At 47.9% G+C, this 70,176-nt stretch overlaps 6 protein-coding genes and 1 long non-coding RNA gene across 9 annotated transcripts in view; 3 read left to right on the top strand and 4 right to left on the bottom strand.

Annotated features, from left to right (window-relative positions):
* Nucleotides 1-1,908, bottom strand: part of LOC136478240 (E3 ubiquitin-protein ligase At4g11680-like) — a 3,919-nt gene extending 2,011 nt beyond the window's left edge. The window contains exon 1 of the mRNA XM_066476593.1: nt 1,548-1,908. The gene's annotated coding sequence lies outside the window, so the exon portion shown is untranslated. The remainder of the gene's footprint in view (nt 1-1,547) is intronic.
* Nucleotides 1,909-7,367: 5,459 nt separating this feature from the next.
* LOC136475048 (uncharacterized) lies at nt 7,368-11,466 on the top strand. Of its 2 annotated transcripts, XR_010763081.1 has the most exons (4): nt 7,368-7,546; nt 7,718-8,613; nt 9,276-9,452; nt 11,044-11,466. It is a non-coding gene; the product is annotated as an uncharacterized lncRNA (long non-coding RNA). The 2 variants fall into 2 exon arrangements; XR_010763080.1 differs by lacking the exon at nt 9,276-9,452.
* A 13,810-nt stretch (nt 11,467-25,276) lies between these two features.
* LOC136470684 (uncharacterized) lies at nt 25,277-27,489 on the bottom strand. The gene is made up of 5 exons (XM_066468439.1): nt 26,992-27,489; nt 26,678-26,903; nt 26,522-26,591; nt 25,645-25,822; nt 25,277-25,534 (listed from the first exon to the last, which is right to left on the bottom strand). Exons 1-5 carry the CDS (start codon nt 27,487-27,489, stop codon nt 25,277-25,279), a joined length of 1,230 nt encoding a protein of 409 aa, XP_066324536.1.
* A 7,908-nt stretch (nt 27,490-35,397) lies between these two features.
* On the top strand, nt 35,398-37,011 carry LOC136475049 (mitogen-activated protein kinase kinase 5-like). Its single transcript, XM_066472604.1, has one exon. The coding sequence runs from the start codon at nt 35,538-35,540 to the stop codon at nt 36,642-36,644; it is 1,107 nt and encodes a 368-aa protein (XP_066328701.1). The 5' UTR covers nt 35,398-35,537; the 3' UTR covers nt 36,645-37,011.
* Nucleotides 37,012-47,668: 10,657 nt separating this feature from the next.
* LOC136478241 (U-box domain-containing protein 35-like) lies at nt 47,669-51,134 on the bottom strand. The gene is made up of 6 exons (XM_066476595.1): nt 50,604-51,134; nt 50,409-50,503; nt 50,182-50,303; nt 49,814-50,050; nt 48,097-49,705; nt 47,669-48,013 (listed from the first exon to the last, which is right to left on the bottom strand). The coding sequence occupies exons 1-6, from the start codon at nt 50,785-50,787 to the stop codon at nt 47,927-47,929; spliced, it is 2,334 nt and encodes a 777-aa protein (XP_066332692.1). The 5' UTR covers nt 50,788-51,134; the 3' UTR covers nt 47,669-47,926.
* A 99-nt stretch (nt 51,135-51,233) lies between these two features.
* On the bottom strand, nt 51,234-61,003 carry LOC136478242 (putative lipase C4A8.10). 2 transcript variants are annotated; one of them, XM_066476596.1, is made up of 10 exons: nt 60,551-61,002; nt 60,409-60,476; nt 59,744-59,814; nt 59,307-59,558; nt 52,686-52,849; nt 52,546-52,601; nt 52,394-52,446; nt 52,182-52,299; nt 51,808-51,905; nt 51,234-51,439 (listed from the first exon to the last, which is right to left on the bottom strand). In XM_066476596.1, the coding sequence occupies exons 1-10, from the start codon at nt 60,958-60,960 to the stop codon at nt 51,368-51,370; spliced, it is 1,362 nt and encodes a 453-aa protein (XP_066332693.1). In that variant the 5' UTR covers nt 60,961-61,002; the 3' UTR covers nt 51,234-51,367. The 2 variants fall into 2 exon arrangements, with proteins under 2 accessions (XP_066332693.1, XP_066332694.1); XM_066476597.1 differs by lacking the exon at nt 51,234-51,439 and adding an exon at nt 51,446-51,656 and having other exon boundaries at nt 60,551-61,003.
* Nucleotides 61,004-64,400: 3,397 nt separating this feature from the next.
* LOC136475050 (pathogenesis-related protein PRB1-3-like) lies at nt 64,401-65,055 on the top strand. The gene has a single exon (XM_066472605.1). It carries the CDS (start codon nt 64,464-64,466, stop codon nt 64,983-64,985), a length of 522 nt encoding a protein of 173 aa, XP_066328702.1. The 5' UTR covers nt 64,401-64,463; the 3' UTR covers nt 64,986-65,055.
* Nucleotides 65,056-70,176: the final 5,121 nt, after the last annotated feature.

Below are 70,176 nucleotides of genomic sequence, written 5' to 3' on the forward strand. Positions count from 1 at the left end.
ATCATTCAAAATTCTACGCATTATGGATATTTTCACAAGAAAATACCCAATCAGTTAGGTTGAAGACAAAATGGTTACCAAACATAATATTGCCAAGGCCCAAGAGATTAAAAAAATATGGGCTAAATATATTGCCATAATAAGTACACTACCTTTGTTTTGAGTTAGGCTAAAATGGTTAAATGTTCGATTTAGCATGAGACTAGTAATGAGTAAATATAAAAGGCAGCAATAGAAAACTACAAATTGCGCATGATAGCATAATGACACTTCGGTCTATGGAATGGTATCGAATTTTTCATTACAGCAACAACCAGTTGCTTAGCCAGGCTAACACAAGTTCACAACCACAAAGATATACAACTTTTCATTTGGGCTGAGAAGAGTTTAATACTTGAATTCTCAAGAAAAAATCAATGCACAAAACACTAGAAAGAAAAGATTAAAAAATAAGCTGGGGAAATACTGGAAAGCATATGGAGGCGTGCTATTTTATTTTATTGGTGCCCACACCAGTGAAGGGCACATAAAAGAGTCTCAGAAATAACGAAACAGGCAAATTCGTGTGGGTAGGACAGATTGGTTCGATTCACCATAATACAGCATGACTTTAAAGGGTGCCATGTCTGAAATATAGCCAATTAGCCATTGAGCACATCCCATGAGGTTTTCTTTTCTTTTTTTTCTTTTTTTTTCGAACCAGGGCATTCCCCATTTACATTAACAAGCAACGGGAATACAGCATCAGAAGAGATGTTTAAGAAGCGAAAGATCCGGACAGTCCACCCTACTTGTCCATTTTTGTTTTATCTTCCTGCTCAGCCAAACTGATTCAGCCAACCTAGCAGAACGAAGGGGTCAGACAGACGCCAACTCTAACAAAGGACAACTGACAGTTCAACAAACAAGTCTTACAAAACGAACAAACCCATCGCATGAGTTGGGTTTGGAATTTTCGAAAACTAAACGCTTGCCCAGTTACAGGCCCAGGCCCTCTTACCCCCCCATCACTTCATGAACATTGTCTTGTAATTTCTTGTGGCTAATCAACATAAGACAACCCTTCTCATTCCATCCAAAGTCGAAACAAAACCTTCTTCCTTCCTCTGCTGCCCATAGCATCGATGGTCTAATTTATACCAGATCACTCGCAACACCCACATCCTCAAAATTTGGAGGTCTAATCTTATTCCCAATCTACATGACTGGTATCCCCAATCTACATGACTGGTAGATTGACAGTCGAGAAGTGAACGACATTAGCTGCAGCCTCTATCCGACTATGAATAGTCCAGTTTTCTCTGTCCTGATGCATCCACTACAACGACAATATAATTCTGAACATTAAAAAAAGTAAAAAAAAAAATGGGCCCACAACAATCATATGGATTGGGACTACGCAGGAAAACCAAGACATAAACCACATCCAAGCAATTCAGTAACCTCGCGGGATCAAAGGAACACACGAACGAATTCGATGGTGCTATAAGTGGCCAGATCTGGGGAAGGGGAGGACCGAAGAGGCCGGAGTGTGATGGGAGCCGAACCTGTAGAAGAATTCGCCGGTGGACGCGACGGCAGCGGCGGCGCTCCCGTAGCAGGAGGGAGCAAGCGGGAGACGGCGCGCAGTCAGAGCCGGAGCGAGAGACGACGACCGCGTGCACGGAGCCTGCGCGTGTCAGACGAGACGGAAAAGGTAGACGAGGGTAAAGCCAACCCTAGCCCGGCGAGCTAGCACCAGATGCGCCCCCAAGACGGAAGACGGCCGTGCCAGTGGCGCGCCGCAGAGGCGAGACGATCGGGGTCGGGACTGGCGGCCGCGAGGAAGGAGTCGCGTCCCTCGCCTGTGGTGGGTTGGGGGAGAGCGGAGGAAGAGGTGTTGGAGTTGGTGTGGCCTAGTTGTGCCGTCTCTCGTCTCTGGGACGGCGGGGAGTCGGGGAATCGGGTCTCGGGAGGATGCCTTCGGGTCTCCGCAAAGCGAGAGAATCCGTCAGAGAGATGGGCCAGGCCGCGATGCGAGCTGAAGCAAGTAAAGCTTCTGTGTTTTTTTTTTTTTACTCCGCGTGGCCTGCCGGCCCATATATATAGCAGAAATCAACAAATCCTACGCTGACCTCGTTTTAACTCCGAACTCCTCCAAAATACTCATCCCATCCTAAAATACAAGAGATCCAAAGTTCAAAATTTGTACCAAATACAAAGTATTTTGGATCATCAACCCCTTCTCTCCTCTGTTTTTTATGACAAAAAATATTGAAATCTCTTTTAGGCTTGACATCATCCAAAACAACCAACCAGTAGGTAAGTAACAATTGAACTACTTCCTCCATCCTAATGGGTAAGGGACAAGATGTTATTATGTTAGGCTCTTTATTTTATCTGGAAAAAACACTTGAATATCTTATATTTTAGGACAGAGTGAGTATACTTTTAGCCGGTTATTACAATAGCTACACCAATAGTAATATATAAAAAATACTAGTCCTTTCATAACAGGAGTTCTAAATAAAAGGAACAAGCATGCACTTCTAGCAAATCCGGTTGCTAAAGCTCTAAGAGCATCTCAAAGAGTTTTTCTAAAATTTACTTTTCGGGTCACCATTCGAAATGTTATTTGAGTAAAAATTCATTTCCATACCATTGTACCCTCCGACGGTTTTTTTTATATCATGTGTGCACTCTAGAGAGCCATCCTCGCTCTCTAGCTTTAGCTAGCGAGAAATCTAGAATAGAGGATGTCTATATTTTAATATCTAATTAAAGAGTATGTCGGACAATATTTTTCACCAAAATTTTTATTCCATAAATTAGAAAAGGGGAAAGCTAAACATTATCTGGTTGTTTTAGAAGCTGAGAACATTGTCCGACACGCATCCAAGGGGAAAGCTAAACGTTCCCGTACCCGCTATATCCGTTATGGATGGATTCTTACCCATTTAGATGCATGCGGGTAAAGATATGATTCCATTCTTGTCCCTTAATGGATCAAATACCCATCGGGTATTGGGTATCGGGGCCCTGTTGCCATCTTAAAAAGCCTGTTCGGTTGGCTGGTTCATATCGTTGCTGGTTCGTAAAGAAGTACTGTTGGCTGATTTGTGTGAGAAAAAAATATTATTCCGATTGAAAATTTACAATCGTTTATGATAAGCCTCAGCCAAACAAACATGCTTTGTTAGTCGTGCGACTTGTCTTTGTGGGATGTATCAGGCAGGCTGTCTGATCCAGCCACGTTCGAGGGCATTCGTCCTACACGTGGTCGCCTGTGACTCTGTGAGAGCGTCTTTGAGCCTACACGCGCTGGTTTCCGCAGGGGCCGTGTCCGTGTCACACGCATCAACACGCGTGCTGGTTGCAGGGCCTTTATCACTTTCGTTATTTTTTCATCAGTCACACCAGCACTTAAGTGACGTAAGGATTATTGCATACTGGCACTTTTATTTATTTCTTATTTCTTTTTGAAAGCGTTGGCAAGTTGTATAGAATAGCTTATATACATAAATTTATCGAATAACTTATGTATGCAAGTTATGTTTGATATCTTTTGTACATAAGTTGTGTTTCATAACTTTTATATTTCTATTTTCTTTATTTTTCTTTATTCTTTTATTTCTATTTCTATTTTGTTTTGTTTTATATGTTTTTAGTATATTATTTTCATTTTTTTATTTTTTATCCTTCTTTTATATATCTTTTTTAAAAAAAAATTGGCTTCGTTGGCAAGTTGTATAGAATAACTTATGTATACGGTTGTGTTTAATAAATTTTATACAGAAGTTGTATTTCATAACTTTTGTGTTTCTAAGTTTTGGTATAAGTTATAAGTTAATTTGTTCCTGTATGTTTATTAACTTTTTGTGTTTTCATGTTTTGACATAAGTTATAAGTTAATTCGTTCCTTTATGTTTAATAAATTTTGTACACAAGTTGTGTTTGATAATTTTTTTACATAAGTTGTGTTTGATAACTTTTATACATAAGTTGTGTTTCATAACTTTTGTGTTTTAAAATTTTGGCATAAGTTATAAGTTAATTCGTTCATTTATATTTAATAACCTTTTGTGTTTCCATGTTTTGTCATAAGTTATAAGTTAACTCGTTCCTTTATGTTTAATAACTTTCGTACATAAGTTGCGTTTCATAACTTTTGTGTTTCTAAGTTTTGGCATAAATTATAAGTTAATACACATAGATTGTTATAAAAATAAAAGTCTCCAAAACAAATGCAAGCGAGATCAAATTTTGTATGCCTCGTCACGTAAAATACACCGCTGCAGACGGGATTGAAAATTGATACACCATTCATAAGTTATAGCAATTTTAAATAATATTTTTTGTTTTTTTTTCTAGCTTGCGTCAGGCTGACGTCACAACCCGTTAAAAATGGAAAGGGAGCATGCAAGGGTAGTGCTCGCAGTGTTGCGCGCTCACCTGTGTGTTTAAAATTCGATGATTCAAAATTTGTGTGTTGGAAGCTATCCACACACTCGATTCTTGTTATGCCTGACATCGGTTGTTTCCTGGCTATCAACACACGGTCGTTGGAAGCCTATGAAACATCCTAATGATAGGTAGACAGCCCCATTAGAAAGGATACAAACAGGTCTTCATTCCTGCAAAAATAAAAATAACAACAAAAATAGAACAATAATAATAACAATAAAGGGAAGCATTTTTTTCTTCAAATTTTGGTGCGCAACTCTCTCCTAGTCTGTTTTGTCCCTTTATTCCCCTGAGTAAGAATCCTAGTTACATTTACCAAAAATATTAGTACGTGATGAATTAGAGATAAGATTGTAATTAGTTTAATATCTCATCCTATCCGTGACCTAAACTCATGAACCATACTCATACATGTCAGGATATCACGCGTCCGACTATGAATGTTTGCGAGTTGTATGTTCCGCTGCAATGCAACGGTTTTATCGCTAGTCCATATCTATATCTATACCTGTTGACGGTAGTTATCATCCATCATAAACCGTCAATATAACTTAAAATCATGCATGAAAATGATCACCAACATAGACTTAGGGGTTTAAACTAACAATTTTCACGAGTTTTGGTGAATCTGTGTTTTTAGCAGAGTTTATTCAGAAAACTGTCAAGGTGGATCAAAACGTCAAATAAAATCACGCTTATCCGCAGCGAAAACTACTCCAGAAAGTTTCAGAGGACACCGAGCCATGTCACCGAAGCAGACCCTGAGGGGCTGCAGGCCGGGCGGCCCCCTGGTCCCACATGGCAGTCCCTTCTTTATACGTTGGTTCTCCACCGCCTTAAGGATTGCATCTACGCCGTTTATTTGATCCAAGGGCTCAGGATTGACGCTCCTGCCTATATATACTAGCCCCTGCCCCCCTCCCTCAGCAATGGTAATATGCCATAAGTCAAGAGTAGAGCAGAAATTAGGGTTTTCAGATAGAAGAGAATAAAGCTCTAATTCTTTAAAATTTTAGTATAGACTAGCTAGTAAGGTTTAAGTAGAGTTTGGGCTATTGCCCAGGATTCCGGATTCACCGTCTAGAGGCCAGTATATCAATTTTATCTCTCTTTATTTATGACTTTGTGCTACTTCAATATTATGTTGCTATTTATTATGTTTCTAGTTTGCTCTAGTAATATGCTTGATATAGTTATGATTGATGATGAATTTATGCATATGTTCACAAAGCGCTTAGCTCAATACTCGAGTGAGTTAAGTGGTCGACATTATGTAAGCGTGGTGCTTAAATATTATTTGACTGCGGTCGTATGGTAAATCACAGATGTGACACTCCCATTAAGGCCTTTGTAGTTCACTCCCCGTTTGTAGAGCAAGTAGAACTCGGTTGCGAAGGGAGACGAGTTCTGTTCTTGATCTTCCTTAGTAATGTTCCTTATGCATAGATCCAAAATTAATTATGTACATATGAGAGTGTATATACTTGAGTGTACAACAGACTTAGTAAATATGGAAGGACTTAGGAATCTATTGCTATTAATTAATCTCCTGCCTAGCCATACTACTTTTATAAGTATCTATTTCTATCTCTGCAATACCATCAATATTTTACACTTATCATTCATTTATCACTTGACTTACCCCTGCAATAGCATGAGAGTGATTATCTTATCATAAGTATACATATTTGTCAATCTCTCTGTGCCAACCCCATAGCTCCTCCCTGTGGATAAAATATAAATAACGATACCTGGTATACTCCCGGATGAAATGCTACAATGGTATATTATTTGTGCGCTTGTAGATTACTTAATATATATATTTACATGTGTTCTTAATAATTACCAACAACGCATTTCTAGCATCATGCTAGGGATGACAACTTAGTAAAGAGTGATGCTAAGAAATATATCAACAATAACTATATAGTATTAAAGTATGAAATATCTTTCTCCATCTCCCAGTCCGTCATACCCCACTCCCACCCCTCTTGTTCTTCTTCTGCCACTCATTGGCCCTGTTCGCTTCGCTGAAAAACAAGTTAAAATGTTGTTTCGACTAAAAAAAAGAAGCTGAAAAATACGGATTATAAGAGAAGCGAACATGACCATTTTTATCCTTCTCGCTTTCACGACCGTCCCTCGCTTCCACCCCTCTTGTCCAGTCACATGGTTTGTTATCTCTCACTTAGTTTAGAGTTACAAAAAATCTTCATAGGCATCTCACCACTCATGCCAATGACCTACAAGCCGAGGCCAAGCCCATGCACGTTGCGACTTGGGACGACACGTGCGGCTAGCTTTTCATATTTTTAAACCTCACAACAGATACATGCAATAATCTTTTATTGTGGGTAGAATATATTGTGGCCTCAGGATTTAGTTGAAATAAGCTTGATCAAACCTAATTAAATGCAACAGAGCTAGCTCTATGTGACCATACAATAAATTCCGTTTGAAGGCACGAGCATATTTGTCGGTAGTAATTTATACCTAATAATAAAAAGGTAAAATTTCAGCCTCTTTTTTCGTCTGGGCCGTTTTTCGTCTGGCCCATTGAATAGCCCAACTGTCTCACTCGCTCACATTCGGCCTTCGGCAACCCAATCGCTCGCGTGTGAAAGGCCCGCTCGCTGGCGTTCCTGACGACGCACTCGCGTGCATGCCCGACGCTCCTCTCCCTTAAGCACCCCCTCCCCGTTGCGGTGGCGCACGGCGTCCATGTCCCCGCGCCCCCGGTGTGGCCGGTGTCTACGCACGCCGTCCATGTCCCTGCGTCCCCGGCGGCCGGTGGCCGGCGGGCGGCCGTCAACAACCCCGCGCCCTCCCCCACCGCGCCAATCCATCTCTGCCTACCGACGGGCGGCCCATCTGCGTCTGACTCCCGTTGGCCGGCTGCTGGCGCACGTCGTCCATGTCCTCACGCTCTCCCTCGCCGCGCCCATAGGTATCGGCCTCCCGACGGTCGTCTGTCGGAGGCCGCCGTACACGTCGCTCCCTCCTCTGCAGCGGTGGCGTCGCACGACACATCCGTCTTGATCGGCCTCCCGGTGTCCAGACCCAGACGGAATCGACTTGGTTCTCCATGTTCTATTCGATGCAGGTTTCTCTCTTTTCCCCCTTTTTTCCAGGATAATAATTCTCTCTTCGAGAATGGAATCGAATTGGTTCTCCATAACCTGTTCGATTCAGGTTTCTCCCTTTTTTCCTATTATAAATTAGCCTATGAATCATCTTTCTTGATATAAAAACAAATTTTAATTTTTGTTGACAGCGAAATCTCTGCATCCGAACCAGTTCGCCAGTTTTGAAGCTTGGTGTCGACGGATTGGAATTGAAAACAGGGACGTGCTGACAAGAGTAGCACTAGGGGTTACTTGAACATTGGTATAATTGATGGCTAGGATACTGAGAAGAGTAGTGCCGAGGAATTTTAAACCTAACTGCAAATATTGAAGCATTTATCCTTCCTATATTGGTGTAAAAAGAAAGGGCATCAAGACTTGTGAGCAAATAATCTTGTTGATAAAAGTTTGCAGATTTTGTTTCTTCACATCACAATAAATTGGGAGTATTTTATATCACCCAGTAGGCTTGGTTTTAGAACATTGGCGTGTTGATTCAGCTTTTGTAGTAGCCGCATTGTTCATTGCATTTTTTGGAGGTTGTGATTGTAGTCAGAACATTATCAACACTTTACAAGGAAGTTTGAAATTAGATGCTCTGTACAAATATTTTCGCCAACAAGTGACGTGGTGAGGTGGACATGTAAACAAGATGTACTTATTGATCATGTGCTCCCTGTTTAGATCTGAATATAGATAACATGTACTGCAACTATTAGCTGAATAATGCTCAGGGTTGAACCTTTTGGTTGTGTTTTTTATTCAGGTTTCTAGAAACATATCTCCGAGGTGCTGAACTTACTCTTCCACTCAGGTACAAGGAATTTTCAGACCCAACACCGCCCCTGCGCGCGCCTTGGGACCAAGGGTCCGGCCCTTCATGCAGCGTCACCGGAAGCTCGCTTCCCCAGCAGCGGAGCAGGTGAACAGGACAAGGTGGAGGCCAGGAGAATTTCGCGAGGCGAAGAAATCCATGAGCCACAGGTGCAAGGGGTGGGCGGAGGAGGTTCCCCTTTGTCCCGCAGAACTGAATAGGAATGTCCCTGTAAGTTGTTGTGAGTGTTGGGTTAACAGTTCATTCGCCTGACCTTGAGAAGTGTGATATTGGTCCGCAAAGTACAGTTAAGCATGTCATCTGAGAATTGCATTTTGCATTGACATTCATTTTCCTATTCCAGTTTCATTAGAGATGCTGATAGTCTTGATACTGCTTTTATGAAGTGTGATATTGGTTTTGGTTTAACAGTTCATTCAGGTCTTTTTAACTGTCATATCTCATGCATAAACCATGTTATTAGGGTGTCTGGTACATCTTTAGATGCTCTGTGATATATGTGAAGAACATTTACTCTAGAATTAAGCATAACTTTCACTTATCAAAAGCTGCTATATGAGTGCTTTTAAGAGAGACTCAATAGAGTTGTTTCAATACAGTTATGTTTTAATCATAGCTCATATGCAATTCTGTGTATCAACTAATGTTTTTCCTGCCTATGGAATTAAATCTAATTTGTGTCAGGGATAATCAATGTCTAAACTGAGTGCATAATCTATTCGAGTCGCGGTCTCCTCGCATTGCACAGGCGAGGGTAAGGCTTGCCACTGACACCCTTCCCCAGACCCCGCACAGAGTGGGAGCTCTCTGCACTGGGTACGCCCTTTATTAGCTTTCTATTGTTCCTACAAATTATTAGTACTCTTTTTCAGTTATGCAGGATGATAATCTGCCGCTTTTTTTCGGTGATATGGATTGCGATTCAAACATAAAGTCCCAACGAAGTACGTTGGGCTCATTAAAGACATGTACAACAATGTTGTGACTAGTGTTCGAACAAGTGATGGAGGCACGGATGACTTCTCGATTAGGATAAGACTACATCAAGGGTCAGTTTTGAGTCCTTATCTGTTTGCCTTAGTGATGAGTGATGGATGATGTCACAAGGGACATACAAGGGGACATCCCTTGGTGTATGTTTTTCATGGACAATGTAGTGCTAGTTGATGAAAGCCGGACAGAAGTGAATCAGAAACTGGAGTTATGGCGGAAGACTTTGGAGCCCAAAGGTTTAGACTCGGTAGAACTAAAACTGAGTATATGAGATGTGACTTCGGCACTACTACTCGGGAGGAGAAAGATATTAGTTTGGAAGGTTAAGTAGTGCCTAGAAAGGATACCTTTCGATATTTATGATCAATGCTACAGAGAGACGGGGAATCAAAACAGGGTGGATGAAGTGGCGCCAAGCATCTGGTGTCCTATGTGACAAAAGGGTACCACAGAAGCTAAAAGGCAAGTTTTATAGGACGACAATTAGACCTGCTATGTTGTATGGTGCAGAATGTTGGCTTATGAAAAGACGACATGTTCAACAGATAAGTGTCGCGGAAATACGTATGTTGCGTTGGATTTGCGGTCATATGAGAAGGGATCGAGTTCGGAACGATAATATACGTGATAGATTAGGGGTAGCACCAATTGAAGAAAAGCTTGTCCAACACTGGTTGAGATGGTTTGGACATGTCCAACGGAGACCTCCAGAGGCACCGGTGCGTAGTGGAGTCCTAAACCAGGATAGTAACGTGAAGAGAGGCAGAGGAAGACCGAAGTTGACTTGGGTAGAGGCAATAAAAGGAGACTTCAAAGGATGGAATATACCCAAAGACTTAGCCTTAGATAGGAGTGCTCGGAAAATAGCTATTCACGTGCCTGAACCTTGATTGCTTCTGCTGGGTTTTAACTCTAGCCTACCCAATTTGTTTGGGACTTAAAGACTTTTTCGTCGTTCTTGTCGTCGTCATCTTTTTCAGTTATGTTGATGATATCCTTCAGCCCCACATCCTCAGGACCCCTTCGCGCCCAACGCACCCACATCCACTGTCCCGATCCTGACGCGCAGGAGACGGTGAAGCCTGGCGTGCTCCTTGCCCTCGACACAATCAGGAGGTTTGTGCTCGACTCCTTCGCGTGCTCAAGCGATCTGCGCTTGCACTCAATCTGGCTGGAGTGCTGCCGCCGCAGCGTTGGCCGGTAGGCGCTGGCCACCTCAGGCTCCTCCTCGCCTCCATCGCACGGGTACATTGCAATATGCTCACAATTTCCACTAGGATGTGAGTCAGCCCTCTTCATTCCTCCATCACCCCTGGTCTACTTTATTTGCTTCTAGATCTGGTGGTTTCGTATGTGACCATATGTGTTCATTACGGCTGCCTGCTAAGTCTCAATTAGATGTCAGATTGTTAGTTGTTTAGTGTAATGCTAGATAAATTAATCTCGGGATTTTCAGTGTACTGCTACTGATTGTCAGATTGATAATTGTGCATCATTTCTATGGGGGGATAGATTATTAAAGTGAGTACCAATGCCTTAGCCTAACATGAATTTCTAGAAATTTGATAACATTATTTTCTGTAATCATGTCCACTTTAATCTATTAATATTTAATAATCATGCCATTATTTATTTTCAAAATTTCAGTTACCTTGACTGCAAGGAGGAGCATTGGTACCCTGGGTTGATGGTGGTCCTGTGATGTGGATGACACGAACAAGCCGAGGGTCTCCATCTGGTGCCACCACACAATCAGCTTCCATGACATGGGGATGAGGTCTCAAGGAACACGTCTACCATCCAGTTTCAAGGATGTCGCTAATATGGATGTTTAATTATTGAGGTTTTACTCATACCATCAGTCTTATGAAATTAGTCCTTCATTAAGTTGAGCTGGAGGCAATAGGTTTTGCTATCGCTGCAGCAGTGCAGCCATCACTTGTGCTGTCCCTGTAGTTATTGCGTTGTTGGTCCATAATTTGGTGCTTATATGATGACAAGTGAACTTCTGCTGTAGATTAATTTTTATTATCTAGCTTATTTAAAGGATTGAACTTCTGAACCTCCCATCTATTTGGAAACTGTACCAAATTTGATGCATTTTGGAGTTGTTTTTAGTCTTTTCAGCTTATTGGCTATTTATTAAGAATCAACACATCGTTATGCATATGGGTGCCCCTATAAGAATCGACAATAGGCCTCGTTCGCTGGTCTGAAACTGGCTGAAAAATATTATTCCGGCTGAATTGTTGTGAGAGAAAAACACTATTCCGGCTGAAAAAAGAAGTCGAACAAGCCGAATATAGGGTAAGCCGAACAGGGCCTCTGAGTAGTAGTAGTAGTAGAAGAGAACGGGAATTAAATGGACTAGTCGATCACGCGCGTTCTTGCACGCGTCGTTTATCCAACCAAAGATGCAGCGCAGGATTGAAAGCCTTTTTTTTCTGGAAACCAGGTTAGAAACACTGAAAGTAACAAGACAATGCATTACCTTAAATCGATAAGCTAATTTTTTTTTGTCTCAATGCAAGCTAAGAAATAGTGTTTCTGTTGAAACATTGTTGAGAGTCATAGTAATCTTAGGCTGTGTATGTGCTAATCAGATAGAAAGAAGGAACAGAATTGGTGCCCTGATCTTACTGCCTCTACTAAATCTGGAGTTAGTCATTGGGAGCTGCAAAATGCAAAATTGAAAATGAACCAACATTTTTTAATTCCAATGAACTAAGTAGAGGGTATTATATAGGTCAATGCTACACGCATCGATCAATCAGCTAATTAAATTCATAACTTAGTGAACTTAAACATTAGTTTTTACCGTTCTAACTAATGCATCTTGCATCTCAGGTTTCACTCTATTAATAAATGAGAATAAAGGCAAGCAATTTAGAATTGTTCACTCTATTTCAAGTACACACCTTCATAGTAGCTTCTGAAATGAAGAGCTCATCAAATAGAAAGTGTTAGGCCTAAACAGTCACCTTGCCCAAATAGCACTGTAGCTCAATGACCATCAGCATCATAACATGGACCTAATTGTTTCTTACATTTGCTAGAGGATATGTATGTACAATTTTAAGATGGCTAGTAATAAATACGAATGGGGACATTTTCTGTAATGCTTTCGTCTTCGAGACTTCATGTAACTAAATCAAATGAATTTAATTCTCATAGACACGTAAAAATAATCGAAAATTGTACTAGATTTTACTAAGCACTAGCTGTTCGTGGGCATATTCAAATTGCTAAGCCTCATTAGCCCCTACTGTTTTACTTCAACTAGAGTACTGCCGTAACCCCATTGCTTCTAAAAGAAGCAAGCTTCGCTGTAGCATCATTATATAAAAGGACTATTCTGAGAAAGCATCATACCTTTTATGGAGCAGGACTGCACGAAACATTAGTGTTTACACACCGGACTGTAAGAAATAAAGTAGAACCAAATGATATTAGATTCATTAGGGCAAACACCGAACATGCAAAAATTAAGAACTAAATACAATTCATCTTGCATCAGGAGATAAGAGAATCTACAACGAAATAATAAAGGATAAAAGAAATCATCCATTTGGTCTTCAACCTGATGGTATAGAGAAGTCTGTACTGTGCAAGCAAGCAGAGAAGTCACAGAAAAATAGATCAAAATGTAAACTATAAAGTTAGCTCAATCTCTCTCCTTTTTTCAGTGGCCCAAGAACTAAACCTTACAATGACATAAGAAAGGCCAGTGCATACACCATGAGTAACAATGCAGGTTTATTTAGCAAAGGTTAACTGAGGAACAGATCTATTTGTTTCTCTGGGTTATATTACAGAAGCACAACACCAATCGCGGCACAATAGACCATACCATTTGTGTCTAAACAATCAAAGACGTATCTCAGTAATAAACTCAGGTTTATAAAGATATGGTTCATGAGACTGTGCAGAACTGCAAAAAAACGCTCATTCACATAATTAGGTGCCACATTATCTAATGAAAATAGCTAAGCGCAGTTGGTGTACACATATATTACACATAAGCTGGTACGCCGGTTACTGAATTGTACAGGAAGAGCGGTCACTTGTCGCACAACTATACATGATATCTGTTATTTGAAAAGTTGTAGGCACAGTGTAGATGCAGGGTGAATGTACATAGGAGTGGAAATTTTGCACCGTGCGCTGTCTGATTGGCTCCAAGCGTGCATGGTAGAAAGCTTTTTTTTTTTTTGCTCCTATTGGCATCTGAGGTGCGCTTAGATTAGTATAATTGATAGTCAACATGTTTGCATGAGTGAAGGCTAACTTTGTTAAGAACCAAGTGGGTTTACCTGACTTGATGAAGTTGTGGGAGGCATTGGTTTCAGATATATGTGTTCGATGACTCTGCTGAACTTGTTGGCGGCGTGGTTTGATCTTGGAGGCTTCCAGGTTTTTCTGGCCAACTCCAACGCCTTGGTTTTGCGTTTGGGTGCAAAGATACTGAACCTGCATATGGAATGACGTAGAGTTCTAATTTTGAATGGAAAGCGCCGGGGGGAAAAGCAAATGTAAAACCTAATCGAACGGTCAAAACTTTCTGCACTAACGTTGCCACCCTGAGCTCGCGACAACTGCAGCCAAAGTGTAGAAAGCAATATCTATGAAAACATATGAAGATGCCCCAGAATAAAAAGATCATAAAACACAAACAGTGATAATCATGACTGCATATTCTCAAATGATATAGCTGAGATGAAGATATTTGGTGTCAAGCAACATTGAAACTGACATGTGCGGGAAAAAATTGCAAAATAGCAATGGCATGTAAATATTGTCAGGTTTGACATATATGAATACCTCACTCACAATGACAAAGCAAAAAAAACATAAAAGAGTGATAATCATGACCGCTTGTCGCAGGCCGTCCATGTTAGAAAAAAATCACATCGTATATTTCAGATAAAGATATTTATTTGCAGCATCACTGGCATTGACATATGGTCAACCAAAAAAATGCAAAATAGCAAAGGTACAAAAATACGTTCAGGTATATTAAAAGCAACTCATAGTCATCATCACATCATCAGCAATGGCATATGCTCAGACTTAAATAAATAAAACAGCACCATAGTCACACACTTATAATCCAGAAGAGGCACATAGAGGAGACTGCAATGGGATCATACAAAGGAGAGGGATGGTCTTGCTTCGCCTGGGAAACGCCAAGAAACGAATGCAACCGAGGGGGCACCACGGTCACAACCGTCGGAGCCAGCCGCGGCGGCGCAGCGCACACCGGGGATCGTCACCGGCAGATCCGACCCCACCGTGGTCATCACGCGTCTTGGGGAGAGAGAGGCCACGCCACCGCGCCGCCCGTGTTGTGTCTAGGTCCGTGCCTAAAGGAGAGGGAGAGAGAGAGGAGAAGAGATGAAGACTAGCAGCTAGGGTTTCCTCAGGGCAGACGCGGCCGCGGTCGTCGAGAGAGAGAGGACACGAAGGTGGGGGAGGGGGCGGAGGAGGTGCCAAAGCGTCGCCTCGTGCCGGCCGCACGCAGCGCGGGGAGCCGGCCACGCCGCCCGCTGCCGCATCAGGAGGGAAGGAGAGCGAGAAGGGGAGGGAGAAACGGAGATGAGAGGCAGGAGAGGGAGGGAGGGAGGGAGGAAGGGAGGGAGGGAGGGAGGAGGAGGTGGAGGAGCACGGCCACCTCCGCCGCCCCGTCGCTCGCCCCGTCGCCGTCGCCCGTAGCATCGGGAGAACGAGGGAGAGAGAGCGAAGAGAGAGAGGAGGGGATGAGAAGAAGAATCCGGAATGAGAAGCAAAGCTGTTGTATATATTTGACTATCCAGATTCTGACGAGAAGCGGTAGAAGCAGAGAAGAAACCAGAGAAGCTAACCAGAAGCAGGAGAAGCGGGTGCAGGTGAGAATCCGCTTCGAGCGATCTGGGCCGTTGCACCGAAGATCGGACGGCCATGAGATTTCGGAGCGATGTGGCCAGACTGAGAGGCGGCAAAACCAAACTACCTTAATATATTAGAATTAGAATTAGAATGCCAGCATCTTGCAACGCCTTTCAGTAGCAGACCTCTTGTTTTGCTTGCATTGTCAACAGCAAAAATCCCCCACCATGATTTCTGGCATCAAATTATATTATTAACCTATAGCAATGCACGGGCATATTTACTAGTAATTAAAATAGATAAAAGATATAAGGCAATCAAAATTAAAAAAAAAATTGTGGAGACGTGATGGCCTATCTCGGATGAGTCTTCCCCTGCGGTCAGCTCGTCTGCTCCGTTTTTTTCACTAATCCTATCCGCAAAGGTGGCCTGGCCTTTCGGCCTGGGGAATTCATGGCTGAAAGTTGAGCCTACACGGGAACGTGATAAATGGGCCACGGCCTCACCAACGAATCCCGCGGCCCACCAGCACGCCGGACACAGGTCTACTCCGGCAGCACAGCACTCACCAAGTCACCAGTTCGACCATACAGTACTCCCCGTAGTTTCGGCGCCATGAAATCACTGGAGAACACTTTTTTTTTTGCGCTGGCAGCTGCTTCGCTGACTGCCGTCAGAAATCCGGCGTAGCTTTTGCAGAAAAGCCGGCCGGTTACCAGTCGCTGAATCACACACTGTCAGTGACATTATGGTTGGGCATTCCGTTTATAAGCTATACTTTTTCAATCAATAAATAATATTTTTTTCTCATAACAAATAAGCGAAAGTAACAACACTTTGTATCGCAGCAGCAGGGGAAATCTGACAAGCCGATGGATGATGGTCGCGGCGCAGCCCAGCTTTTGCCGGTGAATGATTGAGCGGTTTTCTACTAGTATCCGCCCCCATTCGAGGGCACAAAGCATCGCGCGCCTTCTCTCGTCTGCCGGGACCATTCCTTGCTGCGGTGCAGCGTGCATGCTGCCCAAATGCGAGGCAGTGATGCACCAACACTCTCAACAGTGCACAGCATTCAATGTGATGCTGTACCTGTCCGGCTCCGTTGATGTGGTACGTATCTGAGTGGTCATAAACTGAGCGTGGTTCCGGCGTCTGATTTTGAACGTTGGCATCCGCAGTAAAAATTGCCCCGGGTGAGGCATGTAGCAATAGACTTTTCGCCCCCGCGTCGCTCCTCCTTGGGCGGCTCGGGCGAACACCAAACCTAGCGCCGCCGCCCACACCACCTCCATTCCTTGCCTCGTCGCTGCCGGAGCGGGTCACCGGAGGTCCGTGCGACCGCGAGGAAGGTGGCGGCAGGGTTTCTCTCCCGCACAGTGGAGGTCCTAGCAACCTCAAGCGACGGTGGTGGCGCCTCTCTCGGCTCCGACGGGCGGATCCGCTTCCCCCTGGCTTGATCTGCGAAGGACGGCCACATCCGGTGGGTTGGAGCCCGATCCCGGCCCTACCGGTCTAGGAAGCAGCGGTGGAGCTCGAGACGCGAAGAATGTGTAGTGGTGGCGACTCGGAGGCCGCGCGAGCGGCGTGGATGGCTGCCTGGATCGGAGCTGCGGTGGAGCGAGGTGCCACGCGACGGCGGCGTGGAGGCGAGCGGCGCAGAGAGCCGTGCGGCGGTGCGGAGGGCCCATGGTGGCGGTGTGGAGCACTGTGCGGCGGCCGCGGGAGGACTGCGCGACGGCGGCGAGGCGCGCTCGGCGGAGGAGTAGCACCAGGTGTTGCGGCGCGCGCTAGGGTCCGCGCTACGACGGCACGACGCCGAGCGCTGCGGGACTGCGACGGTGCCGTGAAGGTGGTGGATCCGGTGCAGGTGGCCGCGGACATTGAGGCGCGAAGGCTTTGATGTGGCGTAGATGGTGCTGTGATGGCAGATCGGCCGGTGGTCTGCAGGTGTTGGTCCATTTCGACGAGAGGCGCGTCTTCTTGAGGTCCTCCTTGTGCTGTCCTTGCTGTGCGTTGGATGCGCTCCATTGACCGACTGTGGTAGGACGGTTGAGGTTAGGGTGAAAGCCTAGACGGCGACGCCAGCGAGCGCCGCTTTCCTCCCAAGAGGCGTCCACCCCATCCTACCCTGCCAGGTTCCCTTGGGTGAAAACCCTGCCTATTGGTGGGCCGGCGATGACGGCGCCTTTGGCGTCGCAATCTTTCTGAAGGCATTGTCGTGAGCATCGGCGTTGCGTCTAGCATCCCTCGCCCGGCGATGGCAACTAGTTGCGTCATTTGGGAAGTCGGAGCTGCCGTCCTTGACGAGTTTGGCAATGATGATTTGAAGGCATAGCTGGTTTGTGACAGTGTCATTGAGAGCTTTGTAGAATTCGTTTTCATTAGCTGCTTCTGGACTTGAGCTCGTGGCTGAGCTCGTAGTTGTAGGTAGTGATACAAGTCGTGTAGCTGTTATAAGCAGTGTTGTATGGTTTTCGGGCCCGGTTTTTCTTATAAACTAGGTCAGTTCTCCTCTTCTTATTAATATAAAAGCCGGAACATAAGGGCCCGGTTTTACCTATAAACTAGGTCAGTTCTCCTCTTGTTATTAATATAAAAGCCGGAACATAAGTTCACGGATCTGTAAAAAAAAATTTTTGCCCCGGGTGCTCTCGAGATGACGCCTCCCCCGATTAACCTGGGCGGCCGTCCGGCCGAACTGGGCGGTTGTGCACCTGACCTGATGCAACCTGGACCTGAAGTAACAGAAGCTACGCTACCCTGCCTGCCTTCCATCAACATCAGCAACCAAGTTGAGAGAGTGTGCGTGACCACAGGACGTCACTGGGCACCCAGCACAGCACGCCTCGTGCTCATCACTACAAGTTCCTTTCTACGGATCCAGCGTGAAGCTCACTGATGAGCATGAGCGCCGCCGCCGCCGCCTTGCGATTCCGCGCGTGAAAAGTGGCGTGAGAACATACGGGTTCCCACGTGAGCATGTTGGCGGCGGCGGCGCTCGTAGTGCACTGCACTGCTGCAGCCCCCCTGCCGCGTTTGCCAATCCGAATCAGCCGCCCATTCACTGGACCTTGCCGACCGATGGTGGGACTTGTTACCACTACCACCACCAGCCAGGCGTCGGCCGTACCCGTACATCGGTTGCTACTGTACCCGTCCACACCAGGCAATGCGCAAGAATGACAAATCCGCGAGACCTTTTGTCCGTCCGTCCGTACGCGGCGGGGGCGTGCACGTCAGCGTCGCGATACTGGCCAGGTTCTCGGCCTCGCTGTCGCGTCGCAGCTTGGCTGGCCGCCGGCCGGGCGAACGCCGTGCGTGGCGTCGCGGGCACCCGGCGCCTGGTTCCGTCGGCGACCGCGACGCAAGGCGAGGCTGATGGGTAGGCCGTCCGGTGTCGTCGTTGACTTGTTGCTCCAGAGCGCGCGACGGGTGCGTGCACCGCCTGGGAACTGGGAGGGAAGCCTTGCGACGGGCACTGCTTCCGCGGGCGCGTCTTTGCCCGTCGCGCAATACCACCATACCCATGCGTACATATCTGTGCTGTGACCTGTGAGCTGTGTGCGTGTTGTCGAGGCCATGACGTACAAATGGTGACAGCCGCCGGGCCTTCATCATCACCACCCCGCGTCCACGTCGGCGCGACACTTTTCAATCCCACTGGAATTGTGATCAAGACAGTTACATCGACGTTGCTTTCTCGTTGTTTTCTCCAACGTCAAACGAGAAGCTGCAACGAAAAGGAGGGCAATGGAAACAGAAGCAATATTCCCTTTTCTTTTCTTAATTCTTTTATATCCGGAGCCGGTGAGAAAGCGAGCTTTTTCTAACGAAGACGGTGCATGGGACTGGGAGGTTTTCAGCGGCCACAATATAAAACTGTTGCGTATCAGCCTACGTACAATTTTCAACTCTGGTGGGGACTTTGTTAAAAGATAAAAATTGTTATTCGCTAATCCCAGAAACGAAAAACTACTGATGAGTTTGGGATGGAGTTCATGACATCGAAAGCTATACATATAAAACGATATGCATATGCCGAAAGCAAGTCAGTCCCCTGCCACTGACCAATAGGATTGATCGATAGATCTTATCGACTCTTGAAAAGCAAGTGGCAGATCCCTATCACCCAACCCATTTATACATCCCCATCTCTCTATCGAGTACTAGCATCAAAGTTTTATGATGCCATCTGCTTTGTTTACTTCTAGTACTGGCACAGCTACATGGCTAGGTGAGAAGGTCCCACAGAAGCACGGATTTGGGGTGTCGTGGTTGTTTGATTTCCGTCATTTCTCCCTGTCACCCTTGTGGCCGTGAGGGTACATTACGAATTTACGATACGATCTACTCATAGTAGATGTAGATGGCTATGCTTTCCTTTGTTATTATACGCTAACCGCCGTTGTTTCTTAGTCGTGTTTATACGATCTATAAATATACAAGGTTTCCCCCAAACTGCCAAATGACGTTAGGAAGCATCATACGCCTGCTTCTGTGTTCTCGTGAATATCTGCCGTCCTTTTCTTTGGATCGACATAGTGCATGCAGTTCCGGAAAAACAAAGATAACAAAAAAAAAATAGTAATAGTAATAATACATGCTTCATTGATACTGAGAATGAAGATGGCTCCAATTATCCCCGGCTTAGTCAAATTTGTAGCTAAGTACATTATCCTTTTCTACGAATTTGGTACTAGCCGATGTTGATGCAAAGGTACGCCCAGAGAAGGATCATTTGTGACTACTTGAGTACTTGCCAACCTTAGCAGCAGTGTTCATTAGCTTCAGTTTAGTAATAGCCTCAGGCTACGCTAGGTCTTTTCCCCCATGGATTTGTACCACTAGAACTTCGTATGAACCTTCTGGTGCAGTAATTACCGGTGCCGGAGTGTGAACGAGAACTCACTTTCTGTTAATGAGTGACAAGTGGTTAAAATAAGCAATTTCTAAAGAGGCCTCTTTAATTTTCTGCTGGTGTGTAAAGCAGATCACCTTTAATTTGGCATACATGCATGCCTGTGGTCATCAATCATCATAAAAGTAACACTGGCGATTCTTCTTAGGGGCGGGTAGCAATCTATTGGCGTACATGTACAAAATGACAGTTAGCTAGCCTAACATCACCATCCAGAACCTTAACCAAAGAATGACAGTCTGCGTGGCAATCAGCTGGTCGATTATTGAAAGAAGAAGAGCAGTGAACCATCAGCCTATTCGCTTGTTGATTCCAGTCAGGGCTTATTAGCCAGTCAACAGTGTTTTTCTCTGACAACAAATCAGCATCAGGCGGGCTTATCAGTCCAGAAACCAAGCAACGAACATGCTCTATATTCGGTTTACATATGACTGCAGGTCCAGCAACTTTCGGCAAGAATAAAAAGGTTGCCGTATTCTTCGTTCTTCAACTAATCTTGGGATGATATAAAAATGTCCAGGAAAGTTTATTATTATTTTGATAAAGGGTCAGAAAAGTTAGATCCATATACAAAATCCCAAAAGGACACGATAACATATATATATATATATATATATATATATATATATATATATATATATATATATATATATATATATATATATATATATACACACACACACACACACACACACACACACACACACACACACACACACACACTGGCAGCTAATAATTGGCTGCGAGGCATTACAGGATCTGCACGGCAATTCCCATCATCGTCTCGTCTCTCGTGGGACAGGCACCTTGATGGCATGATCAGCTTGTACTAGTCCAGTGTGGCAAACATGAAGTCATGGTCTGCATGGATCCGTCCCTGAAGCCTCAACTCAAGGGCGGCTGAACTGGAGGCCCCACATGCATGCTTTCGTTCCAATCGCCATCAGCAGCCGTGGGTGTGTGGGTCACTCCAGGCTCTCTTTCGGCTGTGATTATGGCGATCCGATCCTGCATCTGCACCAAACATCATCTAGTATAATCCCTGTCAACTCCCCGTCTCCTCTGCGGTTGCGCTGCACCGGTCACCACCAGTCACCAGTGCACACACACAGCGGATGATAGCGCTGATGCAGAGCCAGGCACTTGTCCTTGGCTCCATGCAGCATTTTTCCAGGCAATTTCACCACGTCCTCAGGTCCTCGGCGTCGCTGACGTGTCGCCGTGACACACATGTGGGCCCACGGGAGAGGGCAAAAGGGACACCGGACACCCGGGTGGGGGAGGGAGAACGGGCGAGCGAATGGCAGGCGCCAGGCAGGGACGGACAGACGACAATCGCGACGCTCAGCCCATCCCCCTCGTCCCGTCCAAATCCAATCCACGGAGCCGGTAAGGTTTCGTACAGCCCCGGCCCCGGGGCAACTTGATCGCTGCCTGCCAGTGCCAGGATCAGGATCAGGATCAGGACCAGGGGATCCCCACCGCAACTTCACCGGTGGTTCCGCGACGTCGCATGCATGGCACGACACGACCGCGTCCGCCCGTCCGTCCGTCACAGGGCTCGCTCGCCCGGCGTTGAAGCGTTCGCCCAGTCACGCCCACGCCCAGCGAGCTGCGTACGCCGCGCGAGCCCGACCGCCTGCCGGTGCCGCACCCGGTCACGGGCGCCGAGAGGCTTCCTGCCTCCTTCCGCGCGGCACGGCCAACACCGCGCGCGCTTCCGCGAAGCCCGTACGCAGCCGCGGCGCGACAGGGACGCCGACGCCGGCCGCGCCCCCGGGCCGGGGGTGTGGAACAGGTCGTCCATCCGCCAGGTCGGGTCCGTCCGACACGGCCAGGAGCGACGTGGCTCGGGCAACATTCTGGCGTTGACTCGTGCGGCGAAGGCTGGCGTGGCAGGTCCGGCGCGACACGCTGGCCCTGTCCCGGCGCCGTGAGTGTGTGTGTGTGTCCTTTCTTTTCCGGTTGACATTTGTGGTGGGAAGCGTTGACATTGGCGACCTATCTGTCCTACGTGGCTACGTGCAGTGCGAAACCTGCAATCCGGCAGGTGGCCAGCAAGTTACTGAGGTTTGGCACAGTTTTATTATTATTACTACGTAGTACTCCGTTCTACAGATTTTGTGCAGGGTCAATCTGAAACCTGGGGCACCGGCTGACGTTCGTGTTAACAACCATTGTTCTCGAACCTTGACTAGCTTCGCCGAGACTTGGTTGTCAGGGTCAATCTGAAACGTGGGGCAGTTGATCAGGTCATCTGAGTGCCAATAGCGTGCCTATCCACCAAGAATTGACTCCCTTTGATACGGATTTCCTATTAGTTATCAGTACTTGGAGTGGACGTTTGTGCTACTACTATACAGCTGCCACTGCCCACTAGTAGTCGAGTAGTAGAAGAAGATTGGGATGCGACCTGATCCAAGTGCCGGAAGGGGTCAGCAGTTTGATCCCGTCTTCCGCAGTCCGCACGCCGCAGGAGGGGAGAGGGCGGGCCTGGGTCCTCTGATTCTGCCTTCCGGTTCCGGTCACCGAGCGTCCGTTCTTTATTCCAGCAACACTCTGCCTCGTTCCTAATAACCCAACTGTTAGCACGCTGTAAGGTGACGATGTATAGTCAAGCCTGATCAATTCGTGAGAGCGGAACACATTTTGGAAAGCTAACGAGCAGACCCTCGAAATGGACTAGCAGGAACACATTTTGGTTTGCACGGGTTCCCGTGACCCGTTAGAACTGCTTTGCCACGATGCCGGTTTTGATGGAAACCAACCCAGCCCGTGTACAAGATAGTTCGTCCGGTCCTGGATGGATTGGGTACGGGTTGGTTCCCAGGTTCAGCAAAAGAACCGATGAACAGGGCTACCGTCACCCGCCGCTGTCCTCTTCTTGGCGCCCCCGCCCATCGCTTTGGGCGTGATTGGTTGCTCAGGCATTGATGATCCGGGATGGAGGGCCTGTGCAGGCCCTTCCCAGCCATGATGGAAGCATGCAAGTGGGTGTGTTTGGTTGCAACCGACTATAGGATATCGGATGAGTAGCGTCGTGTTTGGTTCCCCGTTTGCACCGTTTCGGTGTATGAACTGGTGATTCCAATTCTTGTTTGGTTGACCGCATTGCCCCAGGTCTGAGTACCCATGTATGAGTTTGGTGTGGTTACCACCAGCTATTGCAAAATGAAGAAGAATAGAAGAAAACAGAGATAACTTTGCCTCAGTTCAACAAGCTTGGCATTGACAATGACCTTGGAGCTTCTAATAACATAAACATGACAATAGTACTCCCAGCAAATCATGAACAAGGCCGTGATTGGTTGTCCAAAAGTCACAGTTCCTTACAAGGTCATTGTCTCCACACGTTTTCATGGCATTTTAAAACCATCACAGGCAATATGAAACAATTAGAGGCAGCTACAACAATGCTTAGCAATGAAAAACTCAAGCATCATCAAAATAAACGACCGAACTCAAGCATAGACCCCAGGCTACTTTCCCCTACAGGCAACTTACCAAGCCATGGCATTTTGAGCATCACAGACAGTTGTAGCAATGAGCAAGAACGAACCACAGGAGCACCAGCAACAGAAAACACTGCACCACAGCCACAACAAATAACAACGGTTTGTTGCTGAGCACCTTTGGCGGAGGATTAACAAAAATTTTATCATCTTCACAACCCATGAACTCTAAGTATGATGCTTCTGCCTCTTTTTTGTTAGGGAAGCTCTTGTAGCTGTTGTTTTTAAAACCAGTTACCTGGGCATTGCATCTAGCCCAGGTTGAATATACCACAGGTACTCTTCCACGGTACACAACATACCAAGCCATTTGCCCCTTAAAAACACAAAAAGCAAGTATAAGTTGTTGATAAAATGAAGGGTAGCTCAATCGATTTGCCTCAGATTTAATTTCCTTTTCATTTGACCTTGAACTTGGAGCTTAAGAAACATAGACAGTAGCAAACCTCAAACAGATTGTAGAAAACCAAGATCATGACAGGAATGAAACCATGAGAGACATCCAGCCCAGCCATCAGATCATCAGAATTGTCCAGCTGTTGCTTGGGCATGGATGTCTCACATGGTTTGATTACAGCCATGAGAAGCATAAGTAGAAGATAGAAGAAACAATGCTCCAGTACCTCACAAGTCCAAGGTCAACAATGTGCATAATCCATTACTCAAATTGGCACTGTTATCTTCATAGGCATGAAAAGGATCTCACAATTGTATCAGCCTCAGTCAAAAAACTGTAATCATCCCAGGTGGCAAATAAGAATACAAATTGCTAAGGCAAGTTCATGACCCCCATGGAAGCGTGGGACACGTCCATGCCAGCCATCTGGTAGGCATGCCTACAACAGTTGCTTGGGAATGGACGTATCCCACGGTTTGATGAAAGACATGAGAAAACACAAGAAGTCAATAAAGCAACAACAGGAAGAAAACCCACAGCCACCTCAGATTGCTATAGTTTGCATCATTGGCCAAAAAGGAACTCCTATAAGAACAATAACAACATCTGAAATGTCTTAGATCAACTGACAATCCAAGGTATTTTAGGGCTCAGATCAACTAAGTGACAATCCATCATACTTTGTTAATGTCTACACCACACAAATCAACAAAGCCTCACATCCATCACCATGGCTCCTATGCTACTCCAGACTAGGTGCAGCCTTGGTTAGGCGACAAATGGTTCTTTGTAGCATCAGTTGAGGTAAATGCTACACATCAAAATACTTCCTATGACATAAGACAGTTAGCATGGCTATATGCAAAAGTGGAGAGGCCAGCTAGTATGCATCTAAGCAAAGTAGATTGTGCTCAGATAGGTCCTAAGCCACAGGATCTTATGAGCCTCTGTCATCTGAACAAAGCAAAGTCCCTCAGCCTTGTTCTTCAGCAGGTAAACCAGGGCAAACATGAGTGCCTCCTATGAGTACCTAGAGCAGTCCATAACACAGCCATAAAGATCCTGATGCACCTCATTGTGCTATGGAGACTTGAGGGCATCTCCTACAGACTCCACAGCCTTGATCATTCCATTCATGAGGTCTATTTCTTCTGGGGCAAGCTTCCTTCTCTTGCCACCCCTTTCCTTCTAGCCATTGGCATCAGAACCCTTAGAGCCTTCCATACTAGAAGGAGTTCCCTTTCTAGACTCAGCCTCTGTGCCACCTAAGTCAGTGTTGTCCTCGACGGTATCAATTTCACCTTGGCCAATGTCGGTTGGAGTACCCAGAGGCTCATTTGAGCCCATTGCATACCTACCTGTTGCCTGGATACCACCAAAGATGGCCTCCATCTGAACATCGTTCTCTATTGGTGTGCTCAAGAACTTAGCATCAGCAGGATGATCCTAGTTAGTGATGTAACTATTAGACATAGGGGGACAAAATATAAGAGAAGGGATAGTTGAGGTGTTATCCAAACAGTTTCTAACCTTGGTGTGGCCTAGCAGGTGTTCACCTTGAGCCTAACAATCTTAACCCACCTTTGCCTCCACTTTCTCAAGTGATTGTAAATCTGCTGGGTGGTCACATTGACCCCAGCAAACTCAGAGACCATGAGTGTAACCTGCCTAACATGTACCTCCTTGGACCCTTTCTCAGTTTTGACCCCCTGCCCCACTAAATCATGGAACCTCCTAAGCATAAACCTAGACTAGACAGGACTCCAGTGCATAGGGCCATTGGGCTGAGGGGCTGCTTGGTTGCCATCATCAGCAGCAGCTACCCCACCCTGTTCCACCACATTGTCCTCACCACCAATGTTAACAACCTGGTCAGGCACATTGTCCATTTCCTATCCACAACCAGTACGTAAGGAAAACAAATTGCATGGTATGAAATACAAGTTGAACAGATCAAATAGGCAGAAAAGGAATAGGTACTACATCATTGCAAAGTGCCATAGGTCTCAGTAAAAAAATAAGTTTCTCTAATGCTACTAAATAGTACACACACCATGCCACTACACCCTAGAATTCCCCCTGTTTTGCCACATCTGTGCAGCCCATGTCTCCCTCTGTTGTGCCTAGGTACCATTGTGAGGGACATGGTCTGGTTGTGAGGCATTATCATTGATGTTAGGTGTCCATATGGATTCAGCAGGCACATGCTCGTCCTGCCCATGACTGAGGATCCAATTGTGAAGAATACAACAGGCTAGAACAAGCTTAACTTGGGTCTTGTATGGGTGAAAAGGTTTGTTGTCTAATTTCCTGAATCTATTCTTTAGAGCTCCAAAAGCCCTCTCAACTATTACTCTAAGAGACGAATGCCTTAGATTAAAAAGCTCTCTTTGATTTTGAGGTCGGTTTGAACCAAACTCCCTCAAATTGTACCTTGTGGCACGAAATGGTGGCAAGAAACCAGGCCTCACTGCATAGCCAGCATCGACAAGATAGAATTTGCCTAAAATTAGCAGATAGGAACATGTTTTAGTAGTTTCATTTAGGATTAAGCAATGTGTCAAAGTTTATTTTTGGTTTGGATGATACCTGGTGGCACTCTAAGGCCATCATCTCTTTCAAGAGCATCAGACAAGATAAGAGCATCATGTGTAGATCCCTCCCAACCAGCAAGCACATAGGTGAATCTGAGGTCAAAGTCCATGGCTGCCAACACATTTTGTGTGATGGTGTGCTTCCTGCCTCTAAAGACAGCTTGCATCTTCACAGGCACTCTAGCTAATACATGAGTACCATCAATTGCTCCTATGCAGTCCTAATTGAAAAAAACATAAGTACAAGTGAACATTGACACTAAACTGATAATGCATGAGACCTATGTATGACAAGTTATGGATACCAACCTTGAAATAGGGGTACCACCTTTTGCTCCCAAGGATCCTAGGATGGCCATTAGTAGCAGGAGGAACAATCAATTCATTCCTCAGCTCTCCTACCACATATAACACCTTCTGGAAGAACCTACTAATTGTCTCTGCGGACCTCCTGAAGGTAAGGTCAACCACCCTAAACCTCTCATTGTTACCAACAACATGCAAGAACATGGCTACTTGTTCTTCAACAGATGCATGCATGCTGTCAGTGACAAGCTCTCTACTATGGAAAAGGTCACAAAGTTGGAAAAAAGGAGCCCTCCTCGTTCTAAGAAGGTTGACACAGTGCACATCATCAGAATCATAGATGTATCTAAGATTGTTCATCCTCTGCATATCCCTCTCAGCCAAGGGACCATAGGTGACTGAGCGCGAATCTTCAACTCTCCTCCTAAACCACATGAAAAACCAAGCCGCCACTGCAACAACCACAGCAGCGGCAGCCCTTCGCCTAGCTTCAAATGCCATGTCTACCACAACAGGATGGAGGACAACATTAGAAAGCGAGCATGCAACATGGGTATGTACTGCTTAGCAAGCAAAAAATAGACAAAATGAACAATGAAAGACGCGACTGCCACACCAAAGGGTGCTCCTCCAGCGTATACTGTTAACCAATCAACATCATTGACCTATGCACTTTGCTCAGTGTGTACAACAAAATAGGCATCAGCATGTACAAGATCTACACAAAACATGAGGTATAAACCAAAAACAAAGCATCATGTATAGATCTGAGCTAGGAATAGGTAAATCAGGTATAGCATCGTACAGATCTGAGGATGTCAAACCAAGAACTCTGATTTCTTGGCATTTCAAGCAAAATCCACCAACAAATCAACAAAAATCGACAGTGAAGAGAGGAGGGGAAGAGCGCAGGTGGCATATATATATACCGTCCAAGCGCCGGAGGACCAAGAGAAATCCGCCGACGAGGGTCGCCTCGGTAGGGCTACCGAGGTCGAGGGGGAGCAAGACGGGAGTTCGCACCAGAGCTATGGCGGAAGGAGAGGCGAAGAGTGAGGGTGGTAACCCTAGCCAAGACCCCCGCGCGCGCTTTATGGCCCGGATGGCCTCATCTCCCGCGCTCGGCGCGAAGGTTCCCGCCAAGCATCGAGCCAGCCTGCACCGAGAGGAAAGTGGGGATCGAGAAGACGGCGGCGTCCGGGATGGAGGAGCGAATCTGCACGGGAGGAAACAGAGGAAAGATGCGAGTAGGACAACCAAACACAACCGAATGCACCGAAGTATGCGGGATGGGCCAAATGACGACCCGGTTCGGACAACCAATCACGCCCTTTATGTACTGTAGCTTGTACCCCCAACCAACTTGTTCCCTGTCCCCACACCGCGCTCTGCTCTTCCATTTGAAATATTTTCACAAACAATTTCCCCCTTTTTTGCATTCAAAATATCACGACATTGGCAGCGTACCAATACTACGCGTACTGCACACGTGGCAGCGACAGGCAGGATGGGAATACTCTTGGATTCATGGCTTTTGATCCCATGACATAAATCACATCTTTTTTTTAAAAAAATAGATCTTTTCAAGTTTAACTAAAATCTATCTTCGAATATAATTATTATAAAAATATATTACATAATAATCTAATAGTTACTATTAGGCATAGAAATATTACCGTTATATATTTAGTTGAACTTAAAGTAATTAACTCTGAAGCATCCAGATTCCAGTACAAGGCCGCGGAACAGCAGCACCCAGGACGCAGCTGTGGCAGTGAATTAATGTTTTTTTTGAACGAGAGTGGTATCGAACGAACTCAATAATTAAGCGCGTGGGAATCCCGAGGCGGCGCCTAGCGAGGAAGCCGAAATCCACGTGCCGCATGAGACCACAGTTATTTCCCTGTGAATCTCGATGCACGGACTCGCCACGGCAGACGAGACGACGGCACGACGCGGGCGTTGGTGAGCGTAAAAACTGTCACAGTGATCCTACTAATACTGCTCTGATGATGATTCCTACCGCGCCGTTTGGGTGAATACCGAGCGAGCATCAAAATGCATGCCAAGCCACTGACTCAACAGTGACTCGTCTGCCGAAAAACTACTGCCCCCACGCCGCCGTACATTCGCTGACACCTCAGAATATTTCCTTCTGTCTGCCGTCACTGACTCACTGCGACGTGGGGTCCAAGACCCAGCGCAGATGCGCCAATTTACTGTACAATTTGTTGTTGCCCGTCAAACGTGAGCAGTCTCCTGCTGCGGCGCGCGCCGGGTTATTAGACAAATCCATCGCAGCAGCCCGTTCGTTTGATTGAAATCGGCCGAAAAATACTGTTCTCGTAGAATTATTAAGAGAAAAATATTTTTTTAATAAAAAAAAACAAACACGCTAAATATAAGGTAAGCCCTACCAGGCAGCATGTGCCTTCGTTCACCGTGCTTAGGCCAGTCTTAGGGCGTCCGCAGCAGTAGTGCGTTGAAATCGCTAGCTAAGGTGGCTGCATGCCATGGAAGCTCGTGAGGAACAGAGACACCGCGCTCATCGAAAGAAGTGTGAGACTAGCGCTTGCTTCATCGCTAGCGAGTCCTTTTTCCACGCTCTCTCTCCGCCAGGTCGGACAGCTTCGCATGGCTGCTGGCGACTTCGATACCGGCGGTTTTATGGCTCCACGTTTATATTTTAAAAATAATACAGAAGAGTTTCATCTTCATGAGACTATTTCTACTCCCATGAGAGCAATTATAATAAAAGGTTGTAAGAGCAACTCCGGCAGGACCTCTACTAGAGCCCCAATAGCTAAATATGGACTCATGTAAAAAATCTAACTCCAGCAGGGCCTCTACTATGGACCTAAATTTGCGGGGGCACTAAAATCCTCTCTCCAGACCCCATTCTGGCTGGGCCAACACCCGGGCCCCATCCGTTGGTTTCCTCTTCGCATACGGACCGCGGCTCCTACCCCTCTCCACGATTCCGTCGGTGACCCTGCTCCCTTCCCCGCGACTCCGTCGGCGACCCTGCTCCTACCCCGCCGCATCCAACATATCTGCTAGGTGTTGCAGCCCACGAGCGCGGAGACCGTGCAGTGCCGCCGGATGCCGGCACTAGGAGACCATGAGGAGCGGAGGCCGCGTGGGCTGCGTGGTGGGGAGCAGCCGGCCGCCGCCATCGGTCGCGGGCACTAGGCCGCACGGGGCGAGCCTTGCTCTGAAACTTTCATCATCTCTCTCTTCTTCAATACACTGTCATGTCATCAGCATATTTAATGCCTATGAAACTCTACGAAACTCTCATTGAGATTGGCCTTATGGCACGCATCGTCATTATTGTTCTTTACTCTGATCTCGAGGAGCTTGTCTAATCCATTCAGTAATAACGGTACACTCAAGACTCCAATGATGATGCAAAATACAATGAAAAAGATTGCTACTACTTCAAAGAAGATTTGCATGATGCCACATTGATGGTTTCGATCGAGCCACCAACACTCCCAACCCCCAGCCTCCATTGGAATAAAGGATGCAGAACTCCAATGGTACTGGTACAACAATTATGCCGCGGGTAGCGTGGTCGATTATTTATGAAAATGATCTCCAACCAAGGATCCACGAAAAACAAACCATATATCTTAATGGTAGTGGGTTTAGTTAACTACTACTCCCCTTGATTATTTGTTCAGTTTTTTTAAACACGTACATAAGCTGGTTGGTCGGTTCTGTCTACACTGAGCACTAATTTTCAAATACTTTTCTCTCTGAATTCAGATTCGGGCGTGTCTTCCTGTGTGGACCGTTTCTTTTTTTCTCTCACTGTCAAAGATCTGCAAATTGGAAATAAATTGACCATTTGAACTAGTTGCCAGGTTAGTAGAAACCGTTAAGTATACCGAACGCACCTATATGGTATAGATTATTGTTGGTGACTCTATTATGAAATGTGCCTTTCTCTCCGATCATACTTGTCATTTTCGTCCTTTTTTTTTGCTCTGTTCCTGATAAGAACATAGCTAGCCAGAGCCCAGAGAGTAAAGATGGCAACGGGGAATTCCCCGTCGGAGGATAAGCCACCATCCCCGTCCCCGCGGGGGGGAATTTTCCCCGGCCCCGTCCCCATGAACAACCACGGGGAGCCTTCCTTCCCCATCCCCGATCCCCGGCGGGGATTTCGTCCCCGCGGGGATCCCGTCCCCGATACAACAACATACACAGGCATAAATCTTACAAGGTTGACAGATTCACACATGCATAAATCTAGCAGCAAGGTTCATAGATTCATAAAAGATCACAGATTCATAAATCATGTGATACTCATTAGTCTAATCAATCTAGCAACATAGTCTTGCGTGTATATATACTTCGGGGCTAATGGGCCTTTTCTTACATGGGCCTTGCGCCCCTAGCTACTGCGATTCGATGGTGCTGCTTCACGGGGCGGGGATGCGGGGATCGGGGTCGGGGACCAGGGTACCATCCCCGTCCCCGCCATCCCCGACGGGGACAACAATTCTACCAATTCCATCCCCGTGGGGATCAATTCTCCACCATCCCCATCCCCTTATGGAAGAATTCCCCGCGGGGAATCGGGGATCGGGTCCCCGTTGCCATCTTTACCAGAGAGTGAGTATAGTTTAAAGTAGCCAATGAAATTTTGGATCTGAGATGTCCGGTCGTCGGCGAGATTTTATATATGTTAACGGCCGTATGATGCATGGCGGTATACACCAAAATAGTTGCACACGATAGATTAATACTGGCATATGGATTACGAATCAAAATATCATCATCACTTTACCTGGGCAAGTTTGTTGGTCTAAGTACTACGGTACAGACTACAGTTCAATTATGGCAGATCATTTGGGAAAATGTACTTAGGAATATTTTCATTTGTATCGTCACTTGTTCACCTGACTAATTGACTTGGAGGAAGAACTATACTTCTCATGTCATCGACTAGCTTGGTGATATTGTCAAAAATCACGTCTCGAAAAAAAAATTGTATAGATGAAAAGTGTTCTTCAAATGGTGGTAAGATGAATTTCCTATTTACTAAAAACATTGCCTACGGCTTGGGTGTTCACTAATAAAGCTTCCATTCAGTCATGATGTTTTTGGTTGTGATTGTGACTATCTTTGTCATGCGTAGCCTAAGTCAATAATGACATCAAATGACTGTGAATGCATTCTTGTTTTAGCTTAATCCGCCTTAGGCTTTAGATATACTTTAATTTAGTTAGTTTTTGTGAGCTATATCACAGGCCTAATCAGTAAGTGCAGTTCCCTTAGTCTGGCCCCATTGGCGGATCCAGGGGGGGGGCTGGGGGGGCTGCAGCCCCCCCCGGGAGAGTGATTTTGCATTGATATTACTGTAGAATTACTGTAGAAAAAACGTGATTTCATCATTAATCTTCGACATTTGTTCTAAATCTCTATTGATTAGCCCCCCCTGAGATGCTCATCCTGGATCCGCCACTGTCTGGCCCTATTATTGACAGGATGACCTTCCAAATTATTCTTCTTCCGTTGTTTCCCTCTATTTCTAGCTACAATGGCAAGGAAATCCTAGTGCTCTCTGCTATATGTGATACAACTCAAGATAGCAACATGATGAGAAAGCTCAAACCTGATAAACCCATAGAGGGATGAAAATAGAAAAATCTAGATAGGGTAGCCATTTCAAAAAGGAAAATAGTTTATCAAACGTAACGTTAGATGAAGTTGAGTAACCGAGACACGTGGGAGGATCTTGTCGCTTCCAAAATGGGAAAGTAAGGTGTCATTGACAAAAGTTACATGTTGGAGAACCCTCTTTATTCAAAAGGAAAAATGCCCCACGTGTAAGCGACTCGGCAGAACACACATAACGGGATCTCGTCGGTTTCCGAGCGCTATAGGATCTTGTTGACTTTCGAAACACGGAAACAGATCAATAGATTTGATAACGCCATTGCACAATAAGGTTCCAGCCCAAATATGATAAAACCGTTAAGCTTGCCACAACTTTGATAACGTCGTTGTGCAAAATAAGCGTTATTAAGAATATTTTGACTTATTGACATCTCTTTTTCGCTCGACTTATTGACATGTAGGAAGAACTATAATTTACATTTTATTGATTGGCTTGGTGATATAGACGAAATCACATCTCAGAAAAAAATATATAGATGAAAAGTGCTATTGAAATGGTGGTAACATGAAATTTCCTATTTACTAAACACATTGCACATGGCTTGGGTGTTTACTAATAAAGCTTCCATTTAGTCATGATGTATTCAGTTGTGACTATCTTGTCATGCATATTCAAAGGCAATAATAATGACATCAAATGACTATGAATGCACCCTGATTTGGCTTAATCCGCTTTAGGCTTTACATACACTTCAATTTAGGAAGTTTTTATGAGCTATACAGTAGGCCTATTCAGTAATAAGTGATATTTACATATAGAAGTTAGTCTTGTCATATTGTTATTAGGATGGCCTTTCAAATGGCTCTTCTTCGTTTGTTTCCCTCTATTTCTAGCTACAGTGGCATGGAGATCCTAGCGCTCTCTGCCATACGAGGTACAACTCAAGATAGCAATACATGATATGAGAAACCTAATCCTCCGTACGCAACAAACCCATAGAGGGATGAAAATGGCAAAATCTAAATAGGATAGCTATTTTTAAAAGCAAAATAATTCATCCGATGATGTAGCGTTAGATGACGTTGAATAACCGAGACACGTGATATGATCTTGTTGCTTCTAGAAAGAGAAAAGAAGTGGACACCACGTGCCATTGACTAAATGTTACATGTTTGAGAATCCTCTCGATACGACAAAATACCCCACATGTAAGCATCTTAGCAGATCACACGTGCGGGGATCTTGAACGCTAGAGGGCCTTGTCGACTTTCGAAAGACAAAAACGGAGCAATAGATTTGATAACGCCATTGCGCCATAAGGTTCTAGCCTAAATCTGATAAAACCGTTAAGATTAGCACAACTCTAACAAGGCCGTTGTGCCGAATAAGCGTTATTATTAAGAACAGCAGATTATAAGACAGTAGTTTCTCTCATCCGTAAAAAATGGAAAAAGTGGCAGTTAGGAGTAAGAGCATCTCCAAGAGTTTCCTAAATCTACTCCTAATCCTTGGTTTTTAGAAAGATGAGAAAAAAATCCTCTCCAACAACTCATAATCCTTCCTCCTAAAATTTAGGCACTTGCTAAATCCCATCCCGTTGCGCGTAACTTTGCACGACTCCTCCATCGCGCGCATCCAGTTCTCCCACGCGGTGTCCATCTTCGCGTGGCGGGCGGGGACGCCCCCGCGCCGCGGCACTCGACCTCGCCGGACCCGCAGTCGCCCGTGGCGCAGGAGCCCTTGCCGGAGCCGTCGAAGGCGCAGCCGGACCGGCCCCAGAAGCGGCCCGACCACCCCTGCGGCGCGTACAGCGAGCGCAACTACCCTGGAGACAGCGCGAACCCCGTCGTCTCCAGCGGCGGCATCCCCAAGCCCGACAGCAGGCCCGGCCACACCGTGTCGTCACAGCGGTTGGTGAAGGTGAACGTGATGCCGCACACCGACCCTGCGCGACGGACGGATGGACGCGGGCACCACACCGGAAACAACAGACGTGGGTTCAATCAGTCATACTTGCGGCTTGCCCATCCATCCCCCCACGAATCCAAGCAATCAATCCAAAGGCGAGGAAATGAATCGGAGCCGCCACGTACGTACCTTGGAAGATGGAGAGGATGAGGACGGCGATCGAGGCCGGCGAGCCCGGCAGGCGTGCCCGAGAAGCCATTGAAGGAGGTGGCACAGTGCTGCGAGGGAAGCTCGAGCGCGAGGCATGCTGGTGGTCGGGAGCTGGATTGTGAGGCTGGATGGGCGATTGGTACTAGCTAGAGCTCTCGACTGAGCTCTCTATTGCTACTCTCCGCTTGCTGCTAGCTGGTGCGTTGCGTTGCGTTTGTCTTTGGGGTGGCTGGCGGCCGGTGTTCGTGGAGTTCTCGCCGCGACCTGGTTGATCGCACTCTCCCGTGAAAAAAACCAATTTTTATTTTTTAGGAGTGTTTTTTTAGAAACTGTTGGAGAAACACATCTTTAATGCTTCCAATACTTTTTTAGGACTTGGGAAACTCAGCAGATTTAGAAAGAATTTTTAAGGTACTCTTGGAGATGCTCCAACATAAGCTAGAGAGGCAGCTAGGAGTAACATAAGACAGCCACGCTTTGGCGCAAAACTAGGGAAATCGTAGCTGCCTTCCCGTCACGGCCACTCGTCTCGTCGTCTATAAAAAACACTCGTCCCTCTCGAACCCACCTTCCCTGACCCGAGCCCCCGGCCTCTCCCTGCTCCTTCCGCTTCCTCCCTCCCAGCCCGCAAGCCCAAACAAAACGCACCGCGAACGTGACGGGAGCGAGCCACACCAATCCACCAGAGCACGCGCACCGTCACGCGAGGGCGCTTCTCCGCCGACCCCGTCCGTCCTCCCGTTGGTGTCTCTCCCGTCGCGCGCGCCACGCGAACGGCACCTAGGCAGAGGGGGGCGCGATGAGGCCGGGCGGGCCGCCGAACTCGCGGGCGCTGCAGCCGCCGTCGCAGCAGCAGCATCAACAGCCGGGCACGCCGGGGCGGGCGCGCCGGCGCCCGGATCTCACCCTGCCTCTGCCGCAGCGGGACCTGACCTCCCTCGCCGTGCCTCTGCCGCTCCCGCTCCCGCCGTCCTCCGCGCCGTCGTCCACGTCGTCGTCGGGCGCGCTGTCGGCGCCGGCGTCGCTCGGCGCGCCCACCCCGCCGACCTCGGCCGGCTCCGCGCCGGCGAACCCGCCGCCGCTGTGCGAGCTGGAGCGTGTGCGGCGCATCGGGAGCGGTGCCGGCGGAACGGTGTGGATGGTGCGCCACCGCCCCACGGGCCGGCCCTACGCGCTGAAGGTGCTCTACGGCAACCACGACGACGCGGTGCGTCGGCAGATCACGCGCGAGATCGCCATCCTGCGCACCGCCGAGCATCCAGCCGTGGTGCGGTGCCACGGCATGTACGAGCAGGCCGGCGAGCTCCAGATCCTGCTGGAGTACATGGACGGGGGATCCCTCGAGAACCACCGCATCGCGGACGAGCACTTCCTGGCGCACGTGGCGCGCCAGGTGCTGTCGGGCATCGCGTACCTCCACCGGCGCCACATCGTGCACCGCGACATCAAGCCCTCCAACCTGCTCATCGACTCCGGGCGGCGCGTGAAGATCGCCGACTTCGGCGTGGGCCGCATCCTGAACCAGACCATGGACCCCTGCAACTCCTCCGTGGGCACCATCGCGTACATGAGCCCCGAGCGCATCAACACCGACCTCAACGACGGCGCCTACGACGGGTACGCCGGCGACATCTGGAGCTTTGGCCTCAGCATCCTCGAGTTCTACCTGGGCCGCTTCCCGCTGGGCGAGAACCTGGGCAAGCAGGGCGACTGGGCCGCGCTCATGTGCGCCATCTGCTACTCCGACTCGCCGCAGGCGCCGCGCAACGCCTCGGCGGACTTCAAGAACTTCATCAGCCTCTGCCTCCAGAAGAACCCTGCGAACCGGCCGTCCGCGATGCGGCTGCTGCAGCACCCGTTCGTGGCCCAGCCGCAGCCGCAGCCCCTGGCCGCCCCGCCGTCATGATGGCTCGCCGCCCGCAGAAATCCACAATTCCGACCGATTTGATTGATTGATTCGCTTCCCCGTCGTGATCCAACTGGGGCGGCGGGTGGATTGATCTCTCACCTTTGGATAGTTGGTTGCCTGATTGGTTGGATGGCCCTGAGATGTGGGACCTAGGGACGTTCTTCCTAGCCATTTTGGGAATTCAGGCCCTCCGCCACAGCAATCATCACCGCATCATCATCCATTGTTGTTGCTGTTGCTCCAGGAATTAAGTTATCGTCTTAGCACTTCTTTTTTTCTTTTCTTTCCCCCACCTCCACCATCATCCTTTCAATGTTCATGTTCTTCCAAATGATAATCATATAATATGGGTTGTTAAGAAAAACCATTGCGTTTCATCATTTTGCAATACATACATGCTGCATCTCACAGTCAGTCACTCATTGGACTGGAAATGGAGGGAATAGCTGGTGGTGGTGATCCATCAATCAAGCTCCTGCTCCTGGTGGTGGAGGAGATGATGACAAACATCAGCACGGCAGTCGGCAGGGCAGCCTTGATGCTGTGCTTCTTGGATTCCGTAATCCTGGATGGATTGGACGGAATGACGGACGGATGAAATCTCGTCTCATTTTTTAAACCAAAAAAGGGGTGGAGGAAAAGATGGATCAAATCTTGGAAATGAGAACCAAATCATCTCCGTGGGGGTGGTGGTCTGGGGAATGGCTCGCTCTCTGTTCCTTTATTCTTCTTCTTGCTGTGCAAGAACGGATGGCTGTCAGGCAAAGCACACCCCTGCGAGAAGCCGAGAACCGATCACCGATGGCTGCCTTTTCTTTTCTCGTTTTTGCTCTCCCGTTTGTTTCTTTTGGGGGCCTGAGAGGCGCCGCCGCTTTGGGTGCACGGGCCTGCGCTGTGGTCATTTTTAGGCGTCGCTTGCCGTTGTCGTCCTAATTTTTACGAGAGCGAGAGCCGAGAGGGCCGTGGAGAAGGAAAAGCAGGGGCAAGGGAAGGGAACCGTGGGGAAGGCCAGGTCCCCTGCCGGTTGCCGTGCGCCGCTCTGCTCGGAGGAGAGTTCAGAGTTGCTTGGAAATGGATAGGCCTGCGAAAGGGGCGGCACATAGGAAATGGGTTAATTGAGGGCATGTGGACGTATGGGAATGGCGTGACGCGTGAGCCAGGCATTCCAGCACTGACAGGTGGGGCCGGGGCTCATCAGAGTATGAATAGCATGAATAGTGTGTGCTCTTTTGCTCGCAGTGAATGCAGACACACACACACCCTTCTCGTGCCGTGTCCTTGCGTGGCGTGTGCACCGGCTGACATGCGATGCGACGAACTGTGCTGCGCCAGGCCTCGGCAGTTTCCATTGCAGGACGGAGAAATCCCTCCGCAAGTTCACTGCCAAATGCATGGCGTCCCGGAGTTGTAACGAGGAATTGGAACCCCTCGCGAGCGTAGGACGACTTGTTTGGTAGTGCCCCTGATTCGGATTCTCCATGAGAGCGGATTCTTCGAGAGAATCACTTTAGAGGGAAGCTACTTTTTCAGCTCACAGCCAATTCATTTCAAAGAATCATCCCACGGAATCAGTATAAAATCACTTTACTCGGTAAAAACGTTTGGAAGAGCTTCTTCTAAATTTAGCCAAGAATCATCTACGGGAGCTCTGCCAAACGAGCCCGGACATGCAGAGCTCACTGCTACTGCCACATAATCAAGCGAGCAACTCTTTTCTCCCCTCTTTTGTTTCTTCCACCCCCAGCGGCTAGCGTCACAACCACGACAAGCTGAGATGGTGTCACAAACACAAACGATTTGATTACTGCCAGTAGTTGTTATGGTATGTTGCGCACCATGCGTTGCGTTACTGAATTTAGTACTGCGAGAGTTGGCGCTAGAAAAGTCCACAAGAAGTCCGTGAAAGGTGGTACCTGGTACGTAATGTACGTACACCCGAGTACGCCTAGTGTGTCCAAATCCAATCTGCAGGCCCTTTTCCCATTACAGGAGTACGTACTCCCAGATGACAGTGCAGTTACGTCAAGATAGACACAACGTTGATTCGCGAACGGAACGGCGCCGGATTGGACCGTGCCGTGCCGCTCCGTTCCATTCCATTCCATGGCTGCGCACGCCACAAGGGGAGGAGAGGAAGGAGAACCAGAAGGCCGGCCACACGGGCTGCTGCCTCGCCGCTGATTGGAGAGAGAAGGGGGACCGGAGGAAAAAGGAAACCGGGCAACTGGAAGCAGCAAACTGAGATGAAAGGTGCCTCACACGGGCCGGCGCAGCGCATCGATGGCGAGCCAGCAGTGGAAGAAGCAGAAGCCTAGCCTGGCTGCCTCTGCCTGTCGCGTAGTAGCCCTGCCACTGTTTGGAAGTTTCGCCTCGGCGACGCATCGTCGGCGTCGGCGTATCTACAGGACACTACAGTAGGATCTACGGAGTAGTCACTGACACGGGAGCGCGCCATTGGTGCGTCTTGGCTGCGTCATGGGAATTGCGAATTGGCCCGGGCCCCAGCCACAGCCCACAGCCGCAGGATTCCTTCGGTTATGGGCAGGACTGAATAAAGATGGGGCGGGCGGGCGGGCACTTTTGCAGGGCTAGAGCATCTTTAAACGCTCTTTAAAAAATTTGATAAACAAATTATTTGCCAATGAATAAATAGTGGGCACTATTTTTACCTTTTTCTGCAGTAATTTTTTACTTAGCTTTCTAAAACTCAGAAACCAGGTGTGAGAAGCAAAAAAAACTGTGACAGAAGAGGCGTCTAGAACTCTAGATAGATAGCAAGCGTTGGAACATGTATATTTGTCACTTTTTTCTTTTCGAAAACTGCTGGCAGGATTAGCACACATATACTATGGTTGTGGCCTTGTCTTATCTCACATACACTGTACGGCGTATGGTTTTCAAAATGCGGGATCTGATCGTCTGCCGGGCCAAAGCATACAAAAAGATTTTTTTTTTAACAGCACGTTGCTCTGTCCAGACTTCAGATTTCAGAGTCACGTGTCTGCCGTGTTGAGGTTGAGTACTGCCAAATGCCAATGGGCTTTTGGGATCTGGAGCCTCAGCCTCGGCTTCCGCCGCCGCGCGCGCCTCGGATCCCTACGCATCGGCTCGCCGCCCGCAAAGGCCAGGCCCAGAGCTGCGCGCAGTAGCTAGGCAACGTCCACATCGCATCGGCACCGGCGCGTTGCCCCTGCTACTGCTACGACGAGTAGACATCAGACGGCCGCAACTTCCCATCTCGCGTGTTCCCCGACGACGCATTCATGGCTGCTGGCCGTGCTCGTAAAAGCCGCGAGCCTCCACCGTGTCGTTCCGGCCGGCAGCCGCGCCTAGTGATGTCCATGCACCCTGAGGTACGGCGGATCGACCCGAAGCCCATAAATTTACCCCGATACGAGCACGGTCCGCCCCGGTGACGTACGGGTCCGGGCTGGCGCGGCCCGGTGTAGCAAGCCGGGCCTGGGCCTTACCCCAGACACAGCGTGCTAGCCCGTCAACGACCCGTTATCCCCTCAGCCTAGTCGGCCAGCCGGCCAGCCAGCCCCAACAGCTCCCTCCGGCTGCGGCTCTGCGCCCCCGCCTACCACCCCTCATATATAAGCGGGAAGCCGCGACGCTCCCTCCCCTCACCCCGAAACCCTAAATCATTTCGCCACCCGCCGCGCCGCTCTCTCGTCTTGCTCTTGCCTCGCGCATCGCGGTCTCCTCTGTTGGCGTCCATCCTCCCCGACTCCGGTGACCTCAACCCCGATCTGCCTGACGCCGGCGATGACGTTCCCTTCTCCTCCTCATTGACCCTGATCCCCTCCCTCTCTGCCTCTCCCTTCTCCATCTCTCTCTCTTCCATCTAGATCTCGGTGATTATGTGAGTTCGTGTCCCCGTCTGTCCCTCCTCTGCCGCTCGCCGTTGTTCCTAATCGGTGTGTCGTCTTCCTCTGGGTTGCCCTCGTCTTCTCTTTCTCTAGCACCGGGCTCCGGTTGCGCAGGTATGAACCCTAACCCTAACCATAACCCTTCTTCTTCTCTTTGCGCAGGTCAGTAGCCGATGCATCGTCCTCTAGCTATGCCATAGAGCGACCAAGGTGGCCCCGCGCACCGTTGAGGAACGGGGCTGGAGAGGACGACGATGAGGGCGCCAAGGCTGAAGACGATGTCGTCTTGCCACCAGGCCTGGCCCCCGAGGGCGAGGACGACGATGACACCCGTGAGGACGCTATTGCGTTGTTCGATCGATGTCGGTAGCAGCTCTGCTTCGATCGATCTGGACGGCGACGACGACGACGGTGATGAAGGGGCGATGGCGACTGGGACTCCAGTCGCCTCCAATAGCTCATCTCCATCTGTTGCTGGTACCTCTTCTATTGGTAAGCGTAAATCTGTTGTGTGGGCTGATTTTGATGAGGTCTATGAGACTGAGAATGGTAGGTAGATTTGCACTAAAGCTACATGTAAAATGTGTAAGCATATGTTGTCTGCTAGATCTTCTGCTGACACTGGCCACTTGAAGAGGCACCAGAAATCTTGTAGGCAAAAAAGTGATCAAGCTGCTAGGGTTCAGTCTATGCTTGCTTACAATCCTGATGGTTCTGTGCATAACTGGGACTATAAACCTAATGTTGTTAGATCTAAGTTGTGTCACTTGATTGTTAGGCTTGATTTGCCGTTAGGTATTGGTGAGACAGAGGTCTGGGAAGAATACATTGTTCGTGCTCATAACTCTAGGTTTGTTAAGGTATCTAGACAGACCATCGCTAGAGATCTTAGTAAGTTGTTTACTGAACGTCGTAATATGCTTAAGAATTATGTGTTGTCTGCTGCTTCCTCTGTTGCTTTGACTTCAGACATTTGGTCTGGTAATGCTAAGGAGGACTACATTAGTGTTGTTACTCATTATGTGTGTTGATTAGGAGTTATAGAAAAAGGTTATTGGTCTTAGGTTGATTGAGGTGAAATATTCTGGTGAAAATATTGCTGAAAGAATTGCTCGTGTGATTGAGGAGTATGGTCTGATTGACAAGGTTTTCTCTGTAACTTTAGACAATGCTTCTTCTAATGCTAAGGCTATGAATACTTTGATATCTATGTTTGCTGGTTATTTGGGTCCTGATCCTTCACCTGAGCCTTCAGATCCTTCTAAGCGTAAGTATAGTCTTGTGCATCAACGTTGTGCTTGTCATATCATTAATCGGATTATAAAATCTAGTTTAAAGAGGTTCAAACTTTACACAGAAGATTTTAGAACTGCTATTAACTTCTTAAATTCCTCTAATCAAAGAATTGTTATGTTCAAGAACTATTGTACTGTTCAGGGTGTTAGACCTAGAAAGTTTGACTTAGATATGGATGTTAGATGGAATGCTACATACCTTATGCTTAAACACTTGATTCCATATAAGCATGCTTTTTCTGTGTTCATTAATTCCAATTATGGCTCACAATTGTTGTCTGCAAGTGAAAGGTCCTAATGGCTAAAGGGGGGTGAATGGCCTATAAAAATTTATACAACAACACTTAGCAAACCAGTTAGACAAATATGAGGCAAAACGAGTGTTGCGCTAGCCTACTAAAAATGCAAGTCACCTACCACAATTATAGTTTATATAGTCACTATACTAAGTTAGTGTGCTCTCAAAGGCTAACTAAAGAGTCACACTAACCAAGCTAATAAGCTCTCACGACTAGCTATATTAAAGAGCTTGACAACTAGTTTGCGGTAATGTAAAGAGAGAGAGGGCAAGATGGTTATACCACCGAATCAAGGAATGAACCAATCAATCACAAAAATGAATACCAATCACCTCGGAATCAAATGTTGACACAATGATTTTTTACCGAGGTTCACTTGCTTGCCGGCAAGCTAGCCCTCGTTGTGGCGATTCACTCACTTGGAGGTTCACGCGCTAATTGGCATCATACGCCAAACCCTCAATAGGGTGCCACACAACCTACACAAGATGAGCAAGCCACGAGCAATTTAGTAGAGTACTTTTTGGCTCTCCGCCGGGGAAAGGTCAAGAACCCCTCATAATCACCACGATCGGAGCCGGAGATAATCACCAACCTCCGCTCGACAATCTTCGCTGCTCCAAGCCATATAGGTGGCGGCAACCACCAAGAGTAACAAGAGAATCCTGCAGCGAAACACGAACACCAAGTGCCTCTAGATGCAAACACTCAAGCAATGCACTTGAATTCACTCTCAATCTCACAAAGATGATGAATCAATGATGAAGATGAGTGAGAGGGTTTTGATTAAGCTCATAAGGTTGCTATGTCAATGCAAATGGCTAAGAGAGTGAGCTAGAGCCGACAATGGAGCATAAATAGAGAGCCCCCACGAAAAGAGCCATTGGCTCTCTGTTCACTGAGAAATCGGGGTGACTGGACGCGCCGGTATAATTGACCAGATGCGGGATCCCAACGTCCGGTCCTTAGATTTTCGCCATGTGTCCCCTGCTTCAAATGCTGATCGTCTGATCTCAACGGTCATCAGTACACTTAAGTTATGACTGAACGCGCTACTCAAAGTGACCGGACACACCGTCACTGGCGTCCGGTCGTTTCTAGTAAGGTTCGGACTCGCCCAGCGTCCGATCACTCTCCCTCTTCTCTGTGCGCCACCACATCAGCATGACCGAACGCTGAACAGTGTTCAGCCAGAGTCCGATTGCCTACGTCTGGTCTCAGGCCGAGAGTACCACCTTCTTTTATAATTGACTGGACGCTGCTCTCCAGGGTCCGGTCACCACGTGACCAGCGTCCGGTGCACTCTGTGAAACCCTATCATTTCTGTACATGGCGTCGGTGACACTCCATCGGTGAAGTTTTAAACCCTTGCTCCCAAGTGCTAAACACAATGTGTATCACCTTTGTGCATGTGTGTTAGCATATTTTCACAAACATTTTCATGGGTGTTAGCACTCCACTAGATCCTAAATGCATATACAATGAGTTAGAGCATCTAGTGGTACTTTGATAACCGTATTTCGATACGAGTTCCACCCCTCTTAATAGTACGGCTATCGAACTTAAATGTGATCACACTCGCTAAGTGTCTTGATCACCGAAATAAAATGGCTCCTACCACTTATACCTTTTCCTTGAGCCTTTTGTTTTTCTCTTTCTTCTTTTTAAGTCCAAGCACTTGATCATCACCATGGCATCACCATCATCATGTCATGATCTTCATTTGCTTCACCACTTGGAATGTGCTACCTATCTCATGATCACTTTGATAAACTATATTAGCACTTAGGGTTTTATCAATTCACCAAAATCAAACTAGAGCTTATAGCAAGGCATTGGTATGTAGCTAAAAAGATATTGGAGTTCCTGGAACTATTTTATGACTCCACTGTTGTTCTTTTCTGGTGTTTACTATCCAACTAGCCCACTTATTCTGCACCATCTGCTAGAGATTTCTTCTCTTTTACATGCAAGTGAAAAAGATCAAAATCTAATAGCTGTTGTATATCCTATAAAGCTTAAATTCCTTATATACTGGCAGGATATACCTCTGTTATATTCATTTGCATCCATTCTTGATCCTAGAGCTAAGATGAGAGGTTTATTTGATGTTCTGCAATTACTTAAAGAGACCACTGGTCGTGAGTACAGTTCTTATTATGCTGATGTGAAAACTGAAATTTACAAGTTGTTTAACAAATATGAGAGAAAGTTTGATGCAGCTAGGTCTCAAAGGGCTGCACATCCTGCAAGCCATACAGGTAAGAAAAATAGGCATGAGGAAGAATCTTTGGAGGCCCTAGATTTGGTATTGTTGGTCCTTCCCCTGTCTCTGCTCCCACTTCATCTTCATCTGGTTCTGCAGTTTGTGAGCTCTCAGTTTATCTGGACAGTGACAATATCGCTGCATATGAGGATGATTTTGATTTACTTCTCTGGTGGCGTGACCACAAACTAACATATCCAATCATATCTATAATGGCTAGAGATATTATATCAGTTCTTGTTTCTACTGTCTCTTTAGAATCATGTTTCAGCTTGACAAAAAGGATAATTGAAGAGCGGCGACGACACTTGTTGCCTGAAACTATGGAGATACTGACCGGCATAAAGGATTAGGAGTTAGGAGAAAGAAGATTACATCATGCTGTTTACAACCAAGAGTTGGAAGACTCTTTCAAAAATTTGTATCTTGATGAAGATGAATCTGGGGCTGCTGCTGGTACAACTAGGGCTGGTGCTACATCTGGGGGTGGTGGTACATCTGGGGCTGGTGCTGGTTAGTGTGAGACTTAGTGAGTTAGCGTGAGACTTGAGACTTGAGAGAGAAGAGTGTTATCTGGGGAGTGGGGACTGGAGCTGGTGCTGGTACTTAGTGAGTTAGTGTGAGACTTAAGAGAGGAGAATGTTATCTGTATCTGTCATCTGTGAGACTGTGGCTGTGAGACCTTTGAACAATGGTTTAGTTTAAGAGCTGTGCTGCACTATTTTTTTCTTTCTAGAGTTTCTCACAAGGGTGAGTTTTACCTAGAAAGGTTTTTAATAAGGCAGCATTGCACAAACAACTCATTTATCTTATCTGCTTTGGTGCCTTTTGTTTTGTTGGATTTGGTCATTTGGAGTTTGCTAAGCTCTTGACTTAGAAGTTAGAATCTATGATCAGTTTGTGGCTAAGTAACTGAGTTTGGTCATTTGATCATTTACTTAGAAGTTTGAATCTGTGGATAATTGTGATTGTGAATGAGTCATTTGGTCATTTACTTAGAAGTTTGAATATGTGAACAATTGTGATCGTGACTTGTGAATTGAGTTTTAAAATTTGAATGACTGAATCTGTGCTAAGTGTTGGATGAGAAGCATTTTGAGGTGCCTTAAGGTCACCGGGCTTTGAGCCGACATGGCCAGCAGATCTGTCCATGCTTAGTGGACTGGAACGATACGAATTACGATCCATAGTGTCGTGCTTAGGCCAAAGCCTAGGCACGAGGCCCGAAGAGACACGGCTCAGCTGGCACGGCGTGCCGTGCCTGGCTCTAGCCCGTCCCGTGAGCCGGGCCGATCCATTGGTCATCTATAGCCACACCGGTCGGCGCACGGGCGGGGCATGGCACTGTGGTAGCCCGGCAGGGCACAGGCTGTTGGATGCCATGGTCTAGTGCTGTGGGGTCTTTGATGTATGCCATGGTTTGCTCTCGTCCAGATTTGTCATATGCTATGAGTCTTGTTAGTAGATATATGTCTAATCCTGGCAAAGAACATTGGAGGGCAGTTCAGTGGATTTTCAGATACCTTAGAGGCACAGCAGATTCCTGTTTAAAGTTTGGAAGAACTGATAAGGGTCTTATTGGCTATGTGGATTCTGATTATGTTGCTGATCTGGATAGGCGAAGATCACTTACAGGTTATGTGTTTACTGTTGGTAGTTGTGCTGTACAGTCAGTTGTTGCTTTGTCTACTCCTGAAGCAGAATATATGGCTATTTGTGAAGCGTGCAAAGAATTAATTTGGCTGAAAGGTTTGTACGCTGAGCTTTGTGGAGTTGAATCTTGCATAAGTTTGCACTGTGACAGTCAAAGTGCAATTTACCTCACTAAAGATCAGATGTTCCATGAGAGAACTAAGCACATAGATATCAAGTATCATTTTGTGCGTGATGTGATTGAAGAAGGTAAGCTGAAGGTATGCAAGATTAGTACTCATGATAATCCTGCTGATACGATGACAAAGCCTGTTCCTGTTGCTAAGTTTGAGCTGCGCTCAAGCTTAGTTGGTTTAATTGGATAGTCCAAGAGACTATTGTTGGCACCAGTGGTTTTCTATCTTTGTTATGTTCAGGATGAAGGGTTGATTTATGATACAAGATGAATTTGTCTCAGGGTGGAGTTTGTTGGAGTTGTTCCAAATTCACTCCAGGATATAGGCGGGGCTTTTGACGGAGCGTAGCGGAGTCTGAAGCCGGCCCATCAGGTCTCGCCCCTATGCTCGGGGGGTGCGGGGGGCGGAGCCCCCACGGTACGGTACGGTATATACACCCTTGCTAGGGTTTCGTGGAGACTTGATTCTCTTGTAAGCCGCCATAGGCGTGTAACCCAAAACTCTTGAGATAGTGAGATTGTTGCTGGCTGGTGCCCGTAGTTTTTCCCCTTCACATCGGAGGGGTTTTCCACGTTAAATCGTGTGTCTCCTCTGTGACTTCTTTGCTTCATATTCCTATACGTCATTCGTAACATAGGCCGGGGGACCAGGCCAGGCTCTGGCGCTCACATGCCCCCCGGCCTCCATAGCGGTGTGCTACCTACACGGCGGCCCGCACAAGGGGTGTAGTCTGGTCACCGTGCTAGGCGGTAGGCACGGAGGGCGCAGCGTGTTCGCTTGGCACGGCCCACGTGGTCACCGTGTCTCCGCTCCCCCAGCACGCGGAGAACAAAGCCGTGAAAGATTCTGGGCGCGCGCACCGGCGGACGGACCGGCCGACCGGCCGGCCGGCAGGGGTCGCGTCCGCGTCTTGGCTTTTGCCGACCTCTCAGATACGTGGAACCTACGCTCCCCCCCTGCGTGAGACGAACGTTGCGTTGGTGCGTGCCTATTGCGTGTACATCCACTTCAATTCTTTTGAGCCCGAGGAGACAGTCCTACGACTCCTATTTGAGCCGCAAGCAAAGGCTGCGCCGGTTGACAGCGCCTGGCTGTTGCTTGTTCTGAGTTCAGAGTTTCAGACAGGCCGGCCGGCGACTCTGACGGGGACGAGGCAAGGCGTGGCAAACCATGGGGACAGGATCAGCAATGACCTCGGCGGCACGATCACGGAGCACAACACCAAATTGTGCTTTGCACGCTCCAGGACAGACAGCTTCATGAAATGTCCGCAAACCGTGTGCCTCCAGGCTGCTGCCCCGTCGGCGTCAGACAGATCGAATGTCCTGTTTTGCTGCGACCAGTGTGACCTCGATGAACGAAATGGTCACCTGACAGTCAGCGTTACACGTCATGCAATGCGAATTTCAGAACGACTTTCGGGAGGAACCGAGCCGTCAGTACCCATGTTTTGTCTTTTGATGAAATTTCAATGTGTTTACAGAATTCACATTTTTTTTCTTTCTTTTGAGTTGAAAAAACTCCATACACACTGCACAGTTACAACTTACTGCCGACAATGCACGATTGGCATTGCCATGGCACGCTCTGCTTATGCCAGCTGCATCGCTTAATAGCAGTCAGTCTATTCAGACCAGGAGAAAATATTCAGTTCAGCTAACCAAACCAGGAGAAATAACCACCAGTGATCACTGTTGAGCTGCTCCATGGCGTCTCGATCAGTTGTAGTTGGACCTCCGTGTAGGCATGGCGGACTGGCTCGGGTGCGAGACGTGGTGCGGCCGCGTCGGATCGCTCGCCGCGTCCTGCACATAGACAATGGAATGGATTCGATTAGCCATCAGAGGAACCGATTCTGCAAGGAGGAACTAGGAATGGTGTTAATTACGTGTCGTGGCTGCGAGTAGGGATTGCTGTGGAAGGTGGACGAGCTGTGCAAGCCGCCACCGCCGCGGCCGCTCATGCTCATGGCCATGCAGGAGTCCATGTTGTCCTCGCCGAACGCGCGCAGGCGGTTGAGCTCGGGGAGCACGACGGTGGCGAGGTCGGGGCGGTCCTTGCGCCGGAGCTCGCAGCACCGGAGGGAGACCTCGGCGAAGCGGTGCGCCTCCTCCATGGGCCAGTCGTGGACGGCCGGGTCGAGGAGGTCGGCGAAGGTGCCGCGCTCCAGGGCGCGCCCGACGTGGTGCGTCAGCCCCATGGGCGGGCGCGCCGTCACGATCTGCAGCAGCATCACGCCCAGGGAGTAGACGTCCGACTTCACCCCCAGCATCCCTGTCTGCTGGTACTCCGGGTCGATGTAGCAGAAGGTGCCCGCCGCCGACGTCATGTGGCACTGCGTGACATTGTCGGCCACCGACGGCGGCACCAGGCGCGCCAGCCCGACGTCGCTGATCTTGCTCACGTAGTTGCGGTCCAGGAGGATGTTGCCCGGCTTGAGGTCGCGGTGCACCAGCGGCTCCGGCTTGGCCTGGTGCAGGAACAGCAGGCCCATCGCGATCTCCGCCGCGATGCGGAACCGGTGCTGCCACGAGAGCACCGGCCCGCCGGCGCCGCGGTGGAACAGACAGTCGTCCAGGCTGCCGTTGGCCATGTACTCGTACACGAGGCAGCCGTACTCGGGGCAGGCGCCCAGGAGGAGCACCATGTTGGGGTGGCGGATGCAGCTCAGCACCTCCACCTCCTGCTGGAACTGCGACCGCCCCTGCGCCGCGTCGGGCCGGAGCACCTTGATGGCCACGGGCGTGTGGTCGAGGTGGCCCTTGTACACGGGGCCGTACCCGCCCTCGCCCACCTTGCGGGCATCGTTGAAGTGGTCGGTGCCGATCTCGATCTCCTCGATGGTGTACCTGCGGTACCGGACCACCGACTCGCGCGCCCCGGCGGCCATGGACCGGAGCCGCTCCTCGGCCTCCTTGAGCGCCGTCATCTCCGCGCTAATCCGCTTCTGCGCCTCGAAGTCCGCCAGCCGCTGCGACGCCTCGGCCGCCTCGATGGCCGCCCTGGCCTTGGCCTTCTCCTGCTCGATGAGCGCCATGGCCGACTCCTCCGTCAGCCGCGTCTCCTGCGACCGCTGCTCCTCGTCCATCTTCCACCGCTGAAGCTCCATGGCCTTCTGCTTCGCGCTCAGCGCCTCCTTGCACGCCGTGCTGTACATGTCCATGGTCTGCTTCAGCTCCAGCCGCAGCCGCTTCATCTCCGCCTCCATCTCGTCCGAAGGCTGGGAGCACCAGGAGGAGGTGCTGGTCTGGGAGTGCGACGTGCTGTCGTTGCCGAACGAGTCGCCCCACCGGTTGGGTGTGCGCGACGCCTCGAAGCTGTGCTGCTGGTGGTCGAGGCCGTCCGACCCGTTGGACAGCCGCGGCGGGTACCGCTCCGTGCTCCTGCGGGGGGCGGAGCCGATGAAGGATATGTCCGACGACTCCGGCAGCGAGAACTCCGGGAACGCCTTCCGCGCCGAACCCGCGTTGTGCCCCGTCGTCCTCGAGAACGGCGACCTGTCAGCGACAGGGGGTCACTCTCACTCCACCATGCTGTTCGTTCGATCGGGTTGCGTTGCATTGCATCCGTAATTAACTGCATGCGCGCGAGGCATAGTAGCTTACATGATGTGGTTTTCTTGAAACATTGGTGTCCCGGAAGACGGAGGAGGAGGCGTCCATTTCTGCGCGTGCACCGGCTCCGGCTTGGGCCCCTGGATCATGGTCCGGAGCGGCGAGACGGCCGGCGCCTGCCGAACGGCCTGCCGCACCGACGTCACCTTGCCGCCCTTGGAGACGACGTACACGGTGCAGAAGTCCGGCGCGGCCTTTGAGATGCTGCTGCAAATTTCCGCCTTGAACCTTCATTCACAAACCAAACCAGGATTGGTTTCACACTGTCTTTGTTCACCGACCTCACAGTGCTTGATGAGGAATGGCGCGATGGATCGGACGCGTAGGCATCAGCACGGAACGCCCATTGGCTGGCTCACCTGACGAAGCCGCTCCGGGCGGTGGCGCCGACGACGAGCTTCTCGATGGCGGCGTGCGCGGCGAACTCGACGATCGACTTGGCCACGTCGTGGTCGTCCAGCACCACGTCCTTGCAGTGGATCTGCGGCACACAATTACAGAGCACGTATTACGTTACACCAGACATCGTGAAATCGCACCGTGTAAACACTGCTGCTACGTTTGATGTGTGTAGTTCTTTGCGTACGTCTTTGCGCGTGCAGAAGCAGCGGAACGGGAGGAAGAGGTCCTTCATCTGCGGGTCCGTCGGCTGCTTGTACCCGGCGGCGTCCTCCACCCCACCTGCACGCACACGCACGCCGTCGTCGTCAGAAACACGGGAAGGAAGCTGACGAGGGAACTTTGGTCACGTCGTGCCATGGAGATGAAGGATGATGCTCGCCTGAGGTGCCCTTGGTGTTGACGTGGACGAGGACGATGGTCTGGCCCTTGTGGGCGAGCGTCTCGGTGGCGTACTTGAGGGCGTTCTGGCTGTTCTTGTCCTTGTCGATGCACACGGCCACCAGCGGGTAGCTGCCGCCGCAGCCGGCCTCGCCGGCGTCCTTCCCGTCGCTGTACTTGCCCATTGTGCCTCCGTTGCTTCTCCTGCTGCTAATGTGTGCAGAGCACTATATATTTGGATCGGTGGATTTTTGGACTCCTATAATTTATTCTAGGCTAACTTTCTACGATTCTGACGCTGGCATTCATCATCCCCTCAAAGGTCCTGGGGGAGGGGATGTGATCAGAGGAGGATTTTGGGGGGGCATCTGTATCTCTTTTAGACTTCTACACATGTTCTCTGACCTCTATTGACTATAATTAGAGTGACTTCAGAATGTTTATCATGTTCGTTTTGTGGGATTCAACCGATTTGACGGGCAGCCACCAGTTATCCCCTCCCCATTTTCTGCCAAGCAGGAGGTAATTAGATGGTGGCGCACAGACATGATGTGGTGATCTCAAACCAGAAATGACAATACAGGAGACTGGCATAAAAGGACATCTTATTTCAGCATAGCAATCAACAAACTTCAGAGCGTCCAAACTACGTATTTTTCGATAACATTGTAAATGCACATTTACAAGAATTTGCACTGTCATGCTAATATTTACATTACTAACACTTACATTTACACTGCCAGTCATCAGAAATAGTCTACTTGTCTAGACTACAAAATTGTCTATCATATGGTATATGACGTCTTCTCCATCTGAATTAATTGGATGGATCCTAACCTGCAAACCATCGTAAACCCAAAAGGAGTGCTTAGACTTCCCTGAAACTACAATCCTACATCCTTATTACAATAAGGTAAATCATGTAGCGATACAAGGAAATTCTGTCTGTTACTATTGAACAAGGAAGTGTCATATACAACAAGGGAAAGGTTCACACTTCACAGCTACTGATCAGGTAGTAGTAGCAATAACAATGTGTAAAATTCTTTCTCAGCTGCCCAACAGATAAGTTGTCATATTAGTTAGCAGCTGAACTCCCAATTGGTGGTTTCATTGTAGCATAAATCTCCAGATGGTTAAAAGTATGAATGCAAGTGCAACTGTACTAGAATAATTGTCCGCAGATGGCTAGGCTGTAGTCTTACCTGGATGTTATTATGGGCGTTGTATCTCAGCCAGCTCTTATGAAAGCATACATCCACACGTTCCCAGGTCACTTGTGTAAGGCCACGGATTATAATCTCTGTAATAACAGATGTCTTAATGCACAGCTATAGCAGGAAACCAACTGCAGTTAGATCATTAGATGTGCAGTGCACCTCTTACTCCTATCAGTAATTTTGAATATTAATTAGCTAAGCTTACAAATTAACAGGTAGCATTCAGCAGCATTTCTGTTGCCAGCTTCTAAAGCCTTTATGCAACTCTTACATGCACTGATACACCTCTATCCGGTGTTAAGAAAAAAGGGCAAAACCCAAACATGCAAATTTATGGCATATCTATTGGTCATTATTACCTTCATAACTATCTGCCAGTGAATCTTCTACAGATCCCTGTTGCTGATGATCCTCTAGATTTCCTTTATCGACATTAATAACATGAGGATACTTTTCATCATTTGCTGTTAACTTGAGCTGGGAAACAAAGAAAGGCCATATTATAGACAGATGAGTGGTAAAGCACAGGAAGACTTTTACTGCCTCTTAGTAAACAGAAGTGCTGGTTTACTTTTGGTAATTCTTGCTGACGCCGAATCGATGATGTTCTCCAACCAACTATATCTATTTCGATAAGTTAAGGGCACATGTAAATGGGTATCTTTGACAATCAACTCATAAATTGATGCAGAAAATAGAAAATATGTAGCATCAGTTGGATACGATCATATGTTACATTAGCGTAGGCAACACGGTGCTTGAAAGAGCGCAATGCAGACCTGCATAGGTAACAGTGTAAAGAGGACGTTTGAAGCCAGTATGAATTATAGACTGATATGATTTGGCAATTACTGGACCAATACATGAATTTCCCGTCGTCACAATCTTTAACCATTCGTAGAAGAAGAGGAGGCTTCCCATCATCCATGTCTGTAAGGAATAGATGTTTACCAGTTCTCCCAACTATAAAATGTGCTGTTCCTGCAGCAGTTCTCTCCAAAAGTGGGACACCAAAAAGAAAGGGAAGCTGAAGAAGAACACAAATATAAAAATGAATCAGGGTCTTTGTTCCTGTCTTACTGATACTGTTTTGTTATTGAACTCAAACGTAACCACAGTGAAAAATTAATGAGAGAAGGAATGTTAAGGCATTGAGTAGTAGGAATGAGACTCAGAAAATGGGCGGGTTTCTGAGCTGTTTGTCCAAGTTAATAAAAGGGTTAAGAGTTATATCACAGAAGTGTTAGTTGATCTCCACCAATAGGCCCAACGGCCTATTGGGCCCTTGGCTCTGCTCCCTGATCGGGGGAGCCCAACCCTAACTGGTTGGTGGGCCCCTATCGCACAGCACATATAAATAGAGAAGGTGGGGATCGAGCTCAAAAGACGAGGTTCACTGGAGCCGCCACACCCACCTACAGAAACCCTAATACCGATCTAAAGCCGTGCTGCCAGCGACGGGATGGCCCACCGACTTCGCCTCTGCCTCGCCCCTGCGAGTCACCACCGGCCACTGGACCTCGCCACCGAGCCGGAGTTGCCTCGACACCGGCGTCCGCGAGGTCACAGCGCAACCGCGCACGGCGAATGGAATGTTACCCGGAGGCTACGGGTTACACACAGAGAGGTACACATCCATCGATTCTAACAATGGCATCAGAGCCAGGTTGGTTACAAGTGTGTAACCCTAACCCTAACCGGGTAAAAGAAGAAAGAAAATCCACCGCCACTGCACGGGGGGGAAAGATGGCCGCACCGCTGTTCTACACCGGCGCACGGCAAAAGTAAAGGAAAGAACAGATCCGTGTTCGGATCAGAGAAGAATAAGAAAAGTAAACAAGATCCATTCGGATCATAGAAAAGGAAGGGCCATCGGCACTTGAACTCTAACCCTAACTGGGTTAAAGAATGGATGAAAAGAAAGAAAAGGTTTCGGCCTTGAGATGAACAAAGCCGAACCCTAAATCCAAAAGAGAAAAGAAATCAAAGAAAAGAAAGGAAAACAGAAAAGAACAAAGAGAAAAAGAAGGGTCGGAAAACTAACCCTAACCCTAGATCCCGATTCGGATGAACTCCAAAGAGGAAAACCGAATCGGTCGAATCAAAAGAAAGAAAAGAAATAAAAGAAAACAGAATCGAACCCTAGAACCATTCGGATGTCAGAGAAAAGAAAGGGGAAAAGGGATCTCAAGAACCCTAAGACCTAACCCTAACTCGCATGGAGAAAGGGCTAACCCCAATCGGTCAAACAAAGAAAAGCATCCAAATCCGAAAGGGGAAGGGGAAAAGAACAGGGGTCGGGACACTGAAACCCTAACCCTAATCCCATTCGGATGAACAAGCGAAAAGAAAACAGTGAAAACCCCATTCCCAAACCCTAACCCTAATTCCTGTGCGTCGGTATGAAGAGAGAAGGAGACGGGGAAGAACGGGAAAAGAAAGAACCTCGCCGGGCGTCGCGAAAACCTTTCGCCGACGCGGGAGAAGAAAGACCGCCGAACCGGTGCTGCTGCTCGCCGGGCTCGGCAAAGGGGTCACCGCGGCCAGGCCGCTCGACGGCGGCGCGCTCACCCGCTGGGGAGCGCGCACGCCGGCGAGGGGGCCGGCGGCGGTGCCATGGATTGCCCGCCTCGCTCCACCACTCGCTCTCGTCGCTGGCTCGGTTGTGCTCGGCTGAGAAGAGAGAGCGAGGAAGAGAGTGGAGAGAGCGGCACTGAGAGAGAAAGAAGAGAGAGAAGCAGAAAGGCCGAATGACCTAGGGTTTCAGGTCGGAGGCCGCGGCCGGGGGGTTTTGTTGGAGCGAAATCGACGCGCAGCCGTCGATCTCCATCGGACGGCTCAGACTGAGAAGGCCGGCTTTCAGCCCAGGCGGGCGAGCGCGCCAGGCTGAATTCCCGGCCCAGGCCCAGGTTGCGGCCTGGGCGCGGATGAGCGCGCGGGAAGCGCCCACGCGGGCGTGGGCCGTGGGCCACCTCGCCGTTTTGGGCCGAAGGAACAGTGCAGAGTATGAATCAGTTTTGTTTATTTCCTGGAAATTGATTAATGGATTAAAGGAAATAGAAAAAGAAATTTTCCATGTGGGTAAAATTCAAGGAAAAGAGAGTTTTTCCACAGCTAGAGAAATTGTTTATTCTCCGGTTAATTTGTACCAACGTGGTATTTAATTAGAGAAAAAGAAAGTTTTTCCGCTGCTAAAGAAATTGTTGATTCTCCAGTTATTTTGAACCAATGTGGTATTTAATTGGAGAAAAAGAGTTTTGATATGATTATGATGTTGTTATTTACTGACCAACGTTGTTAATAACAATATCGTAATGTTAATGATTTATGCATTAATTCTACTTCTGCCCAACGGTGATGTAGAATTAGTGTATAAGAAAAGTTGTTAATTTAATGATTTATGCATTAATTCTACTTCTGCCCAACGGTGATGTAGAATTAGTGTATAAGAAAAGTTGTTAATTTTAATGAATTATGCATTAATTCTACTTCTGCCCAACGGTGATGTAGAATTAGTATGTAAGAACAGTTGTGAAAGTTAAAGATTTATGCATTAATTCTATTTCTGCCCAACGGTGATGTAGAATTAGTGTATAAGAATAATTGTATGTTTTGATTTTGACCAACGTTGGAATCAAGGTATGCAAATGATGTTATTTTTATGATTAAGAAAAGATTTAACCTGGTTTTCATCTTGTTTGAGGTGGACTGGGTAGTCACCTCACCGTGTTCTACTGAGTCTGTGGCACCGGTGAGGGAGACAAAAGTGAATGATGCCATTTGGGCAACTAAAGAGAGGGATTTTGAATTCCAAAAGATATCCTATGACTCCTTGGGCATAGGAAATGAATCACTACCAACAAGAAAAGTTTGGCTGTGATAAAGAACATGATTGAACCTGCAATTGTAGGCTAAATTCCAGAGTGTGACATGGTCACCGAGTACCTCGATAGAATAAAGAGTCAGTTCACTGGCTCTTCAAAGACATATGCTACTCAGCTGAAGTGGTGGCATAAGAGAGCTCACGATGCGTTGTCGAAATTATGGCAATGTCGTTTAGGCCATATTTCGAGGGGGAGAATAGAAAGAAAAGTTAAGAATGATATTCTTCCTCCATTAGAGCTCTCAGATTTAGAACAATGCAGAGAATGCATAAAAGAAAAAGTATGTAAAGAAGCGCAGGAATTTTATAGATTATTCACACAGACATCTGTGATCAGCTTTCCTGTAAAGAGTGTGGATGATTATGATTCGTTCATAACATTCACAGATGATTACTCCCATTATGGCTATATTTATCCAATCAAAGAAAGAAAAGATATATTGGATAAATTTAAGATATTAAAGATTAAGACAGTCAGGTCTGACCGTGGTGGAGTACTACGGTCGGCATACCCTAAAAGAATGGTATAGTAGCCCAGTATTCTATACCGGGCGAATCTCAGCAGAATAAAGTAGCTAAAAGAATCAATCGTACCCTGATGGATATGGTGGGCAGTATGATAAGTTACTCCACCTTACAGTTGAGCCTGTGGATGGAGGCGTTAAAAACCTCATTCATATTCTCAAAAGAGTACCAAGTAAATCGGTGCCCAAAACACCTTATGAGTTGTGGACAGAAAGTGTACCCTCACTAAACCACTTGCGTGTGTGTGGGGGAGCCCTGCTGAGGCTAAAGTATTTAATCCAAACATTGAGAAGTTAGATCCCAAAACAGTAAGGTGCTATTTCATTGGCAACACAGAAAAGTCAAAAGATTTTTGTTTTCCACTGTCCAGAGAGACAAACAAAGTTTGTGGAAACAAGACATGATGTTTTCCTAGAGAATGAAAAGATGAGGGGGAGTATGGTAGCTCGAGAAATTGACCTTGAAGTGAAGCGGGTGTAAGCATCCACTTAAATGATTCATGAGCCATTTTTCTTACTACCTGCTGTAGCTGCACCGACAGTGCTAGATACTATGGTGCTAGCACCTGTTGTTATCCCAACTGTGGCAACAATGAATGACGATGAGGAACCTATTCTTCAGGATTCTATAGAACCTATTGCCACACATGAGGGGGAGCAACAACAGCCTCAAAATAGAAGATGTGCCGAATGTGAAGGCCCCTTATAGGTCTCAAAAGAGTTAGAAAATCAGCTATTCCTGCTGATTATGAAGTGTACAACACTAAAGAATTTCAAATGGAGGATGATCCCACCTCATTTGAAGAAGCCATGAGAAGTGATCATTCATCAAAGTGGCTTGAGGCCATGGAAGATGAAATGAAAACAATGAATGTCAATAAAGTTTGGGATTTGGAAATAATTCCTAAAGGAGTCAAAACAGTAGGCTGTAAATGGGTCTACAGAACAAAACTTGGCTCTCAAAGGAATATAGAGAAATATAAAGCGCGACTTGTGGCGAAAGGCTATATGCAAAGAGAAGGAATTGATTACAATGAGACCTTTTCTCCAGTCTCATGTAAAGTTTCCTTCAGAATCATAATGGCATTAGTGGCACATTACGATTGAAAATTACATCAGATGGATGTAAAGACGGCATTTCTCAACGGAGACTTGGAGGAAAATGTTTACATGGCACAACCGAAAGGTTTTGTCATGGAAGGAAAAGAACGAATAGGATGCCGCCTAAAGAAATCCATTTATAGATTAAAGCAAGCTTCAAGACGGGTGGTACTTGAAGTTTGATCAGTCAATAAAGAATTTTGGGTTTTTAAAAGAGAATGTAGAGGACAATTATGTCTATGCAAAGTTTAAGAATGGGAAGTTTATCTTCCTTGTCCTGTATGTAGATGATATCTTACTTGCTAGTAGTGATGTCAGTCTACTACTGGAGACAAAGAAATTTGATATGAAAGATCTTGGCGAAGCCTCGTTCGTTCTAAGGATCGAGATTCACCAAGATAAAAGAAAAAGGGTATAAGGACTGTCACAAAAGGCATACATGGAAAAGATCTTGAAGAAACTCAGTATGCACAAATGTAGTCCCTCACCTGCTCCTATAGTCAAGGGCGACAGATGTGGGGATTTTTAATGCCCCAGGAACCAATATGAGCCCAATCGACAAAGTGAAAGTGGTTCCATATGCTTCAGCTGTCGGAAGCTTGCAACATGCTCAAGTATGTACGCGCCCTGACTTTGCATTTGTTACCGGGTTTTACTTGGCAGATTCCAGAAGAATTCTGGAATAGAACACTGAAATTGATAAAGAAAGTCTTGCGTTATTTGCAAGGAACGAAAGGCCTCATGATGACATTTAGAAGATCTGATTCACTCCACATGGTGGGATATTCAGATTCTGATTATGCGAGAGTGAATGCATATCCAGACGTGGATTTTCTATCATCTCGCAAAGGGGAGCTATTTCATGGAAAAGCTCAAAACAAACTGTCACTACATCGTCCACAATGTATGACGGTTTGTAGTGTGCTATGAGGCAACGGGCAGGTGAACTAACTAACGAAGTTCATACCCGGTTTGAAGGTGGTTGACGACATCTATAGACCACTAAAGTTATACTGCGATTATCATCTGGCAGTACAGGATGCTCACAACATAAGTCAAGTGGTGCTGCCAAACACATTGACATAGAGTATTATGTTGTGAAAGATAAAGTCCGGGATCAAGTCATAAATCTTGAGCATATAAGAACAGAAAGGATGCTCGCGGATCCGCTTACAAAAGGCTTACTACCCAACATGTTCAGAGGACATAGTGTTCAGAGAACATGTAGCTAGCTTGGGTTTAAGGGAAAGCCTAAAATATTCCTGGACAAAAGAAGGCCCAAAGATAAGTATCTATTTCAGAACAGAGTAGTGAGTTGTAGCTGTTAAGTCTATCGGCAATGGACCGTGACGATGAGACATGCTCTATGAGCTAATCTGTAATGGAATGAACAAAAGTAAATGATATGAAAGTGAAAGATGGAATGAGATCAAGGGGGAGAATGTTAGTTGATCTCCACCAATAGGCCCAACGGCCTATTGGGCCCTTGGCTCTGCTCCCTGATCAGGGGAGCCCAACCCTAACTGGTTGGTGGGCCCCTATCGCACAGCACATATAAATAGAGAAGGTGGGGATCGAGCTCAAAAGACGAGGTTCACTGGAGCCGCCACACCCACCTACAGAAACCCTAATACCGATCTAAAGCCGTGCTGCCAGCGACGGGATGGCCCACCGACTTCGCCTCTGCCTCGCCCCCGCGAGTCACCACCGGCCACTGGACCTCGCCACCGAGCCGGAGTTGCCTCGACACCGGCGTCCGCGAGGTCACAGCGCAACCGCGCACGGCGAATGGAATGTTACCCGGAGGCTACGGGTTACACACAGAGAGGTACACATCCATCGATTCTAACAAGAAGAAGGTTCAAATATCTGGAGGCTCGTGGGACTTTATTGTGGTGATAAAAAGGCTGATAATAATATAGAAGAACGTAATAGGCATTCACAACTGAACATAAGTAAATAAACATGGAACTTACTTGTTTATTCCACCTTGAGCCCAAGTGTGGTGTAGCAGATGTAATAAAATTGATTGGTTCTAAACCAGCTATTTTACCAGCACCAGGTACATTTTGTTCATCAGAAGTCTTATCAGTGTCACAAGAAGATGTTTCATCCATGGCAGGTTCGTAAAGTTTTCCTATTGCATATCTTGTTACTAAACCGCCAAGCGAATGAGCAACAAAAGATATTTTCCTCAAGTTTCTTCTCCTCTGAACAACTTGTCGAACCTGCATGATAAATATTTGTTTCACCTTGTAACCTTCTAGTTAATTCAATGACACCCTGGAAACTTTAATGGATTATTAACAGCAATAGCACTCAACTGTGAATTGGCAAAGGGCAAATGAACACGAGATATGAATCTATTACAAAGCCAAATAATTGGTATAATGAAGTTACTACTTTATAGTACCTCCTCAGCTAGCCTTTCACCCATTAAGTCAACTCCATCATATGTTAATTTTGAATAATTGCTCTGACTACCTGCATTAAAGAAATATTAATACAAGTGATCTTAAAATAGCACAAAGGGTTATGTTTCACTAGCCAGGTCAATGGCCACTTAAGTGTGCAGTGGAAGTTGGAACAAACTTGGCATGGCAAACTCACTGAGTAGCATGATGGTACCCGTGGACATAACAGGATTGTCGCTAGTAAACTAGATTGCGCTGCTGCTGCGCATCACTCCCAGTTGTGGATTAATCATTTCAGTGACTTCAATCAATTTCAAACTATGATTGTAGCCCGCTATGACTTGTGCTTACTAGTGCTGCAGAACTTTCTCAGCAGTTGTTTTTAGAATTACACACTGACAAGCACCTTCAGCATTTTACCTTTTACAATTCTCCTATAGCATCACCAGCTCACTGGATTCAGTCACATCCAAATTTTCTGCAACCAACTAAAATCACCCCCTGACTTTGGATCTTCTCCACTAAGATTTAAGATTGACTACACACTTCTATGTTCTACTACCCTCCATCCCTTTCTACGAAGGAACTAATTCAACGTTTGCGATAACAAATTGCACCCGTTTCAAATGGAAGAGCGCAACTAATACGAAGTACGAGCACTCACGATGCACGTAGACTTTTCCCGGCAATCTCTTCACAAACTGTTCCGCTGCAAACTTCCAATCCGCCGAACTAACAAGCCACAAAATTAGCTGAAATAGGAGCACCAGACTGAACACCCGAGAGCAAAACGATTGCGCACACACCTCCCATACAGCCCGTTGACCATGACGACGAGGTGGTCAGCCTCATCCGCGCCAACCTCCTCCTCCTCTCGTCTCCCGGCGGCCTTACCCTCCGCGTCCGCCCTCTCCTCCGCCACGGCGGTGGGCTGCGGCAGACGCTGCGACAGGAAGCACCGCATCCAGCTCGCCAGGTCCGGCTTCTCGTCCCCCGGCCGAGGCTTGCGCCCGAGCAGGAACCCCAGGTCGAGCCCGAGCCCCGGGTGCGGCCACCGCGAGCTGCTCCCGTTTCGGCTGCGGCTGCGGCTGCGCCCCGGGGGAGCGCTGGGGGACTGGCCCATGAGGGAGGCGCGGCGGTGGCCAGGTGGGGAACGGGAGGAGGCGGTCGCGAGGGAGCACGTGGCGGAGGTGTAGAATCTGGAAGACGCGGGCATTTCCCCGGTTAGTTGCTGGTCCACGTCGGACGGTTCTCGACTCTCGAGTCGCCGGAATACTCCAGCCGTCCAGCGGCTGCTTTTAGAGAGAAAATCGACGACAACGACTGGCGCGCGGAATCGCGTGTGCCTTTGCATCATGCGGTTCAAATTTTAATAAATGTTCAATAAGCACCCACGCCTCAAGAGATTTGTCACTCATTTCACTTTCACAAGTCTGTCAAAATTTGTCACGGGGAAGCGATTCTTTCTTTCATACCACTCTGGTCCATCAGTCCGGGCTCCTGTAAGATTATTCTGTTAGCCTGGGCTAGTTTATACAGACATAAAATTTGAACAACACACTTGATAAATATTTTTTTTGGTGGATACAATTTCAAAAAAAAAAGAACAAAACAAAAGGATGAAAGTAGGTATCGTGTATTTTCTAAGATACATGTACAGCTTGTTTTACCTTTTTTTTTGACGGGTCGCAGGGGGAGGGAGGAATTATTCCCCACCTGATTTTATTGCTTTGATCTTGGACAGCCAACAAACTTTGGAGCTTCAGTTACATAAGACTATAAGAGCACCTTAAGAAGTAGGAGAAAACTTGAATCCCAAAAATTAGTTATTGGAGGAGATATAAAACATGTTTTGAAATTTTGAAGGTCTTCTTTCTGGCAGAACGAGAAAATCCAATCCCCAATGAGAAAAATAGTGGATTGGAGGAGGAGAGGTCTCCCCTTTATTTAAGAGGTTCAGAAGTAGGAGAAAACTCTAACCCCAAAACTAGTTATTGGGGGAGATACAAAACGTGTTTTGAAAATTTGAAGGTCTTCTTTCCAGCAGAACGAGAAAATCCAATCCGCAATGAGAAAAATAGTGGATTGTAGGAGGAGAGGTCTCTCCTTTATTTGAGGGGTGGGAGGCTATGATTTAAGGGACTGACAATTTTTTTTCTCATTGGAGCTAGGTTTGGAGAACTGCTGAAGCTACAGAATCTTCAAAATAATATTTTTTCTCATTTAGGATAGGAAAGGGGACCTTTGGAGATGCTCTAAGAATTTCCATTTTGGAAAGCTGCTAGATTGTGCTGTGATTGTTTTACCTTCACCTTTAGATATTGAAAAAACAAATCTTATTGGGTACAATAATGCAAGAGATAGAGTCAAACTGCACAGCTTATTTAGACCCCTGCCAAGTATGGTTGCACCCAAACTGCCAACCAAACTGTAACTACCTCAATTCTGTAGAGACAGTAAGGTGAGCCTCTCAAACAAAAATTCTACAGTGATAGTTATAAGCTAATATCAAACAAAAAAAAATTGCCATACATATTCATGAAGACCGCTGACGAACAACAGAGTTTTGCACGCTTTCTCTTAGGTTGGTGCGATGATGGTTGACGCAATACTACTTCACAAGTGGCAGTGCCAACTCTCATTTTTCGCTTCCTCCACTCATAGACCTCTCCATTGCCTCCACTTCAAACTGATGTTAAAAGCAAAACTATGTTAGATTATGACATGATAGACTAAACTTTCAGAGTATTTCTTCTTTCAAAGGGAAGAAAAAATATATTAAAACTTGGCACAATATATCCTTATATTACATATAAAATAACTGAAATAAAATCCATGTCCTTCATCGTATTCGTATCCTTTGCCTGGTGGTGTTGGTTGATGCAGCTGATGCTCTAGGGGCCTCTTTAGTTGCTCGCCCATAAAATTTCATAGACAGGCAACCCCAACTAGCCCTTGATTCGAGTGCCTAGTGGGCTGGGTTTGTTGCCTTCAGGCCTGTTCGTTTGGAGGAATTTGGATGGTTTGGAGAAATGCTGGAGAAATTTGTGAGAGGAAAATACTGTTCTAGATGAAAAAAGAAGTGGATCAAGCCGAATTTAAGGGCACGTGAACGGGACCTTCCAGGCATTTGCCTGCTCAATGCAAATAGACCCTGGATGCACAAAGATAGTCTCGTCAAACACTGAAGCTAGAGTACACCGAATCCACCGACCAGCCTAAAATCTTGAAATGCCGCAAGAGCCAACGTTTCGAAACTAGACCGAAATTCATCTAAATCGATGAAATAACATTTATGATTGAATCGTCGGGTATAGCACAGGTTGTAGATCCAGCACCTCCAACCCTTCACCGATTACTTATAAAAAAGCTACAAATTAGTTCAGTTTTTTTTTCTCCAAATTGTACATGTACCACTAACATCGGTGACTATTTTCACTTTGTAAAATAATCAATAAGGGAGTAAATCTTATCCCTAAATGTTCCTACATTTTTAGCCTACTAAACTTTTTGTCCCAGCTCAAATTAATCCATGAATCTAAGATAATAAAACTTCAGCTCGTCCTAACAGGCTTGTTAGAATCTAATACCTCTAGTTGTGTTCAGCAACGATTGAACCTGAAATGATACTGCAAGCATGACACAAGGTTTGCATTGTATCGATTTTGGCGAAACCGACCGCATATTTTATAACCGCAACTCCAAAAAAATACAAGTGATTCTCGTTGTCCCGCAATACTAATTGACCCTCTGATTCTTGTCCTGCATAAAAATCCAATGCAATAGAACAGTCTGGCCTAATCTTTTTGAGCGCTTCTAATTGCTTTGTGTTGGCTTGGTTGAATTCTATATATAGTCCTCTCATGATGAATTCTATTTGTGTATCTAATGAATTCTATTTGATAGTGGAGATATTTGTATATTTCTTATAAATCCAGTTAAAGTTGAAGAAGCTTAACTTAGCATGCGAAGCTAAAACGACTTGCAGTCCAGAACGAGGGCGTACACGAGAGACTGCGGCAAAGGAACCTTCCACTCACACGAGTCCTACGATCTTAGATGCGGTCTCTGAGTCAGGCACGCACAGGCACATGAAAGCATGTGTTCCCATGTCAATGCAGCTTCTCTTCGCGCAAAACCCCTGCACAAAAACCATTAAATTATTACACTGACACTAAACAGACAGATCGCACCGGAAACCCCATTTTCCAAGCGTTTACTTCATCAGCTGCAAACTGACCAGAATCCATCCCATTCCCATGTACAGTATAGACAGCAGGCATCCTCTGACCTGCTCCGAAGATTTGCCCAAGGTGTCAAAAACAAGCCATGTTAAGAGTGTTCGACAGTTCGTACACTGCCCAGCTGAATTATGAAATCGCAAGTCAAACGAGGACACGCACGACGGCCTGCCTCGATCGATCGCGAGCTGCAGCACGCCCTCAATGCAAGTGCCCCGATCACATGGCATCAGATTCTGCTGCTGCGTCCATCACCATCTACTGGGCATGCTAGATCTATCTGCCACTGGATTCTATAGTAACTCACTCATCGTAATTAATAACTTAATTACGGCAGATGAATTTCTTAATTGTCGGCAATGCTCGAGCATATAACGACGTACCATTAGCCATTGGACATCGCCAGCATTTCTTACACAGCTAGACTAGTAGCTCTAGCTTTGCTGGAACACACGTACGAACACTGGTCGTCTTCACCATGGAGTGCACCTCAAGAAGCCGCCGGCTCTCGTGCTGCCTCCTCCTGGCGGTGTGCGCCGTCGTCCTACTAGTGCCGGCGGCGGCCGCGCCTCGCCGGCTGCTGCAGACGTGCCCGGGGCAGGACTTCGACGTGCCGCACGCGCACCTCCGCGCCCGGAACAACGTGAAGCCGCTCAAGTACACGGAGGAGATCTCCGCCCGGGCCCTGCAGTGGGCGCTGCAGTTCAAGGGCAACTGCGCGCCCGCCGCGCCCGCCGCCGGCATCAACGTCTTCCTCGGCGGTGCGGGCGCCACATGGCTGCCCAGCCACGCGGTCGCCGCGTGGGCCGAGGAGGAGGAGCACTACGACTACGGCTCCAACTCCTGCTCCACGGGCAAGGCGTGCGGCCGCTACACGCAGATGGTGTGGCGGGACAGCAAGGAGTTCGGCTGCGCCATCGTCCAGTGCGATTCCGGGGACACGCTCATGGCTTGCCACTACGAGCCGAGGGGCAACGTCATGGGACAGAAGCCGTTCTGATCGCCGGCCGCCGGTCGCCATCACCGGAACGCCGGGAGTTACCATACCGGCAGCGCGTCCATGGCGCCAGTATACCACCGTTTCAAATCATGATTAGTTTTTCGCTCGATCTGTCTTGCATTTCTTCTCATAATACTACGTACGCACAGTAGCTAATATTTAATTTGTTGGGGGGCTCCAGTTATTAGAGATGATATGTATGCCATGAGAGTGACGAGCATATAGGTTTGTCCTCGTTTGTTTTGTTCATGGCACAATCAAATTTGTCCCCTCCTATGACAACTACATTTAAATTTGTTATTTTTACTGCTACATTTACTTGTGTTCAGATCATGCATGTTCTAATAATAAGCTGACCAAACTATGCCACACGCACAAGAACGTACACAAGAAGTTACAAAGGATTCCAAAAAAAAAGGGAGATGTACACAATAAGTTACATTCAAAAAAAGGGAGATGCACGCGGACGTCCGGACGCCCGCGCCGGCTTGTGTCACGAACAGGAGCGTTCGGATGAAAGGACGCCCCACAGGAAGTATTACCAAAAAAGTGTCGGTGTTTTGTAAATCAGACTAGTAAATTTATATGATTACTGCGCTGCTCTAGGAAGGCGATGGTAGCATCCAAAAGACACGAGGATTTATACTGGTTCAGGCCGGAGCCCTACGTCCAGTCTCAGAGATGATCGAGTGCGTGTTCCTTGCTTGAATGCTCTGAAGATCTTACAATGGGGGTGCAAGAATGGTCGAAGAGGTATGAGAGCTAGAGCTAGAGCTAAGAGATTAACTGCCTGAAGGGAAGCTTCAGGAGTTTGGTGGTGTGAAGAATGAGAGAATAAGTTGGGATGGTGCCCTGGCGGCTCCTATATAGAGTTCAGGGCCAGGGCAGATACAAAGAAGAAGGTTCTCCCGACCGAGGGGTCGTGAGCTAGAGGGAGGGGCCTAGCTAACTTGGCTTGCAAGCTACGCCGTCTTGTGGTGCACGTCCGAGCATTGTTGTCATCATAGTCTTGTGCCCACATCGCTGTAAGGTGTGGTGTGGTGCTACTATGCCGATCGTGGCGGCATTGTAGGCATGGTGATGGTTCACCAGCCATCCTGCGCGACGTGGTCTCCGCCGTGGCCTTTGTCATCGCCTACTGGCCTCCTGGGGGCGTCATACAAGAGTTGGTGACCGCTCCTAGGTCGTCGGTCGCCTGGTTGGCTTGTAGAGCTGGTGGCCATGATCCTGAGCTTCGAGGTCGTGGCTCCCGTCGGTTTAGATGGCCTCTAAGTCAAGGCCTCCGTCGTAGATCCATCCCATAGTGGGTAGAATCGTACACACGTCTTGTTGGGCCGTGTGGGGGTATTAACCCCTATACCCTTACGGCTAAGCTTGGGCTGGCCCGGATCGATGGGTTCGGTCCACCCGAAAGACGACGTGCGGCCCAGTTAACCTGATCGGAGTCCCGCACAAGGAATCAAGACGGATTTGGTGACCAAGCAGGATCCTGGTCGGTTAGAATAGGAATCCTTATCCGGCCACATATGGCAATTGTAACTGACTAGGATGAGTTTCTAGATCTGTAACCCTGCTCCCCCGGACTATATAAGGCGGGCAGGGGACCCCTCTAAAAAACATCTCTCATTGACATACAACAATACAAATCAGACGCAGGACGTAGGTATTACGCCTTCTTGGCGGCCGAACCTGGATAAAACCTCGTGTCTGTCTTGCGTCACCGTCTTGTTTGGGGCTTGCGCATCTGTTTGCCAATAATCTACTACCTTAGGCATACCCCTAGGTAGACTGCTGACCATATTTCGTCGACAGTGGCGTGCCAGGTATAGGGTGTGCGTACTGCTCTCTAGGCAAACAAGATGGTCATCATCTCTGGCTCCATGGCTACGCCCAACGGCCTCACGTTCACCGTCGGCCAGATCACCTGGACCACCGGCGCCGACGACTCCATCGCCATGACCACGGAGGAGGCATGGATCCAACCTGCGCCGACGACTACTTCACCTGCATCGGCTACGGCTCCGACCACGGTGAACACGGCTCCGACCACGATGGATCTAGCTCCGACCACGGTACATCTGTCTCCGACCACGCCTACAGCCACGCCGACAACCCGTCATCCGCTTCCCCGCTACAGAGGAAAACAGATTGACAACACCGACCTGCTCGACTCCGTCGATCGGGTCGGCATCAAACTCGCTGAAACCCTAGCTCTGGTAAGTACGATTCAAAGCCAACCCAATGAGCAGGTAATAGCTCCCCACAACAGATCTATCCGACCAGCTCGGACCAGTCGTCCTGTGCGACTTGGAACAGATCTCGTGGTCGTATCTACTCCTGAGGGGCGCTTCGCTCGTCGCTAGCCAGCCTTCGCGACGAGCCTCTGACTCTGCGAGTACGAAGTCCCGACGGAGAACCACCAGGTCCAGCCCTACGGCCTGCAAAACGCTGCCTCCTACTACGTGCGCAATCTACGACGCCTCTCGGATCTGTGTCCTATACACCGATCTCAGCCGAAGCCATGCAACATCGTCAACATGGTCCGGATTGAAGATTATCAAGAAGGATCCGTCCACACGGTCCGAGAGGGCGACTCCAGCTCCTCATCCGGCATTGCATCCAGCGCATCTGTCCACACCGAGCTTTAGTGTCACGAAGATGAAGGCATCAAATACGATCTGGATCTACCAGACCACGCCCCAGGTTTCCCCCAATTTCCGTCTTTCCTGCCAAGACGAGGGGATTTGATCCATGTTGTCAGCAATGACGAGCCGCCAGCAGTTGGCGAAACAGAACAAGAAAAGACTGCACGCGAAGCACGCAATATTGACCGGTTTAATCGCTGGCAAATCGAAGCTGAAGCAGACCAGGAGGCACGACTCATAAGGATCCAACCACGTGACCTCAACAATGCTTTCGACAGGGTGGGGGACAAACAAGTCTTCAAGACCCCAAGCGCTAACGTAGCCGTTGCCATGGCGACAATGCAGCGGCTGCCCAACACTCTCGAGACCCAAGCAGTCCGTGATGACATACAAGCTTATCTGACGGCTGCTATGGCTCAGACCGCAGAGATGAATCAAGCCCGGGCTCCATCCGTTTCAGTTGAATCAAGCCATAGCCGCCAATACTCAAGTCGCTCACAGCCGCTCAACCGACGTGGCTTGCACAACAATGACCCGTCGGACAACCGTCAAGGCGGAAACGGTAGTCATGGTGGTGGTCGGGACGAAAACCACCGCCGGGAGGATAACCGCCACGACGTTCGAGGTGACAACCACCGAGATAATCGCGACGATCGCCGTGATAACCGCGGTCGCAGGGCTAATCCAGATGGCAATCGAGATCGCCGCGATGGCAATAACGATCTCCGCCATTACCTCGGTGGACGTGATCTGCGTGCTCGCATCAACCAAAGAGCCAACGATCGTGCATCCCATGAAAGCTATCGCCGTATGGAGTATGACACCGCCCACGCTCCGCCGGGTCTGAAGCAGTTCACTCCACACCTTCGCCAAGTCATATGGCCCAAGAATTTTAAGCTCGAGAAACTTCAGAAATACGATGGCAAGGAAAACCCCGAATTATGGGTCATGCTCTACGAAACTGCGTGCCGATCAGCCATGGCTGATGAGCACGTCATGTCTGACTACTTCCCAGTCGCTGTTGGTCATGCAGGTCACCAATGGCTGGTTAGCTTGCCGCCGAACTATTTTGACTCTTGGCAGGAGCTCAAGTAGGCCTTCATCGACAATTTCATCGCTACTTGTGAACAACCCGGCAACAAGTACGATCTGCAATGGATCCGAGATCGGAAAGACGAACCACTGCACGAGTACGTTTGGCGTTTCTCGGAGATGCGCATCAAGGTCCCATCAATCTCCGACAACGAAGCAATCGAGGCTTTCGTCACCGGCCTCCGCTTCCACGACGCCCTAAGAGACAAGCTCCTCCGGAAGAGACCTGAATCAGTCACAACGCTTTTGGCCACCGCTAAGAAATACGCGGACGCTGACGACGCTAAAAAGATAATCGTTGAAGAAGCAGCAAGGGTTCCACGCTCCGACCACCCTCCACACCGTGACGATTACCGCGACAATCGTGGTCGGAACGACAATTTTGACCGCCGCAACCAGCGCAACGACTCCCGCGACCACCGTGACCAACGTAATCAGCGGCGCAACCGCCGTGACGATTACAGGAGCAAGCGTGCTCGGGAAGACGACGGCGAGGTCAATACCGTGAAAAAGGGCGGCGGACGTCGTAACTACGAGGACGACTACGCCAAAGCATTGAAGGGGCCCTGCCAGCTCCATCCTAAGTCGAACCACACCATGGAGAATTGCTGCGTCCTCAAGACTATCTACACGCGTCAACAGGCTCCGGATACGTCCGACAAGCCTAACGACGCGGGGGAACAGCGCAACGAGGACAACGACGACGACGATGTAGACCCTCGTCATAAATACGTCAAGCCGACTGATCGCGTGCACACCATCATCGGCGGCAAGGTGTCCATTGAGACCAAACGAGAACGCAAGCTGCTCGCCCGCGCTTGCTTGAACGTGGCAAACACCGACAACCTTCTCATCGATCCGCGGCTTCCTCCGTGGTCTCACCGTGAAATCTACTTCAGCAGGAAGGACCAATGGGACGCCATACCTGAACCAGGGCATTTTCCCCTGGTCCTCGATCCTTGTATCAACAAGGTTTAGTTCGACAAGGTACTGATCGACGGCGGCAGCTCCATTGATATACTATTCAAGAACAGCCTGCCCGCTCTGAAAATAGCCCAGGCAGACCTAAAGCCGTACGAGGCACAGTTCTGGGGCGTTCTCCCCGGACAGAGCTCCACACCTCTCGGGCAGATCACGCTACCTGTGCAATTTGGGACTCCGGACCACTTCCGCACCGACTACGTTAACTTCGTGGTCGCTGACTTCGATGGCACCTACCATGCTATTCTTGGTCGATCGTCGCTCACCAAGTTCATGGCCATACCTCATTACAGGTATCTGGTGCTCAAGATGCCTACTGAGAAAGGAGTTTTAACCCTCAGGGGCAACGTATACGCAGCTTATACCTGCGAGGACGACAGCTTCAAAGTAGCAGAGGCCCATGACCTCTCTATTCGCATGGCTGAGACCATGCTCGACGCTAAGAAGACCTCAGCCGACCACCTGGAGATCCC

This window comes from Miscanthus floridulus, chromosome 8 (genome assembly GCF_019320115.1).
Source record: "Miscanthus floridulus cultivar M001 chromosome 8, ASM1932011v1, whole genome shotgun sequence".
Lineage (NCBI taxonomy): Eukaryota > Viridiplantae > Streptophyta > Magnoliopsida > Poales > Poaceae > Miscanthus > Miscanthus floridulus.

What these genes read in the sequence shown, in the direction of transcription:
- LOC136478241 (XM_066476595.1), bottom strand. Translation starts at nt 50,787, where the DNA reads ATGGGCAAGTACAGCGACGGGAAGGACGCCGGCGAGGCCGGCTGCGGC. An exon ending in GCCCGGAGCGGCTTCGTCAG is followed by an intron (nt 50,051 to 50,181) that starts GTGAGCCAGCCA and finishes TTGTGAATGAAG; the next exon opens with GTTCAAGGCGGAAATTTGCA. An exon ending in CCTACTCGCAGCCACGACAC is followed by an intron (nt 48,014 to 48,096) that starts GTAATTAACACC and finishes GTCTATGTGCAG; the next exon opens with GACGCGGCGAGCGATCCGAC.
- LOC136478242 (XM_066476596.1), bottom strand. Translation starts at nt 60,960, where the DNA reads ATGCCCGCGTCTTCCAGATTCTACACCTCCGCCACGTGCTCCCTCGCG. An exon ending in GCTCAAGGTGGAATAAACAA is followed by an intron (nt 52,850 to 59,306) that starts GTAAGTTCCATG and finishes GTTCTTCTTCAG; the next exon opens with CTTCCCTTTCTTTTTGGTGT. An exon ending in ACGCCCATAATAACATCCAG is followed by an intron (nt 51,440 to 51,807) that starts GTAAGACTACAG and finishes GATGGTTTGCAG; the next exon opens with GTTAGGATCCATCCAATTAA.
- LOC136470684 (XM_066468439.1), bottom strand. Translation starts at nt 27,489, where the DNA reads ATGGCATTTGAAGCTAGGCGAAGGGCTGCCGCTGCTGTGGTTGTTGCA. An exon ending in TGGCCTTAGAGTGCCACCAG is followed by an intron (nt 26,592 to 26,677) that starts GTATCATCCAAA and finishes TGCTAATTTTAG; the next exon opens with GCAAATTCTATCTTGTCGAT. An exon ending in CCACCATTTCGTGCCACAAG is followed by an intron (nt 25,823 to 26,521) that starts GTACAATTTGAG and finishes GTTTATGCTTAG; the next exon opens with GAGGTTCCATGATTTAGTGG.
- LOC136475050 (XM_066472605.1), top strand. Translation starts at nt 64,464, where the DNA reads ATGGAGTGCACCTCAAGAAGCCGCCGGCTCTCGTGCTGCCTCCTCCTG.
- LOC136475049 (XM_066472604.1), top strand. Translation starts at nt 35,538, where the DNA reads ATGAGGCCGGGCGGGCCGCCGAACTCGCGGGCGCTGCAGCCGCCGTCG.